We start from the raw sequence: 60,948 nt of genomic DNA, 5'->3' as shown, positions 1-60,948 counted from the left end.
CACTGCCTCCCACAAGAACATGTTACTGCTCTTCTGCTGCTTTTTCTGTTGCCATTCATTCCATTAACTTAGTGTTTTATCCCAGATATGGGAATCTAAAGCATTGCTTAAATCTTCGTTCTTCAGGAGCACACCTTTCCCAATCCTTCTGGCCGTCATGCGATGACGGTCTTTGGTAAGGGGCCTCAACTGTCCCTGGAACTGGGACCCTAACTATCCCTCTCCTCTTGAAGGTAGAGAAGTCTGAGTCTCCAACCTTACTATGCTCTTGATAGGCTATATTCACACGTTGCGGTTTTTACCGCGGAACCGCAGCGATTTTGCCGCTGCGGGTCCGCTGCAGTTTCCATAGCGTTTCCATTTACATGTAAACCCTATGGAAACCGCAAACCGCTGTGCACATGCTGCGGGAAAAACCGCGCGGGAACGCAGCGGTTTAAAACCCGCAGCATGTCACTTCCTTGTGCAGAATCGCTGCGATTCTGCACCCATAGGAATGCATTGAACCGCTTACTTCCCGCATGGGGCTGTGCCCACGTTGCGGGAAGTAAGCGGATAATGTGCGGATGGTACCCGGGGTGGAGGAGAGGAGACTCTCCTCCAGGCCCCGGGAACCATATTTGGGGTTAAAAAAAAGAATAAAAATAAAAAATCATGTTATACTCACCCTCTGAAGTCAGCGCTGCACGCGGCCGTCCGGTCAGAGTTGCTGTGCGACCAGGACCTTCGGTGACGTCGCGGTCACATGACCGTGACGTCACGAAGGGTCCTTCTCGCACAGCATCTCTGGAACCGGACCGCCGGGTGCAGCGCCGAGGGATCGGGACGTCAGAGGGTGAGTATAACCAATTTTTATTATTTTTAACATTACTATTGATGCTGCATATTGCTGCATATGCAGCACCAATAGTATAGGCGGAAACCCGCAGCGGAAACCGCGGAACAAACCGCGATAAATCTGCAGGGAGAACCGCAGTTGTTTTGCCCTGCAGATTTATCAAATCCGCTGCGGGAGAACCCGCAGGGACAGGACGCTATGTGTGAACATAGCCTTAATGTCCTAAGCTGTCACCTCCCCTTCCCCCAGGAGGCCTGGGACAGATATGTTAGTGTATAAACAAGTAAGACAAACAGGGATAACAAAATGTAACTTACATACAAAAACACCCACCAAGGTTATCCAGAAATAAAGGGAAAGATAGGAAGGTACAAACCAAATGGGAGTAGTATAATGGAGAAAGCATGCACCCAAATTCAGCATACAACAATCTCCAGCAGCAACTACAAACTCCAACTTCAACACACCAACTCAGGAAGTAAACTTTCACAGGCAGGGATGAGAAGGTCTGGTCAGGATTTTTATAGGGAGAAAATGAGCAGGTCAGGAGCAGCTGTGAGATGCAGCTGCATATATCTAGTCAGCATACAAAGAGTCATTAACCTCTTCAGCACCAAAGGAAATAAAGTCCATTTAATATGAGGAACAAAACACACAGGCTTAATGGAAGATTTGCAATTCACAATTTGTAATGATGACTGCCAACCTGAAGATGCCCAATCTAGTGATCTGGACAGTTTTTGGGTTACGCACTTGTAAGCTCTATAGCAAAGCCCTTATAAGTCTTGCACTTTGTGCCTAGAAGTCATAAGCTGCAGTGGTGGCCAGTGACCTAGGTGATGAGCAGTAAACTATAAAAATAAAAATCCCCTCCATTCTGGAGAATGGAAGTGATTTTTATTGAGAGGTAAGTTGCTTGGTTTTGCAAGCACTTTGCAATTTCACCCATATAAAAAGTTGAGACAATATCTTTATAATATGACTACAGACTAGAAATTAAATAAAAAACAATATACTTTTATTTATACACATGTGGAATGATCTGCGCATGTTGCATAGCAGTTCCTGTATACAAACAAACTCAAAACTTCATGCAAATAAGGTTCATTACCCGTCTGTATCTGTGTAATGGAAGATGCAAGTGAATGTGGAAATGCAATGGATTAAGGTTCAGCACCATATAAATGAATGATATCCTGCGATTATTTCCAATAAATAGTATTAGGACCCAGGGGCATAGCTAAGCGCCATCACTGGGGCAAACCCTAGCCTTGTAATTAAATACTGTAGTTAATACTCTGATCCCCCCCAGAACCCAACAAATGCCTCCTTGTAAAAACTAAATAAATATGCACCAAAAGTGTTTGCTCCTTAGAAAAAAAATCTCCAAACAACCTTGAATTTTCATCTTCTGCCAAGTTTTTGAAAACTTTTTTTTGGAGGAAACTATAATAAACAATGACCTATTGATTAAATCAGGTTTTTGTGACAAAAGTATTTTTCAAAATTATTTGGGCAGTATATTTTTCCATAACTGCATGAAAAATGAGAAAACTTGTAATTTTCACAATGGCCACTGGGGCTTATTTACAGGCCAACTTCCTGTTGTTTCATGAAGTAACACATGTACATTAGCAGCAATACTTTGTATTGAAGCATCTAATGAGCATGTGCAAAAGTGAATTTGAAGGAAGAATGAGCAGTAGAGCTGAAATATCGGCAAAAGTATAAAAAAAAAATTTTGCATTGTGGCCCATGATGTTGGAGTTAGATTATTGTACTTCTTCTGGAGAGAATGCACACTCACGTTTGGCTAAGTGTGCATGTGCTTCTAATTGAACAAAGGAGTAGATTAACTTGCCTGATCCTTCTTTTGTGACACATTAGATGATTGGTGAGTTTTGCCGAAATTGGCAAGTGTATGTAACATTTATTTTGGAATCTGTCACCCAGCTAACTTGGCAGAGGAGGAAGACTCAATGACTACCCTTACAATTCCTTGTGATACTATAAGCTGCGTGATATGCACAGACTGGGAACAATATTTCTTCTCTATTGATGATGTGATGTCATTTTGGAATCATTAAACCTATCTTGTAATATTTCTTCTGACATAAATACATATTATAAAATACTTTAATACTGCATCATTTTAGACTTTCTGTTGTAGGTTTAAATGTTTTCTACTGGCTCCTCAACTCCTTTTAATGCGGACCTATCACCACATTTCACAATGCAAATTGCATACATTATTAAAAAGATCTCTTAGACCTGATGAGGCTGGTGTGCGCACATTAAAGATCTATTTCAAAATGGCTGTATAATTTTTTTAATGAAAATTCAGTATCCACCAACCTAGCCTGATTGACTGAAGCTTAGTATCCCTCCTTCCTGCTGCTGCTCTTTCCTGCAATGTTCCTCCTTCTTGTAGCTGCTCCTTCCTGCAGTGTTCCTCCTTCCTGCAGATGCTCCTTCCTGCAGTGTCCCTCCTTCCTGCAGTCTCCCTCCTTCCTGTAGCTGCTCCTTCCTGCAGTGTTCCTCCTTCCTGCAGCTGCTCCTTCCTGCAGTGTTCCTCCTTACTGCAGATGCTCCTTCCTGCAGTGTTCCTCCTTCCTGCAGCTGCTCCTTCCTGCAGTGTCACTCCTTCCTGCAGCTGCTCCTTCCTGCAGTGTCCCTCCTTCCTGCAGCTGCTCCTTCCTGCAGTGTCCCTTCTTCCTGCAGTGTCCCTCCTTCCTGCAGCTGCTCCTTCCTGCAGTGTCCCTCCTTCCTGCAGCTGCTCCTTCCTGCAGTGTCCCTCCTTCCTGCAGCTGCTCCTTCCTGCAGTGTCACTCCTTCCTGCAGCTGCTCCTTCCTGCAGTGTCCCTCCTTCCTGCAGCTGCTCCTTCCTGCAGTGTCCCTTCTTCCTGCAGTGTCCCTCCTTCCTGCAGCTGCTCCTTCCTGCAGTGTCCCTCCTTCCTGCAGCTGCTCCTTCCTGCAGTGTCCCTCCTTCCTGCTGCTGCTCCTTCCTGCAGTGTCCCTCCTTCCTGCAGTCTCACTTTTTCCTGTAGCTGCTCCTTCCTGCAGTGTTCTTCCTTCCTGCAGCTGCTCCTTCCTGCAGTGTTCCTCCTTACTGCAGTTGCTCCTTCCTGCAGTGTTCCTCCTTCCTGCAGCTGCTCCTTCCTGCAGTGTCACTCCTTCCTGCAGCTGCTCCTTCCTGCAGTGTCCCTCCTTCCTGCAGCTGCTCCATCCTGCAGTGTCCCTCCTTGCTGCAGCTGCTCCTTCCTGCAGTGTCCCTCCTTCCTGCTGCTTCTCCTTCCTGCAGTGTATCTCCTTCCTGCTGATGCTCCTTCCTGCAGTGTCCCTCCTTCCTGCAGTGTCCCTCCTTCCTGCAGCTGCTCCTTCCTGCAGTGTCTCTCCTTCCTGCAGCTGCTCCTTCCTGCAGTGTCTCTCCTTCCTGCAGCTGCTCATTCCTGCAGCATCCCTCCTTCATGCAGCTGCTCCTCTCTGCAGCGTCCCTCCTTCCTGCAGTGTCCCTCCTTCCTGCTGCTGCTCCTTCCTGCAGTGTATCTCCTTCCTGCTGCTGCTGCTCCTTCCTGCAGTGTCCCTCCTTCCTGCAGTGTCCCTCCTTCCTGCAGCTGCTCCTTCCTGCAGCGTCCCTCCTTCCTGCAGCTGCTTCTTCCTGCAGTGTCCCTCCTTCCTGCAGCTGCTCCTTCCTGCAGCGTCCCTCCTTCCTGCAGCTGCTCATTCCTGCACCGTCCCTCCTTCATGCAGCTGCTCCTCTCTGCAGCGTCCCTCCTTCCTGCATCTGTTCCACCCAGCAGATTCTCAGTATCGTTCTTCCTTGCTGCTGCTGAGCCCCACCCATCGTTATCTGATTGACAGTTCCTCAGTGCCCCTCCTCCCTGCTGCTGAGATATCACACTACTCAAGACAAGCTGCAACAGTCAGTCAGGCAGGGCAGGCGAAGAGGGAATAAATTTGGACCCAAGAGCTCTCTCACGCTTTAGCTGGACTTAAAAAAAAGTTCATTTTAATATCAGAATTATACAGCCCTTCTGACATGAATTTTCAAAGTAAATACACCAGTCTTACCTGGTCTAAGAAGTCAATAGTATATGCAGTTTGTATTGTGAAATCTGGAGACAACTGGAAATATGTTTTGTGACATAATCAGACTGAAGCCCCCCACCCCCACTCCATATCCATGAGATGCGTTCAACTTCCTTTCCTTCTATTGGCAGATCTTGGAGCGACCTTTCTTATATGGTTCTTGGAGTTTAAGCTTCTTGAAGACAGCTTTTCCTTTGAGCTTGATGACACTTTCTCCTTCTTTAACTGGAAATTAACCTGAGGATATAAAAGGAAGATTAGTGAAGTATGTAGGAACAGAAAATAGATGGGACTATTTTTGTCAATTTTTTGGGATCTACCAAAATCCTACAGACTGACAGTCCGGGCAGACTTTCTACTGAGGTTGGATTCTAAAGTGGGTTTCTTTGGATATTCAAGTACATCTTATCAAAAACATCTTGACATTGACCAATCTTCCCCACTCTAGTGAACTAATGTGTGTTTGGCTGAACATCCATCTTCTAGAGGCTGAAAATTATGGTCAAATGATGGTTCATTGGCAATCTGATGTCAATGTTCCCTTTACTTCCATTATATTGTCCATGGACATATCTCATTAGTAAAAAAAAATTGGGGGCAAATTACATTTTTTAGATCTTTACTAGCTTATTCCTTGGCAGTCTCCACTGTTGGCACCATTATTAAATGTTTCGGCAAGCGTCATTGACATTGAATGAACAGCTTGGCCCAATGTTTGACTTCACCTTCATGCCACGGCCAATTTCCCAAATAAACTAAATGGTTTGTCACCGTTTCGCCCCACTTGGAATTTTCTAATAACATTTTTCAGTATATTAGATGCTAAAATGAATGAATGGTGTGATTTAAAACTGCAACTCATCCTGCAAAACAAGCCCTGATATGGAAAAATTCAAATGTTATGCCTTTTGGAAGAAGGGAAGGGATGAAGGTGTAAAAATTAGAAAAATGCTGCATCATCATAGGGTTAAAAAGGTGAAGCTTCAGAGCCCCCATGTAACCTCAAGGACCTGCGACGCTCCGGAGCCCCAATTAAAAAATCTGTAAAATGGACCTCCACCCACCATGTCCAATTTCTGATACTACTGTCTTCCAATGTGGCAGAAGACCTCTGAGCCCTCTTAGACTTCAGGTACCAGGTAAGACGTCTATCATTGCACCTTCCATAGCTGTTCCCCTACTAAAACTCACCAGGGTGGGCTCATCTGGACCAACTACTATAGTTGTGGTCTTTGCATAGTAGCCATGTGCTGACACTGTTATTGTGTAAGTGTCTGGTAATAAAAGGCGGAAATAATCTCCTTCCTTACCTACAAAAAAATACAGTTATACATTGGTCATTATCATTAAGAAATGGATTTTGGGCAAAGAATTAAAAAAAAAATTGAGTCTCTACTTACTTGAAAAGATGTTATGGTTAATTCCTGCAACTGAGATCACAGCATTGGCTATGCCATTATTATTCTCGTCCGTCACCATCCCTTTAATTCCTTTGTGAACCTAGGCAAAAATACCAACAACTTTAGTGCATTGTAGCTGACGGTCATTTTCAGCCGGGTGACCGCGACACTGTAGCTTGTAGAACGACATGTGAAACGAGCCGTGCCGTAAGCTTCACATTGTATTTGCTATAATTCAATGTTTTGCCAAGGTTTACAAAAAGTGGCCGTGCCCCTTGTTTTTGTAGTTGTTTTATTTTCATAACTGATGTTTAATAATATTCCTTCTATTTGGGGGGATTATTTAACAATTTCTGTGAAGGGGATTATAGTTATGGTCAATAAGGTGAGTAATAAAACATAACAGAGTGATCTAAAACTGGTTCCATTAAACAAGTAATAAGATATATTCAAAGAAGAATCAACAAAGAAAAACAGGTTAAAGGGAATCTGTCACCCCAAACTTCGCCTATAAGCTAAGGCCACCGTCATCAGGGGCTTATCTACAGCATTCTGTAATGCTGGAGATAAGCCCCCGATGTAACCTGAAAGATAAGAAAAATAAGTTAGATTATACTCACCCAGGGGCGGTCCCGCTGCGGTCCGGCCAGATGGGCATCGCGGTCCAAGTCCGGCGCCTCCTGTCTTCCTGTCGTGGCTCCGGTGCAGGCGCACTTTGTCTACCCTGTTGAGGGCAGAGCAAAGTACTGCAGTGCGCAGGCGCCGGGAAAGGTCAGAGAGGCCCAGCGCACTGCAGTACTTCGCTCTGCCCTCAACAGGGCAGACAAAGTACGCCTCCGCAGGAACCGCAGCGTGAAGACAAGAAGAGGATGTCATCGCAAAGAGATAGGAGCCGCTGGACCGGACCGAGACGCCCATCGGATCAGACTGCACCGGGACCGCCCCTGGGTGAGTATAATCTAACTTGTTTTTCTAATCTTTCAGGATACATCGGGGGCTTATCTACAGCATTACAGAATGCATTACAGAATGCTGTAGATAAGCCCCTGATGCCGGTGGGCTTAGCTTATAGGCGAATTTTGGGGTGACAGATTCCCTTTAATGCAAGATGAAAAGTATGTGGAAGGAAAAGTTAGGAAAGGTAGAGGGGAAGGGGAAGGAAAGAAAAGGACAAAGGAGAAGGTTTGATCAGATAAACCTAGAGAGTAGGGACGGGGAAAAGATCATCCTTATTGAAACAATATTTATAATAAAACCATTTTCAATTTGCTTCATTAAATATGTAATTGTACTTCTCGGCATATAATAAAGCTTTTAACCTAAAAGGGGGCATTCCGAGTTGAGGAAAGAAATAGGTTCCAAAATGACCATGTGGAATAGAATTTATTTAAAGAATTGTTTCTTAGAGTGTAAGAATGTTCAAAAGAATTCTGGGTAACTGATACATACATATATATTTTTCTGGATACATATATATATATATATATATATATCTGATCTTCTTTTTCTATTAGGCATGGGGTTGTATGAGATTAGGAAATGGACTGCTTTTATTTTCAGGAACCAGCGCCACCCTTATTCATTGATTGAGCTGGGTTTTGCAGCCCAACCACTTCAGTGTCTGAAGCTGAACTGCAATACCAAAAGTATCACATAGAAAATAACACAAGCAAAAAGTCTTGTTGTGTATGTGGCTCCCATTGAACGCAATAATAAATCTGTATGCAGTAAGCTCCCCCTAGTGGTAACTACCGGAAGCCAGAAACTCTTCATGCCTTCGGACGAATCGGACATCAAGAGGAAGTCTGAGCGGCGACCGGCAGCTCGCCTCCTCCTGACGTCAGATATGACTGGTGAGAGTGAAGCCAGAACTGATTGTTATGTCACGTGAGCCATGCGCCCAGTCTCATGCAAGCCTAGGGAGAACAAGTACCGACCCCGCTAGAACGGCACCAACACCGGAGGTGAGAATTGCTATTTTACTGGTGCAAACATGCTGATTGATATGGGGATATATTAATTATGAAACATCCACAATGTCTATGTGTACTGATGATTCTGCTGAAAGCTGAAATCCGCAACTATTACAATGTGGGGGCACTATTATTTCTTGGGGTACATTTATAGTTTGGTGCACTATTACTGTCTGGGGCACTATTGTTTTAAAGGGCACAGTCAATGTAACCATCATTTTTGTAAGGTAATTATAGATATGCTACCATTATTTCAGAAGTACAGTATTTGAGGGCAAAGGCCGTAACAAGACAGAATTGGGGATAGACGGTAAGTAGGATTGGATGTTTATCTAGGTTGAGAAAAGCTTGGGAGGATTCTCAAACATTAAGGTGCCCGATATTTCTGAGCAACAAACTCTGCAGACAAGTTGTAGCTGCAACCACCAGGCCATGGTGGTCTGGGCCAGAAGGAAAACAATGAGTGAATGTCTACAATCAAGGATGTCGTCCTGGATTTACCTGTACAGTATTCACTTATAGAGTCTTCTCCCTGTATACCACTATATGGTCACTGTATGGCGGTAATATCAGTCTTTGTGTAGTGGTTATATGGTGATATTATTCAGTCACTGGTTAGGATAAAGGTTATGGTGTGGCGGTATTGTTTGGACCTTGTCCAATAGTGTCATTAACAGGGTGGTAATATTTAGTCCTAGTTTATACTTATGTGCATAAGAGAGGGAAGGGGGTGTAGGATGGCATCACAAAACCTGTGGATCACACATGTATTCCCACAGGCATCATTAGATATGACGTCACCGGCCATGCTTACCTCCCCATGCAAACGTGGGCGCAGGCAAAATAACCGTTTCCTGCTACTGATCTCCGCACACTGATTTGACCCACTTTTAAGTTAGAATTTAAGATAGAATTTTTTTTTTTTTTTTAAATCTACAAATATGAGACTATAAAAACTTGATTTAGAGAATTGACCATTTTCTGGTCGCACATGGCCCTTACTGGTACAAGATGAGCATCTAAGGAGAATGATTTTCATCTTGTCAATGTACATACAGTCGTTTGCAGGGGGGATCGGACTTGGCCGGGGGGCTCGCGGAACGTTTCTTTAGAATCTTACCCTTAGAGTAAATGATTTGCTAATCAAAGTGTCACATTTAATTACGTGCTTTTAAAACGAGACGTACAAACACATCGGCCAGCCTTTGACAAAGCGCTCTGTGTTTTTTTTAAATGCCCCAATTCCTGCTTGGCCCAAAGAACACAGGGACAATTATTCCTCTACTATATGGCTACTACAAATAAAGGCTGTGGAGTTTTGGGGGCTTGTAACACAAAATGTATCACTGACTGGTGTCTGTTCTATGTTTGCCGGGAAACATCATATTAACGGTGAAGCTGGACACCCAACAAAGTGCGTAGTGTGTGCGGTGAGCGTGGCCTCAGGCGAGCAGGAGCCATGGTGTGTAGCCTTAGTGTTCGGTTCTTCCTCTCTACATTTCCTCTCCCAGGTTACTTCAGTTTTGTATTTTAGGTATATCCTTAAGTTAGGGGTCTGCCGATGAAAGCGGCTCATTTATGGCACGCACATGAGTGTCTGGATATGGTGACCTGCATAACCCTAAATTACCCCGGAGCTTTCGCCTACACTCAGCGGAGCAGAATGTTTTTGTAATCTTTAGAAGTCCTGCCCTGCGCCCTTATTCAGCATTTGTGTGCTCCGCCATATGGCCTAGATATATATATATATATATATATATATATATATATATATATATCATTGTAGAAGCAAATAGAGTCTGCAAGGAGGAAGCGATCAAAGGTGTGCTGAGCAGCAAAACTCAACATCCTTCCATGCAAATCGATATTAACAGGGATAATTAGGATGTATTATGCCAGTATCCCACTAAACTGTGTGCACCCAACTTACAGCTGAGGTCCTGATCATATAGTCAATCATTAAAGGGGTCAACCAGGCTTAAGATATTGGTGCCTAATTGTTAGGATAGGTCATCAATATCAGATTGGTGAGGGTCCGACAGCCGGCGTACCCATAGATCAGCTGGATAAAAACTTGGATCACCACCGTCCCGTCATACTGGTGCTGCAGATCAGCTTCCCCACTGGTATGATGGATCATGAATATCATAGTATTGAAAACTCCTTTAAAGGGAACCTGTCACCCCCAAAATCGATGGTGAGGTAAGCTCACCGGCATCAGGGGCTTATCTATAGTATTCTGTAATGCTGTAGATAAGCCCCCGATGTATCCTGAAAGAGGAGAAAAAGACGTTAGATTATACTCACCCAGGGGCGAGGTTGAGTAAACTCTGCTAGGTTCCGTCACAGGGTACACCAGATTATTGGGGTTAATAGCACTAGGACACCTTTGTGATGCTGCTGTTCTTCACCACTGAAGTCAGTTACGGCAGCACAAGTCCCAATTTCCAGCAATTATTACCTGTTCTATGAATGAGATCAGAGCTTCCCGGTTTCCAAACCATTCCCTTTCCAGCTCCTCCTCACGTGGAAACTTGTTGCAGCTCAACTCCAGTGTAATTTCAAAGCAATTCTTGTAAAGGTAATTGAAATCTTGCATACCTGTACAATACAAGAACAAAGCAGAACTCAGGCAAAGCAGGAATGTCACATAGATTAGCCTGACTGCTGTGCATGTGAGATCTAGTCAGGCAGTGATAATCTCCTGCTCATAAAACACTGATTGTACAACACACAGTCTAGTAAGTGACACATCCCTGGAATCTTGCTCTCTTGCTGCTATGATATTAAATAGCAAAAACTTGCTGACAAAAGACTTTTAATATGGAGTCAGACTCCCACTTCCAGCTATAACAGCTTCCACTCTACGGTAATTTCTTCAAGATTTTGTGAGGTCAGACACTGATGATGGAGGAGGGAGCTGGACTCACAATCTCCATTTTCGTTCATGTTCTTCCACACCAAACCCCCCTAACCACTCCATACTGAGACTCGTCCATCAGACTGCCAGAGTTGATTCGTTTATTCGTCACTGCACAAAACACGTCTCCTCCAGAGTCCAGTGATGGCGGCTTTACACCACTCCATCCAACACTTGGCATTGTGCTTGGTGATGTATGGCTGCATGCAGCTGCTTGGCCATGAAGCTCCCGGCAGTGTTGGTGCTGATGTTATATTAGAGGAGGTCTGGACTCTGCAGTTATGGAGTCAGCAGAGCGTTGGTGACTTTTCTGCCCTCTGCTCCTCCTCAGCACTCGGCCCCCCGCTCTATAATGTTACGGGGTGGCTGAGTTGCTGCGGTTCCTTCCACTTCTCAAAAGTATCACTCACAGGTCATGGGGGGAATATTTAGGAGTAAGAAATGTCATGAACAGACTTGTTACCCCGCTGGCTTCTATTACAGGACCGTGCTGGTATCAGTGAGCTCTGCACCACCGGCCGCTATGTCACATGTGAGTAAAGGCAGGCGGCACGGCGGAGGATCAGATGTTATACACTGGAGCAAAGGGGACTGAAGGAGAAACCCGAATGCATGAATATAAAGGTGCATCTCAATAATTAGAATATCATCAAAAAGTTAGTTTATTTCAGTTCTTCAATCCAAAAAGTGAATCACGTATATTATATAGAGTCATTACACACAGAGTGATCTATTTCAAGTGTTTATTTCTGTTAATGTTGATGATTATGGCTTACAGCCAATGAAAACCCAAACATCATTATCTCAGGAAATTGGAATAATTAACAAAAACACCTGCAAAGGCTTCCTAAGTGTTTAGAAAGGTCCCTTAGTCTCTTTCAGTAGCTCCACAATCATGGGGAAGACTGCTGACTGACAGATGTCCAGAAGGCATCACTGACACACTCCACAAGGAGGGTAAGCCACAAAAGGTCATTGCTAAAGAAGCCGGCTGTTTACAGAGTGCTGTATCCAAGAATATTAATGGGAAGTTGAGTGGAAGGAAAAAGTGAGGTAGAAAAAGGTGCACAAGCAACTGGGATAACCACAGACTTGAAAGGATTGTTAAGAAAAGGCCATTCAAAATTTTGGGAGATTCACAAGGAGTGGACTGCTGCTGGAGTCATTGCTTCAAGAGCCACCACACACAGACGTATCCAGGACATGGGCTACAAGTGTCACATTCCTTGTGTCCGGCCACTCATGACCACTAGACAATGCCAGAAGCATCTTACCTGGGCCAAGGAGAAAAAGAACTGGACTGTTGTCAGGGGTCCAAGGTGTTGTTTTCAGAGGAAAGTAAATTTTGCATTTCATTTGGAAATCAAGGTCGCAGAGTCTGGAGGAAGAGTGGAGAGGCCACAATCCAAGCTGCTGGAGGTCTAGTGTGAAGTTTCCACAATCAGTGATGGTTTGGGGAGCCATGATATCTGCTGGTGTAGGTCCACTGTGTTTTATCAAGACCAAAGGCAGCACAGCCGTCTAACAGGAAATTTTACAGCACTTCATGCTTCCCTCTGCCGACAAGCTTTGTGGAGATGGAAATGTCATTCTCCAGCAGGACTTGGCACCTGTCCACACGGCCAAAAGTACCAATACCTGGTGTAAAAACAACAGTATCACTGTGCTTCATTGGCAGCAAACTCACCTGACCTTGTCAAGAGGAAGATGAAACAACAGACCCAACAATGCAATCGAGCTGAAGGAAGCTATTAAAGCAACCTGGGCTTCCATAACACCTCAGCAGTGCCACAGGCTGATCGCCTCCATGCCACGCCGCATTGATGCAGTAATTGATGCAAAAGGAGCCCCGACCAAGTATTGAGTGCATTTACTGAACATACATTTCAGTAGGACAATATTTTGGATTTTAAAATCATTTTTTCAAGCTGGTGTTATAAAGTATTCTAATTCACTGAGATAATGACTTTTGGGTTTTCAGTGGCTGTAAGCCATAATGATCAACATTAACAGAAATAAACACTTGAAATAGATCACTCTGTGTGTAATGACTCTATATAACATATGAGTCACTTTTTATATTGAAGAACTGAAATAAATTAACTTTTTGACGATATTCTAATTTTATGAGAAGCACCTGTATTTTGCTCTGGTTAAATGTCTACAGCCCTGGGATCTCCATCTGAGTATTGGTGAAACCCAGAGATGTACGGTATATATGGAGATATATATATATATATATATATATATATATATAAACGTTACCACAAAGCGGTATTTAATGACACCAATTAAATATAACCGCTATACTATAGTTGCTAAATATACACACATGCATTCAATGACTCCTACTAACAATACAAAGATGTCCTTTATGCCATATTTAGCAGAATAATTAATAAAGGACGTGGATTGTGGGGTTGTGAGGGCGGTGGTATCTGCAAACGAAGCATTTAACGTGTCGCTAATAATTTACACCCCTAGAAATAATCTCATTAACTATTTTAGGCATTTGCTCCGCTCAACCGTCAATGACTTCAAACAGTGAAGTTTGATAATATAAAGCTTCAAGTTTTCGATCCACAGAGAAAAGCGGAAATACCCCTGGTTCTTAAAGGGTTAAAGGGTTTTCAGGTTTTGGAAAACCCCACTTCCCCAAATACAGTTTGTTTGTAACCTCCCCCCCCCCAACAAACTGAGCCTTACTCACTCTCCCCAGGTCCAGCTCCGAGTCTCTGCCACTGCGACCTGAGTCCCTTGTTGTTTGCATGGCTGTCATCATGTTAGCAGCACTGCAGGCAATCAGTGACTTCAGCAGCTCTGAGAGGCTTGTGCCTTTCAACTTGGGCAAAGCAGTTGAGCTCCCTTATTGGCTGCAGCGTTGCAGACAATAACAAACACCAGGAGCAGAAGGTGGAGACTCAGCGCTGGAACTAGGTAGGATGAGTAAAACATTTTTTTTAAAGAATTGTAGCCAAGGGAGAGAGTTTTTTTCTGAAAATGGAAAACCCCTTTAATAAAATAGGCTGTCAGTCATCAAATAGGACCGCCCACTGGACTCCTAAGCGGAGATTTAAATTAAAATAATCCTATTTACAGTGAATATGTTATTCTATATCATGCTGCTCATGGATCAGAACTCATTTTTAACTAGACACGAACCATTTCAATTCACCAAGTCGGTAAGGTCTTCTGAGAACTAAGATGAGATACAGTCACAGGATAAGAAGATCTGAGCACTTGGGATAATTAGTTCTCACCTTTAGAAAGAGAATACCAAGAAGCTCCATTAGTGATTCCATTGGGGAAATAGTCTCCACAGTTCCACCCGTGGTGCATCCAGCCATGGGAGTACGAGTACGCCATTGCAAGCTGTATAAAGATGAAGAAGAAAAAAAAACAGTCAAACATCAACTTATATTATATAAATTTAACATATGTCTAAAGCAGTAATAAACTTACAAAAAAAATAGAGAAATAAAAAAAATATTCAAATGTAATACTCATAAGAACTCTAGCGGCTTTAGGCCTCTTTCACACGTCCGTGTCTCCGTGACATTAGCTTCTTAGGGCCAGGTCGATGATTATGATATGGTTACCCTATGCTAATGTTAGGTCATCAGTGGTAGAGTGATAAAGGTCCAACACTCGGCACCCCCTCCGATAATCTGTTACATTCCCCTTATGTGTCCGCTGGAAGTACACTGTGTATGGAGGCAGAACATCACTGTTCCGTACACTATGTACTGGCATTCTCGGGTAGCAGCTCAGCTATTATTGATGTATCGTAAATGGTTGCCACGTTGCACTATACAAGATTGGTCACTACACATTGCATGGAGATGTAATGTTATGGCTCCATATACTGTGTACTTCCAGTGGACATGGAAGGATAATGCATCAATATCACAGTCCTGGACAATCCCTTTAAATGGATGTCCATTGACTATCCCAAATTGTTAGAAGGGTATGTACAATAAGCACTTCTCAAAGTGACCACCAGTGATCAGCATTAGATTTTTAAAGCAATGGGCTGTCTACGTAACGCAGAATGGGATGGATTCTCCAGCGTTAGTGGCCCTCTTATAACCACTACTCACGCTGGGCAAGGGATGAAGACCCCGATATTAACTCAGAATTTTCTATTAGGGTGTTTGAAAACGGGTCTTATAAATTAAGACAGAATACTTGGAAAAACATATTCGTGGACTACTTCATAATGTTTTGCTTACCCTCAGGCAGTAATAAATTGGCATAAACCACTGTACAACCTATGTCCAGATGCAGCCCGGACTGGCCCACAGGAGTACAGGTGAATTCCCCGGTGGGCCCCTGTGCAGGAGTAAGTCACTAACCCTCCAACATGAGCAGTAGTTGGGATAAGATATTTGACTACATTTTATCACTCACTCAGTAAACTGCCTAGTTTATTATGATATAGAAGCATAGGTACATTTATGAAAATTATACATGTTGTGTAACATTTGCATGAAACTTTATAGTGGGCCCTCGGAGTCAATGTTACCGGTGGGCTGTAGCCACCCCAGCCTGACACTGTGCATATGCATCAACTGTAATACAACATACGGTATATTTGGAAAAATATCCAGTATTCACCACATGTACATAGGCGTCAACCACTGAAAAAAAATGTGTCTAGCGATACAAACTGGAATACAACATATATAAAATATAGATCAATCATAGCACAACACGTTAAACTCGAGAAAACCATTTCAAAAGTTTGCAGACATCAACCATGTGGCCAAAAAAATATATATAAATGTCTCGAGATGTCAAACACAACACAAAAATACCAGAGATCATCCATGTGGCCCAAAAAAACAAAACAAAGGCCAACATATGTCTGTAGAGGTGAAACACAACACAAGTGACCAGTGATCATCCGTCTGGGAAAAAAAATGACCCACTGACAACATATGCCTGGAGCTGTTGACCCCTGTGCAAGTAACCAAAGTAAAAACAAAGCAAAGACCACCGTATGTCTGGAGACGTCAACGGCAACACAAGTGACCAGATATCAACCATGTCTCCCCCCAAAAAAACACAAAGGTCAATATATATCTTGAGACCATAACACAAGTGACCAAAAAGATAAACCACATGCCCAGCCAGAAAGAAAAACACAATAGATATGATACATATATCTAGAAAACATGTGTTTTGTGACCATTATGAAGGGTTTGGCAAGTTTACGGTTTAATTAGTTTCTATATCCATAGGGTATACCATAAGTGAGGGATAAGTGGAGAAGGCACTGCACATGCGCTGCCATTGCTTAATTCTTTCTCTGCCTGATTATAGCAGCAGTATCATCCTATGTGGAAAAAAGTCAGGGGACCCCCAATTTTTAAGGTACAGGTACCAGAGTTTTGACCCACACATGCTGGACAACTCATGTCATCTCCACAAGATGTGTCTGTAGAAGAAATAGATGAGTTATTTCAGTCTTTAAAAATTTACGGTCAACAATACTAGATAGACAGTAGTCCGCCTCCAATCAGCATTTTTTTTTTTGCGTTGAAACAAGTAGAGGAGCGCTGCGAGAACTTGAATGTCTGCCCGCTAAAGAAAATACGAACCGCTGTAAACATTGAAGAGGCTGCACAGCCTCTTTAAACAGCTAATTCGAGGGGGTACTGATAGTGAGACCCCCCACTAATCTAATCCAGCTTTGTTTGATGGATCATCCATATATAACCCCCTATATGCCATCAGTTACCTTCACAGTATACATAAAAAAAAAGCAAATATTACACAAAAGTCTAAAAACCACCCTAAGAAGAAGAAACAACCTTCTGTAACATGTGTCTTAAAGAGTCAATTGTTGGGGTGGCTTTATGTGCCAATGTTCTCAGAACATCCATGAGGCTCCCAGAAAAAGAGACCTCTTGGACTCCTAGAAGAGTTGGTAAGGTTAGGAGGGGGGTCCTCGTGCAAAGCAGCGTGCCTCCAACCCTTTACATGATGCTGAGATCCATTTTATTAGGAGTCGGAAATGTGGCCCGCCTATGCAATAAATATACCGCAACCTCTCAGTAGACAATTTCGAAACACTTACTTTACACATTTGTTAAACGTGTACAGTTGGTCAATATCTTGCAGGACTATTCACTAATGATTTTGAAAAAGTCACAATGTGCGTTTGCGATGAAATCATAATCCTATTGACATGGCCAGTCCATCGAGTGACCGCAGCAATCTGCAGATCTTACAAAAGTTTTAGCATTAGATGAAGCTCTGTGATTTCGACAACTGAAAGTCTTTACACGCAGGGTGATAATCCTCAGCAATAAACAAAATGATCAGAATTTACATTATTAAAGTAGGTAAAGTATGTAAAGGTACATTTCATTTACACCTCCTGAAAAGTAGACTTTCTGGTGCACATTTGGTGCTACAGTATATGCGTGTGCCACAAAAACCAGTCATGATAATTTCCTCCCTATGTGTCCACAGACCAACTATGCAATCTCAACATATTACTGTCCCTATGTTAGTCCACTTCTAAATGTATGGATAAAATGATAACTGTGCGTTATTGTTTCCCTTGAGGTTCAGTCGATCCTCTTTATTATTTTATACTGTTTATATTTAATAGTGTTTTATCCGATATTTTAACATTTATTCTTTTTTTTTTTTTTTTCACAAGTGACATTTGCTTTAAAAATAAAAATCAGAAATATTGTGTTACATGTGTAACCTTCATTAATTAACCATAGTGGAGGATAGTTACAAAAAGCATCTCTCCCCTTTTCTCTGGATGACTATGCACCATGCAATAGTCCAGTGCTGTAGAAGAATTGAACACTTACTGGTTGCCCTGATAATTGCTGGGATCACTTGAGATCACTTTATCTTTTATGGATCATTCCCCCCAAAAAATTAGATAAACATTTTTTTTTACTAATCGCTTCTCATACAATACAGTTGCTTTATTCACAGTCCACTATTCAGACTGCTTTGTTTAATCTTTGAAATATAGTGTACAGGTCAACCATAGTCCCATATGTGCCTAGAAATGTCACGTAGCACACAATAGGAGTACATAAAGGTCAATCCCCAAACCATATGTGCCCAAAAACACCAATAACCCCAAACCAGATGTCAGGAAGGATCAACCACTTTACTTGGAAAAGCAGATGGTGGCGCTCTTGCTATTGACTTCTGAGTAAGCTAACGTCTAAGTAAGTTCTGCAAAATATGAGTCTATGAGTGATTGATTCAATGACCATAAACAATCATACAGTTGTAATCAAAATGATTCAAAATCCATTGCAAATGATTTGCTTTAGCAAAATTTACAAACTTTCTGCTGTTTGCAATAAACCAATAAAAGCAGAACAATGTAAATACCTGAACACAAATAATATAACAAAAAGGTTTCTCCAAAATCATTGCAAAATGCTACTGGCTACTGCAGTCTCAGAAATATTCAACCCCTTAATAACTAGTGTCTTAAATACTTAGTAGAAGCCCTCTGGCTGTTATGACCTGCTGCAGACGGGATTCATAGATAGACTCCAGCTTCCGGCAGCATTTCTGCGGAATCTTAACTCGTTTCTTATGTGCAAAGGTTTTCTATTGCATTTAATAGTTCAATGGTAAAATTGCTGTTATCAGCAATAGACTGACTTATTGACTTCTAAAGAAGAGCTTTTTTCAGGCATGAAGACTGATATTTGGCTTACTGAAATGGAAATAGTGATAAGGAAAATTAAAAAAAAATCAAGATTTTTTAAATATACATTTAACATAAAAACTTGAGTTAAATAATAAGTTAGCTTTCTAATAACACTCTCCCTGTAATCCAAAGTTGACAAGCCCTTTAAAATACAATCACATATTTAAAGCTTTTTATTGTAAAACTCTGAACCCTCTATCAGGGCTGACGCTGTAAGTTTGGACTTTTTAAATCTATTTTTTAATCTTAATATTAGTTGACTGCAGGTCCTGTTGGTATTCAGATGGGATAATTTTGTGCATGTGCGGGATATGAGCGGGGCCTCATGTCATCCAGATGCTTCTAGAACATTTGTGACCCGCATTGGATTAATTACCGATCTGAACAGCTTGTCATCAGGGGTAGCGGTATAGCTTGTCATGCGGCGGTAACCTCTGTTCCGAATGTCCTTGGTTTTATCAAATGGATAGTTCGCCACCACGGCTCCTCCGTGCAGATTTGCTGAAAGGACAAAATTAATCTCATCCATCCAATAGATTAGGGCTAGTGTCTCTGGTTCCACCTGGAAAAAATAGATATCAATTAATAAGCATAACAGGAGGACTAATATACAAATAGGTATTAACAGCTACTTTGGTGGAAGGGCTGACTGCTGGGACCCCCATCGATCTCCAGATTGGGTGTCTATTATTGGAATTGAATGCATTCTGCCACTCCATTCACAGTCCATGGGACTGGTGATGATGGCCAAACACTTGGCTCTCTCCATCAGCCCCATGCACTTTGAATGGACCACGTTGCACCACTACTCCATTCCAAAAAGGGACATGGGGGCCTCAGCCTGGTGACCCTGACTGACCTAGCAGTTATCACCTATCTTATTGAAGGGTAATAACTAATTGTATCCCTTTATAACTGGTTCATTTTGCTTAGGCTACGCTCACATTTGCGTTGTTGGGCGCAGCGTCGTCGACGCAACCAACAACGCAAAACACAACGCTGCATTTTTTGACGCATGCGTTGCCATAAACTAGTAATGTTCTTGAATTTTGGCGCAGGGAAAACGCTACAAGTAGCGTCTTCCGCGCCCTGTCTGGTGCGACTAATTGATGCATACGTCGTAAAACGCAATACAACGCATACCGGCGCATGTCCATGCGCCCCCCATGTTAAAGATAGGGGCGCATGACGCATGCGTCGGTATGCGTCGACATCGCTGCGCCCAACAACGTAAATGTGAATGTAGCCTTATTTTGTTACATGTATGGGACTGAAAAATATAATTTAATTATTTGTAGTTAAAGGGTTAGGTTCAACATTTAAAGCTATCACCTTCCCAAAGGATATGTGGGGGGGATTTGTTGCATCAGTGGCAGATCGACATCTGGGACGCCCACAGATCTGGAAAAAAGGGCTCCGATATGTATGTGATGTACTCGGCTATTTCTGCCCTTTGAATCAGTTGGGGTCCCAGTGTTCAAACCCCCATATATTCGCAAGTCATTGCCTATTCTGTGAATAATTGATTGCTGTAAATGTTGGTAATAACTACGGTATTACTTCTATCTTCATAATTCTGTATGTTGTAAAACTATAACGTCCAGCTGCCAGAAAGCTGCAGACTGGTGGCCACGCGTCTAGATCAACCAGTAGGGCGAGCATGGCCTTAAAGACTTAGGCTTCATTCAGACGTCATTACATTTTCTTGTACGCAAAAAAAACAGACCAATTTCGGATCATATTTTCGTCAGTGTTTCACTTTTTACCATCAGAATATCATCAGTGATTTTTTCATATGCTAATGAAAAAATTGCAAAGCTTCTCCTACCAATGTTAAAAACGGACAGCACACAAATGGCATTCGCGCTTTACACAGATCCATAGATTTGCATTGGCGAGTTTGATCAAAAATGCACAAGTCTCCATTTTCTTTTGAGGATCACTCGATTTGTAAAAACTGAGGAAATGTGAACAGCCCCAAAGAGTATAATGGTTACATGTTCCATCTGCGAAATACATGAAAAGAATTCGTATATGGAAAAATACGTCTGGATGATGCCTATATTTGTTCGAATATTTTCTGCTTCATCACTTGCTTTTTCCTCGCAAGCAATGTCATCTTGCCAAATCCTTCTCTTTAAACTGTTAAGATAATGACCGGTACATTTGGCAAGCAGCAACTGAATAAATAAACTGATTTATTAAGTACAAAGGCAGATAAAGTCATACAGTCGGCAGACCAACTGTCTAAATCCTTAGCACTGTCTTATGTTTGGAGATAAAGAGATGAAAATATTGAAACTGCACAACTTATTCCTTGGAAAAAGAGTTGAGAGGAGTGGGAGGAGGTGAGGTTGGGGTTGTATAAGTTTAGAAAAAGGAGTCGTTTTTCAGAGGGGGTTGCTATTTAGGGAAAAAAACATAAGGCTGCTTCTGTCAAAATTAGAATATCAAATATCATATCAAAAAGTTATCGTATTTTCTGGCGTATAAGACGACTTTTTAACCCCTAAAAATCTTCTCAAAAGTCGGGGGTCGTCTTATACCCCAGGTACGGCGTGTGCAGTGAGCGGTCCTGGATGGTTCCCAGGGTCTGGAGGAGAGGAGACTCTCCTTCAGGCCCTGGGATCCATATTCATGTAAAAAAAAAGAGTAAAAATTAAAAATATGGATATACTTACTTTCTGGCGGCCCTCAGCTCTCAGTGGTGCAAGCGGCGGCCTCCGTTCCCAAGGATGCATTGCTCGAAGGACCGGAGTCCGCCGCTTGCACCGCTGAGAGCCGGGGGCCGTCGGAAGGTAAGTATATTCATATTTTTTATTTTTATTCTTTTTTTTTTTTACATGAATATTGATCCCAGGGCCTGAAGGAGAATCTCCTCTCCTCCAGACCCTGGGAACCATCCGGACCGCACACGCTGCATAAGACGACACCCTGCGTATAAGATGACCCCCGTTTTATACGGCGAGTATATCCCAAACTCCATATTTTATATGGAAATGTTGGGGGTCGTTTTATACGCCCAGTCGTCTTCTACACCCGAAAATACGGTAATTTATTTAAATGCGGCGTGGCATGGAGGCGATCAGCCTGTGGAACTGCTGAGGGGTTATAGAAGCCCAGGTTGCTTTGATCGCAGTTTTCAGCTCGTCTGCATTGTTGGGTCTGGTGTCTCTCATATTTCTCTTGACAATACCCTATAGATTCTCTATGGAGTTAAGGTCAGGCGAGTTTTCTGCCAATCAAGCACAGCGATACTGTTGTTTGTAAACCAGATATTGGTACTTTTGGCAGTGTGGACAGGTGCCAAGTCCTGCTGGAAAATGAAATTTCCATCTCCAAAAAGGTTGTCGGCAGAGGGAAGCGTGAACTGCTCTAACATTTCCTGGTAGATGACTGTACTGACTTTGGTCTTGATAAATCACAGTGGACCTACAATATATGTTATAAAAGTATGATACCCACTGGGGCTGCAATTAGCTTAGACAGGGTTAACTATAATGACCGGCCCAGTTTGGGAGCCGGAGCTGAGAGTTAGTGGCAAGTCAAGGATTTTACAGAGTTAATCAGCATGTGGAGAGCAGTGTGGGAAGCAGCAGGCCAAAGTCAGAGGCTGCTATGGACAGCGTGGTCCTAATACTCGGGGCAGTGGATTTGCTGAAAATACCCTTCTGTGTGATTCTGTCTAGTGAACTAGGGCAACCTCGAGATGGACGTCGGGGGCCTGGGGTGCACTCAGCTGTGAAGCTACAGGAAAAGATAGGCTCAGACTACATGGCATGGAAGGTATTGCAATCCAATTATACTGTTAGTTGTGGAGAAGATTCCCTAGGGTTAGAGAAGCCAGTGAGAGGGACATTCTACCTATACCGAGAACCAGGGCTGAAGTTGTCTCCGGTACCTGTGGGAAAGATGACAATCCGTTGAGCCTTATCCTCTACATCTGCCTGTAAATACTAAAAATACTGCCATTCACCAAGTAAAAGTTGGGTTGTTTTTATGAATCTTGTGTCTCCTGGATTAATTGCTGCCCTGGTTCCAGAAGAGGGATTCCTGGAGTCAGAAGAAGAGGTCTGCAGCCCTAAAGTAAGTGTGATGCACCTCACACACAGCAGCATACCAGGACTGGGACACGAGTTGTCTGTAGGATGCCAAAGCGAGTGGGAACAGAAGCTCGCCCATGACCACCTCGCTTGGGCACCTTACAATTATGTGACTTGGACTCTGGAAAGACCAGAGACCAGAAGTCTAGTAATTACAAGAGCTGCGCAGAATGCCAGCAGCGGAAGTTCAAACTGCCTCTGGCTTCCACCGAGTATCGATGTTGGCACAATACTAGGATCATTTTCCTCAACACTACACACGAATCGATCAAAGTCTTCGGGTAGACCTAGCCTAATACTAGAGTCCTCCTATCAGATCACGCCTCTTACAGGTGTGTCTGCAATATCGGCACCACCTGTAGTTACATCCCAGCTAAGCATGTATGAAATACAAACCTACCTGTTCCTTCCAATTGTCAGGAAGTGGTAAGTGGTCACAAGGCCCTCCATGTTTTTCATTGTAAGAGAAGACCATATTAAGATCAGGAAAATTTCGGTTCAGATCTACATCATTGAAGTTATTTCTCCCAGTTAGATATCCATTAGTGTCTGGCCCCTGTGAAGAAGACAGTTGTTTAATAGATGGCATCAAATATTTTTTGATGGGTATTGAGGTTTTTATATACACTCCTCAACTTTGATATCGGAAAACCAAAAAAGGAAAAATTGTGGAATTACTAAAATCACAGAATCAATACTGTGAGCAGCCTGCGTGGCATAAATGTGTTACTACGGCCTGCGGCGTCTCCAGACTTGTCTCATATCAAGCACATCCAGAACGTCATTGGTTGCCAATTGCAAAGGGAGCTGCCAGCAGCTGATGTTGATGATTTTCCTTAGTGGCAGAACATTCCTTAGACAACCATTTATAACCTCATTTATAGCAGCCAAGACTTGTAAGTGCGGGGAACTCTGCGTGTGGTGCGTAGAGTCCATACTGAATAAATCAAGATATTTTGAAATTATGTTTCCATTATTTCACAATTTGCAGCTCATTAACATGTCCATGAATACCATAATTCTACAACTTTTCCTTCTCGGTGTTGCAATTTTAATGCTGCAGATTGAAGTTTTATGCAGCAAGACATAAAAAGAACAGGAAGACACCAGGAAGCAGTGATCTAAGGAGTTAAGCGATGCTTCTATATATAGAATTACAGAGATCCTTCTCATCAGGCGAGAAAACGCCTCTTACCTCCGTCATCAAGAAACAATAAGAAGTCTCAAACTAGTTTACTGATGAGTCTGACAATACACAGTATGCATGTAGTAAAATGTCCTATTTAGGTCACAATAAGAAGAATTTTAGTGTTTTCAAGCTTTTTTGGCATTTGTGATGATTTTTCTACCAAAAACACTTCATGCTCTACCTCTACCAAAACAAAGAAAGGGGGATTTATAGCAAAATTAATGGTGTTCCCATAATGATGAAGCATTTAGCAAAAAATTAAAAACACACTTCCTCTTGCAAGAGTTTTCCATACTGTACATGCCAATTTTCCAAAATGTTTGAGGTGCGCTGAGAAAAAGGGGAGACTTTCAAGACACCCAAAAGAGTTTGCAAATGCTCTGTGCACCTCCTGAAACTTTCCAAAAGAACATTGCTTCTGGAAGGTTTCTTGTGAATAACTCTGGGATTTTGTTCTGTCATAATATGGAGCCATGATATCTAATTACATATTCAGAACCTAGAAGAGGTGTAAGAGGGGGGGCTGTATGGGGCGCAGCTAAAAGGAGGCCCCCACATGACTGCGTTGCCATGGGAGCAGTGCAGTAGGTTTTCTTTTAAAAAATAAAGGTGTTATTGAGTAAAGGAGCCCGGGGATTGGAAGAGTAGGATTTGGGGTGGGGATTTATGCAAAAAGGGAGGTGGGGGCTTGGGAAAGTGCGGGAAAAGGGGAGATCAGTTACCTTAGACGGGCGAAGTGAGTGGACCTGCTGCCACATCCCTCTCACCATGTCTTCTGTGGACAGCCTGGTAGCTCAGCTTCGTCGGGAGGCCAGTTCCAGGAGGGCCGGATGGCTGGAGGAGCAGCTCACAGGGCTGCTCGGAGGCAGTGGGAGCCAGGACAGCGGGAGCCGGGGCAGCAGAACCAGGCGGTCTAGGCCGCCAGACAGGCTGTCCCCCGACACTACACCGCGCGGCAGGCGCAGGCCGCGGAGCCCCTCCAGGGACCCTGCGGGGGCTGGGGGACGCGGCCGATCCACCTTGCCCGCCCCCTCCCCCGGCAGGAATCCACCTGGCGGCCCTGCCGGCGCGAGGCGGCGCGGTGCTGGGCGAGCGGTGCAGACGCGGCAGGACGCCGGCGCTGCACAGGATGTCAGGGCCGCACTTCCGGTGCGGCCTAGCAGAGGGCGCGGCGGCGCCGCAGCACCGATAGCAGCAGCTTCTACCCGCCGGGGAGCACCTCCCGCGGTGGCGGCAACACGAGCAGGGGGACGGGGAAGGAGCCCAGCGGCGGCGGCAGCATCCACCAGGCAGGAGCCGGGGAGTATCGCGGCGGGCGCAATTGCGGCGGGGGCACCCGGATCCCATCCCCCCAGTGCGCCTGGCTCTGCGACAGGACGGCAGAGCAGACTATCGGGCAGGACAGCGGCGGCATCATGGCAAGGAGCGGGTCGCGGTCGGGCCGCAGGAGCGGCGTCCAGAGGAGACAGTCCAGCGGCTAGAGGCAGAGGAATCACGGAGCCGGACAGATCCAGATCCAGCAGGAGGTCGAGGGACCGGTCGCCTTCGCCAGTCTCGGTCCCCCCTGGTGACGTGGAGGCCAGGGGCGCGGGCCTGGGGCAGATGAGCGGCAGCGATGATTCCGGGAACGAACATCGCGACGAAATGGACCAGCAGGATTCAGGAAGCACGGCTGGTGGGGACACAGCACCTGCGCAGCCACGTGAGTACATGTCCAGTCTTTCCCCAGTGCCGGGTGTTTCGGGTGTGGTGGAGCGGGGTGGGGGCTGTAATGAGGTCCCGGGGGTCAGAGAACTTCTAGCGGGTATGTCGCAGATTTTGCGTAGATTGGATGGGGGCGGGGGTAGCTCAGTTGCTAACAGTGTGGGATCGTCGCCCGCTGGTGCCTGGGTGTCAGTTGCCGGGGGCGTAGCAGGGGGTTCGAACGAGATTGCGAGCTCGGGTAGCGGGACACCTGTTTCTGTGGCGGGGGTGTCGGTGTCGGTACAAACGGAAACGGGAAAAGGTGATACCGTTAAGTTAGACGACAGGGCAAATGGCGAGGTATATGTGTGTTTTGAGGGTCCGCTGGGGGCCCATTTGAAGAAAGAAGTCAAGGAAAAGATTTGGAAAGATGAATACGTAGAGATTTTCTCTCTCCTTCCTTTAGAAAAATTTAACTTGGATAAAGGAAAGAAAGACGACAGCAAAAAGGAAGAGGAAGAAAAGAGGCGTTGGCGCCTTATTCCTCAGACGTTCGTTAACTGGCAGCAGGCCTTTGCCATTCTAGCGAGTGTTATAGGGGAGAAATTCCCCGAGAATTGCTCGGGCCTGTTTTGTTATTTGGATGCTATTGGTGAGGCGCATCGTACCTACGGGGGCCAGGCTTGGCTGAGATACGATGAACAGTTCAGGCAGCGAAAAGCAGTGAGGCCGGAGATAAGGTGGGACCAAAAAGACATCGGGTTGTGGCTGAAGGTGATGGCTCCGGTGCGTTATGGGCAGTCCTTTCAGGGGGGAGGGGGGGGTAGCAGTCAGCAGTCAGGACAAAGTGGAGGACACGGGTCTCAGGGTTCAAAGGAAAAATCTGGGACATGCTGGCAGTTTAATGAGGGCCAGTGCAAGTATGGCACCACTTGTAAATTTAAACACGTGTGCTCCCATTGCAACGGGGCCTCTCACGGAGCCGCTAAGTGTTTCAAGAAATCACGTGGTAAGCCATCAGTGGGTGGCGGTCAAGGGGGTGACTCCGGTGAGGGTTCAAAAGATGGCCCCCTATCTAAGTAGATACCCGGATGTTAAAAAGGCGGAGGTTATTAGGGACGGTTTTCTTGAGGGGTTTAAGATCCCTCACCCGATGCATGTTGTTCCTTTTTCTACAAAAAATTTGAGATCAGCTGGCTTGCATGCGGAGGTGGTTTCGGCTAAATTGGCAAAAGAGGTTGAGCTGGGAAGAATGGCGGGGCCTTTTAGTTCGTTGCCCATGGCGGGTGTAATTGTTTCCCCGCTTGGGGTGGTGCCCAAGAAGGAGCCGAACAAGTTCCGGCTAATTCAGCATCTTTCATATCCCAAAGGATCCTCGGTTAATGACGGGATTGCGGAGGAGTTGTGCTCCGTTGTTTACACATCGTTTGATGCGGCTGTTCGGTGGGTGCGAATGTACGGGCCTGGAGCATTGCTGGCAAAAACGGACATCGAGTCGGCATTTAGGCTCTTGCCGGTGCACCCGCAGAGCATTCCTTTGTTAGGTTGTTGGTGGGAGGGTGGTTTTTACTTGGATAGGTGTTTGCCTATGGGATGTTCTATTTCCTGTGCATTGTTTGAGACTTTCAGTACCTTTTTAGAGTGGGTAGTGAGAGATGTATCGGCCGTTCCTTCTGTCATTCACTATTTGGATGATTTTTTGTTTGTTGGTCCACCGGATTCAGCAGTGTGCTGTCATTTACTTGGGACCATGGAATGGGTGGCCGGACAGTTTGGTGTTCCTTTGGCACAGGGAAAAACGGAGGGCCCCTGCACGGTCTTGAGTTTCTTAGGGATTCTCATTGATTCTGAGAAAATGGAGTGTAGGTTGCCTGATGATAAGTTGGAGTTGCTTAAGCGAGAGGTGAGTCGGATTGGAAAATTGCGGAAGACTTCATTGAAGGAGTTGCAGTCGCTGCTGGGCCGCCTGAATTTTGCTTGTCGTATTATGCCAATGGGCAGGATATTTTGCCGCAGATTGTCCAGGGCGACGGCTGGAGTTCGGTCGGCTCATCATTTTATTCGTTTGGGTAGAGAGCATAAGGAGGACCTTCTTGTTTGGCAACGTTTTTTGGAAGGCTATAATGGCAGGTCGCTTATTCAGCAGGAGGATCTGAATGCTTTTGATTGCGAGATCTACACAGACGCAGCAGGTGGAGTTGGTTATGGGGCCTACTGTGGAGGAAAATGGAGCGTCGGGGTGTGGCCAGAGGATTGGCGAAAGAAGGGGCTCACCAAGAATTTGGCATTGTTGGAGTTGTTCCCGATTGTGGTGTCAGTGTTTGTTTGGGGTGACAGCTTTCGTGATCGGCGAGTACGTTTCCATTGCGATAACTCGAGCGTGGTGGCCGTGATTAACAGCTTATCTTCTTCTTCCCCTCCAGTAATTAGGTTGGTCAGGGAGTTGGTACTGAGATGCTTGGAGTTGAATGCATGGATTACGGCGGTGCACGTGCCAGGAGTTCAGAACAATATAGCTGATGCTTTGTCTCGTTTGCAGTGGGACCGATTCCGGGATTTGGCTCCAGATTCGGAGGCGGCAGGAGCAGCATGTCCTTTGCATCTGTGGCAGGTGGTTACGGAAGGGGAGGCCGATTGATCCAAGCCTCGGTGTCAAACAGGACATGGTCAGATTATGCGGCGTCATGGGCCATGTGGGAAAGTTGGCTGTTTCAATGCGGCTCGGCTGAGTCAGATAGCGACAGGGCAATGGCGTTATTGGCACTGGTAGGTAAGGTCGTGGAGTGGGGTTGGTCCGTGTCTAGGTTAAACAAGTTTATAGCAGGTTTGGCTTTTGGTTTTCAGTTGCAAGGATTGAGGGACGTCACAAAGGACTTTAGCTTGTACTATATACTACAATAAAATACCCCAAATTACAGGCCAAAACTATAATTTGGTACACTTCCTAAAATAGATATATCCAGAAAAAAGGGGAAGTACAAGACCAAAGGTAAAATTAAGATATTTTATTCAAAATAGGTTAAAATTAAGGATCAACGGTATACATAAGGGAATCAAACAAGGCAGAGTGAGCTCCAAGCAACCCACAAAATAATTACCGTAGTAGTAAAAATAACCACATACAAAGTCAAAGAGACAATATACCTCAAGTAGGTCAAAGTGTTTAGTGGTTTTTAGACATAAAAAAACAGGTGCAACAGCAAGTCCTGGAATGTTAGAATGAATCACAAAAAAGGTCCATGTGGTGCTAAAGTGCAAGTGCATGACCTGTAAACATATCCAAATGCATAATGTCGGAAGGAAAATGTCCTACAGAGACTAGAAATAACTTATACTAAGATGCGAGTGCATAATTGTTAAATCAGTCTGAATACATCATAGTCTTATTAACAAGGCCGCCATCAGGGCATTACAGCCGTGACTGGCATATGGGGCCCGGTGAGCAGAGGGGGCCCGCATCCGGCCCCATCTCATCTGCTCACCGGGCCCCCCCTGCAGGCGCTGCGGCATGCTATTGACGTGCAGGCCCGCGCCTGCACGTCAATAGTTAACAGCCGCCAGCCAGTCTGAGGCTGGCAGCTGAATATGGCCGCAGTGCGCACTCGCCAGCGTCTGATGTCATTGTCAACTGCCGGGCCCGGCAAGTGCGTATGTGTGGAGCCTGGAGGGATCTTCGACCGGCACAGGAGCATGGCCAGGTAAGAACTCGTGTTTTTTTTTCTTTGAGAGCGGCAATCTAGGGGGGCCCGGGGGGCAGGATGCTGGACACACAGGGGCAGAATGCTGGATACACTGGGGCAGAATGCTGGACACAGTGGGGCAGAATGCTGGACACAGTGGGGAAGAATGCTGGACACACAGTGGGGCAGAATGCTGGACACACAGTGGGGCAGAATGCTGGACACACAGTGGGGCAGAATGCTGGACACACAGTGGGGCAGAATGCTGGACACACAGAGGGGCAGAATGCTGGACACACAGTGGGGCAGAAGGCTGGACACACAGTGGGGCAGAATGCTGGACACAGTGACAGGGGCAGAATGCTGGACACAGTGACAGGGGCAGAATGCTGGACACAGGGGCAGACTGTGAGACCCGGGGGCAGAATGCTGGACAGTGGGGCAGAATGCTGGACACAGTGACAGGGGCAGAATGCTGGACACAGTGACAGGGGCAGAATGCTGGACACAGTGACAGGGGCAGAATGCTGGACACAGTGACAGGGGCAGAATGCTAGACACAGTGACAGGGGCAGAATGCTGGACACAGTGACAGAGGCAGAATGCTGGTCACAGGGGCAGACTGTGAGACCCGGGGGCAGAATGCTGGACATTGGGGCAGAGTGCGAGACACGGGGCAGAATGGAGATACGGGGCATGATTGGAGACACGGGGCAGGATGAAAGACATGGGGGCATGACTGGAGACAGATGGGGAGGATTGGAGACAGATGGGGCAGAATGGAGACACAGGGGGCATAATTAGAGACAAGTGGCAGGATTGCAGACACGGGGGCATGGTTGGAGACATAGGGGGCAGAATGGAGACATGGGGCATGATTGGAGACACTGGGGGCAGAATTGGAGACAGATCGTGCAGGATCATGGGGCAGAATGGATATGATGGAGACAGATGGGGCCGGATGGAGAGATCACATGGGGAGATCATATGGGGCAGGATGGGGAGATCATATGGGGCAGAATGGATACTCATGAGGGCAGGATGGGAGAACATATGGCTGACGCCAGGAATGAGACACACGGTGGCCAGGATGGGGAATATTATTACCATAGGGGCTAATTTAGGGATATTATTACTGCAGTGATGTATTTATTTTATTTTTTGAGTATACTGTTTTAAATGAGGGGGCGGTCCTGTTACTGTATAGAGTGATACTATGTTGCCTCTTTTTCTTCATGTGGTGTAATGTAGAAGTTGTGAAAAATTAAGTAATGTATTCTACAAGCGGAGCTCGAGATAACTGTGTTATTTCCTGCAGAGACAAGTCCTGGCTGGATGAAATGATGGCGGTCTGTGCTGAATGAAAGATGAAGGACTTCACCAAGAGACATCACTGGTGAGTCAGTGTGTTACCTATACACTGACACTATACACTATATACTATATACAGAGGTCCTGTGAATAATTTCACTAGTGATCACTGTATTATCTGTACACAGACACTGCATACTAAGTACAGATCTCCTGTGTATAATGGCACTTATGGTGATAGTATGGTGCTTTTTTTTAAATTACTGATCAGAATTGTAGTATTCAGTCACTATGTGGTGGTAATATGTCATCTGGTCATGGTGTAGCGGTATTTGTTCCTTGTATGTGATATTGGCCATTTTAAAAATTGAAAAATAAATAAAAATATACCTAAATTGTATTGCATATTTTAACAAATATTTAATAGGTTACAGTAGAGTAGGGCCCGGCCAAAAGTGTCTACCGTGTTATGGTGGCGGCTTAAAAAATCTTCTGGCCAAAACAAAAGCTGCCGATATGTGTGATCTGGTGATGCGAACTGTTAATGTGTGATAGGTGAGAAGTGGAGTTTTTCCAAGAGAGAGAGGTGGGACTGCAGACAGTTCGAGGGGTGGAGGCGGGGCTGGGGTGGAGCCTGGGCGGAGTCTCAAAGGGGCCCCAAAAATGTTGCCAGTATGGGGCCCCGAAATTTCTAGTGGCAGCCCTGCTTATTAAACACCAGAGTCTAGAATACAAAGTCAGTAACACCGTGCTGTCTATTACCTGCGTTGTGGGAATTGCTAGGAGGAGAAAACCCCGATGCGCGTTTCACTTGTCACTTCTTCCTGGGGGGTCCTACTTGAGGTATATTGACCTACTTGAGGTATATTGTCTCTTTGACTTTGTATGTGGTTATTTTTACTGCTAATTATTTTGTGGGTTGCTAGGAGCTCACTCTGCCTTGTTTGATTCCCTTATGTATACTGTTGATCTTTAATTTTAACCTATTTTGAATAAAATATCTTAATTTTACCTTTGGTCTTGTACTTCCCCTTTTTTTCTGGATATACTGTATATATACTACAATATTTTAGTATTTCAGCAAATAGCACAAATCACTGTCTCCAATGAAGCCCAGCCTGTGGTTCAGCCTCACAGGAGCACCAAGGTGGCAGCGCCAGGGACCATTGCAATCCTGTAAAGTAATGGGGGCCAGTGGGCAACCAATCTGATGCACCACCAGGATGATGCGATTTAGATCAACAGTGGCATTTAAGGTATTAAACAATGGCAATTGAAGCTGACCCATGTTGCTGCTGTTAGAGGCAAATAATAGATGTATACTACAGACAGCACCTGTCCTCTCCTGGGCCCGTTCTACACATCCCGACTTGCTCCAAGACAGGTATAAGGAGCGGACATATCATTTGTGCAACCTGTGCAGTCGCACAATGGCCCAAGGGGTAAGAGGGCCCATTTCCACCTCCAAAGCAGGTGTGATTGTGTATTATTATGGGAAATTGGACTGCAATGGGCCCTGTAGCGTTTCCCTTACTTCGGGTCTTGCTGGACACTCGCTTGGCACAAAAATAATGCATACAGGCACGGTTTTCTATCAAAACACAGTCTCTTAGCTTTATTTCACATCCACATGAACAACATCTTCAGGAACTTGACAACAGCATGAACACCGTCTGCACATACAGTATTCAGCTTTATCACAGTACCTCAGTGATCACGATCAGCACAACACACGTTACCCGTTGGCAACCTTCACGGATTCCTGGACACCCCTTGGCCTCGGAGGTGCCCAGACACAATGTCTCTCTCCTACTTTCTCTCTGACCCCAGTCAGTACAACACGAATCTCCATTCGTTACCTGCCATTGCTGCACAGGTTCTCGGATACCTCTCTTCCTCAGAGGCATCCTTCAGACATTCTCACTCTGACCCCGGTCAGTATAACAAGGATCTCCATCCGTTCCACAGTCTGGCCAGTGCGAGGTCCAGAGCCCCCTCCATGTGCTCTTCAGGGAGCCGACACTCCCAACACATGGGGCTCTCTCCAGGACCTTCCAGCACAGACCATTCAGGTCCACACTCAGAGCCCATGTGACCAGACCTCAGTCACATTATATGGCACTAACCACTCCCCTAGATGGGAGTTGTGTGTGTGGCTAGTCTGACCCTCCCATCTCTCATAATTAGCCCTGCCAATCTCCCATTAGAACTACACATTTACATGTGGGACTACTGGTCCCAGACCACAACACAACTTCAGACTGACAGCGCAGATTATCCTCCTCTGCGACACACATACCGGTCATCTACAATTCTGCCGGACTTTGTCTCACCACAACAGCTATATCTTCGATTACCATGCATTCCTATGGCCTCCATACGCCTCCATGCGCACTCTGGGAAGCCCATACAGCGCCCCCTACCTACAACATAGGTCACTATACTACAGCCCATATATTGTTCTTGTACAGGGGCCCTTTCTGATCTGTGTCCACCAGTGCAGATTTTATATATATATATATATATATATATATATATTTATATATATATATATATATATATATATATATATACAGTATATATACAGTACAGACCAAAAGTTTGGACACACCTTCTCATTTATAAATTTTTCTGTATTTTCATGACTATGAAAATTGTACATTCACACTGAAGGCATCAAAACTATGATTTAACACATGTGGAATTATATACTTAACAAAAAAGTGTGAAACAACTGAAATTATGTCTTATATTCTAGGTTCTTCAAAGTAGCCACCTTTTGCTTTGATGACTGCTTTGCACACTCTTGGCATTCTCTTGATGAGATTCAAGAGGTAGTCACCGGGAATGGTCTTCCAACAATCTTGAAGGAGTTCCCAGAGATGCTTAGCACTTGTAGGCCCTTTTGCCTTCACTCTGCGGTCCAGCTCACCCCAAACCATCTCGATTGGGTTCAGGTCTGGTGACTGTGGAGGCCAGGTCATCTGGCGTAGCACCCCATAACTCTCCTTCTTTGTCAAATAGCCTTTACACAGCCTGGAGGTGTGTTTAGGGTCATTGTCCTGTTGAAAAATAAATGATGGTCCAACTAAACACAAACTAGATGGAATAGCATGCCGCTGCAAGATGCTGTGGTAGCTATGCTGGTTCAGTATGCCTTCAATTTTGAATAAATCCCCAACAGTGTCACCAGCAAAGCACCCCCACACCATCACACCTCCTCCTCCATGCTACACGGTGGGAACCAGGCATGTAGAGTCCATCCGTTCACCTTTTCTGTGTCACACAAAGACACGGTGGTTGGAACCAAAGATCTCAAATTTGGACTCATCAGACCAAAGCACTGATTTCCACTGGTCTAATGTCCATTCCTTGTGTTATTTAGCCCAAACAAGTCTCTTCTGCTTGTTACCTGTCCTTAGAAGTGGTTCCTAGCAGCTATTTTATCATGAAGGCCTGCTGCACAAAGTCTCCTCTTAACAGTTGTTGTAGAGATGTTGCTAGAACTTTGTGTGGCATTGACCTGGTCTCTAATCTGAGCTGCTGTTAACCTGCGATTTCTGAGGCTGGTAACTCGGAAAAACTTATCCTCAGAAGCAGAGGTGACTCTTGGTCTTCCTTTCCTGGGGCGGACCTGTGAGCCAGGTTCTTTGTAGCGCTTGATGGTTTTTGCCACTGCACTTGGGGACACTTTCAAAGTTTACCCAATTTTTCGGACTGACTGACCTTCATTTCTTAAAGTAATCATAGCCACTCATTTTTCTTTACTTAGCTGCTTTTTTCTTGCCATAATACAAATGCTAACAGGCTATTCAGTAGGACTATCAGCTGTGTATCTACCAGACTTCTGCACAACACAACTAACGGTTCCAACCCCATTTATAAGGCAAGAAATCCCACTTATTAAACCTGACAGGGTACACCTGTGAAGTGAAAACCATTCCGGATGACTACCTCTTGAAGCTCATCAAGAGAATGCCAAGAGTGAGCAAAGCAGTCATCAAAGCAAAAGGTGGCTACTTAGAAGAACCTAGAATATAAGACATAATTTCAGTTGTTTCACACTTTTTTGTTAAGTATATAATTCCACATGTGTTAAAGGGACTCTGTCACCTGAATTTGGAGGGAACAATCTTCAGCCATAGGGGCGGGGTTTTCGGGTGTTTGATTCACTGTTTCCTTACCCGCTGGCTGCATGCTGGCTGCAATATTGGATTGAAGTTCATTCTCTGTCCTCCATAGTACACACCTGCGCAAGGCAAGATTGCCTTGTGCAGGCATGTACTACGGAGGACAGAGAATGAACTTCAATCCAATATTGCAGCCAGCATGCAGCCAGCGGGTAAGGAAAGGGTGAATCAAACACCCGAAAACCCCGCCCCTATGGCTGAAGATTGTTCCCTCCAAATTCAGGTGACAGAGTCCCTTTAATTCATAGTTTTGATGCCTTCAGTGTGAATGTACAATTTTCATAGTCATGAAAATACAGAAAAGTCTTTAAATGAGAAGGTGTGTCCATACTTTTAGTCTGTACTGTATATATATATATATATATATATATATATATATGTCATGGAACATGAAAGGATGTATATAAATTGGTATAGTGTTGTACTAAAACATTTTTGTTAACGTTTTCAGGCAATTTTCGCTTTTTTTTCTAATATTTTCAGTAGTTTGTTAACATCCATCTGATCATCCAGAATGCTTTATAGTTTGCACCCATTAGGTTCAGCGTATGCCGAAATTACAATTTTACTGTGAAAGTTAGGTTATACTGCCTGGATTATCAAAAGCTGAATTTGATAATCCAAAAGAATGTTATTGCACTTAGTTTTATGGTAAAATACTGAGCTGGACTCATTTTTGTCACAATCCTAGCAAGTTAAATATTCCATCCCATGGAAAACAATACGGCTGGAGCGAGGATTCTGGTAGCAGAGAAATGCATTAGTACGTCTTCCGCCAATGGAATTTCCACATTAAATCCTAATATGTTCCCTATGCCGTGCGTATTAACACACAATTATACCATGTATGGCAGAATAGACATCTCTATTTTGAGACTTTTTATTGCTATTCATAAACATGGAGTGATTTATTCCATCGCTAAGACACTGGATTTGCTTTTTGTATTCTCGTTATGGAAACATGTTAAGGACATGTATCTGTTGCATGCACCAGGGGGAAAAAGATGGCAAGTGCCGTGAAGACAGAGGAGTATTAAAGGAACACTTCAGGAAAAACAGACAGGCCCAATTTATCATGTATCCTTGTTTCCCTTAGCAACCAATCAGAACTCAGCTTTAATTTCTGAAACTGCTCTGGGAAAATGAAACCTGAGCTCTGATTGGTTGCTATGGGCAACAAAAAAGACTCTTACTGTTTTGATAAATGAGGCCTATAACAGGGCCTGAGGAGATGGTCCATGACACATAGATTCTTTCATTGGCTTCTTTATGTTATGCCACCATGTGGGTTGCTATAAGATGACAATGGTGGGGTTATGTGCCCTGAGACCACTACCAATAACTAAAATGAAGAGGCTGAGGCGTTCCTCCAAACAGAACCCCCCTTCATCAATCACCAGAATCTACCATTCATTGCAATAAATTATAATTCAATTGTAGTCTATGGGAAACTCGGAATAAGATTAGTGCTGTGGCAGAGAACTGTCTTTTGACATATTATTAAACCTTCCCTTTAATTTCAGCTATGAAAGTCAAACATTGACTACTGAAATTATTATTAAATGCTAAACTCACTATGCAAATTCATTGATACGATGTAAAAAATATGCATACAGATGTAGCATTGCTTAAAGGGATAGTCTCAGGTTGGGAAGTTATCACCTATCCATGGCGATCCTGAGAACCAGAGGGCCGGGGGGGTCCGATAGAGATAGTCAAACACTGCATTCGGCTGCTGTTCGGAACTCCCATAAGAATAAATGGAGCAGCAGTGTGCTTGTTCGACCACTGCTCCATTCAGCCAAGTGTCTTCACGGCCCCGGTTTTCAGGATTTGTGGTGGTTGCAGTGGTGGGACCCCAGCAATTTGGGAAATTAGCCCCTATTTACTGGATAGGGAATAACAGATAACTTTCAAACATGAGAATACCCCTTTAAACTAGAATCATAGAATGTTAGAGTTGGAAGGGACCTCCAGGGTCATCGTGTCCAACCCCCTGCTCAATACAGGAGTCACTAAACCGTCTCTGACAGACGTCTGTCCAGCCTCTGCCTGAAGACTTCCATTGAAGGAGAACTCACCACCTCTCGGTGCCTCCTGTTTCACTCATTGATCACCCTCACTGTCAAAAAGTTTTTTCTAATATCTAATCTGTATCTTCTCTCTTTTAGTTTCATTCCATTGCTTCTGTTTCCATGTGCAAATGAGAATAATGATGATTCCTCTACACTGTGACAGCCCTTCAGATATTTGTAGACAGCTATTAAGTCTCCTCTTAACCTTCTTTTTTGCAAGCTAAACATTCCCAGATCCTTTAATTGTTCCTCGTAGGACATACTTTGCAGTCCGCTCACCATCCTGGTCGCTCTTCTCTGAACTTGCTCCAGTTTTTTAATGTCTTTTTTCAAATGCGGTGGCCAGAACTGGACTCAGTATTCCAGATGATCAGGCCAAGGAGGAGTAGAGGGGGATAATTACTTCATGTGATCTAGACTTCTGTTAATATAGCCTAGAACTAAAGAACTAACACACAAGGTAAGACGATGGTGAAAGTTAATACAGTTTATTTTGTGTTTTCAGTAAACTATTGTCCCCCAGGCGCAGTTCATCTACATTTGCAGATGTAGACGAAAGCCACTGAGTTCAGCCATCGACTATAGTGCTGTCAACATTGTCCCAGCGCTGCAAACAGCTTGATTAAGGCATTATTGGAGACTCGAGGCTGGACCCAGGGAAGATGAGTAAAATGGTTTGTTCTTTTTATACTGAACTGCGCCTGGGGACAATAGCTTACTGAACCTGTAACACTGTACACAACAAAAGCCATTACATTTAGATAGTTAGATATTAGCTATTGAGATACACTTCTGCATCGGGAAATCTTTATCTTTTAAGGATGGCTACACTTTATTTGATCTTGAGTCATATCTTGGAGTATTTTCCATTCACATCTAAAGCTGCAATACAAATTTTGCTTGCTTGCCCTACGGTTGGCACTCCTTACTTCTGGAGGAGGACATACTGCATACTTTCTTCCACTATAATGACCCACTATCAACCGGACCTCCGCATATGTACATCAGGGTGCTCTGCTGATTTTGCCAGATTTAGTATGATCTGGTATCCTAGGGGGATAAAGCACACTACAGCCAATATGTGCATGGATTTTGCGTGCCTTCCAATGCTTCGATCGATCTTTGTCTAGCTCCCTCCCTCTTTCCAACCCTATGGTGTTCCCCCTGATATTAGATATTGAAACAGGACTGCGGAACAGAAGAAAAGTCCTGGGGGGCAGCACAGTTTTTAATTTGCACTGGCGGTATAGGAACAAAGAAGGACATATTGTTTGACAGCCTGCTCAACACCTGGAGGACACTTTGACTTGATTGATGACAACCTGTGCTGACACATTTGACACCAAGTGACAGATATTACTTCCGCTGCTCCTTTGAAGTATTTTGCAACCAGAATTTTTTCATTTCCCACAATACCCAGCAGGATAAAAGCAAAAGGAAACATTCTTTCACGGATGAGAGGTAGAGATCTGTAATCCATACCTGGTTGGCTGCTACTTCATATCCATCTGGATTCATAGAAGGCATGATATGTATCCTTGTGCTCTGGATTAGGTCGATGATCCTCTGATTGCCATTTCGATATTCCTCACATAGAAATTCGGAAAGCTGAATGAGCAGCTCCCTTCCCAGGATCTCATTTCCATGCATGTTTGCAATATACTTAAATTCCGGCTCCACTATAAAGAAAATGGAAGATTTTTTTTATAATTAAGAATCTGATAAGAGGAGCTAACATAATGGGTTATATCTAGACAAATGCATTGGGGAAGGAGCTGCTCTATTAGCTTGGATAAAGAAAAAGTAATTGGCACAATCGCTTTTATAAAAATACTAGATGGTGGCCCGATTCTAACGCATCGGGTATTCTAGAATATGTATAGTAGTATATAGCACAGCCCACGTAGTATATAGCACAGACCATGTAGCATATAGGACAGCCCACGTAGTATATAACACAGCCCATGTAGTATATAACACAGCCCACGTAGTATATAACACAGCCACATAGGATATAGCACAGCCACGTGGTATATTGCCCAGCCACGCAGTATATTGCACAGCCCACGTAGTATATAACACAGCCCACGTAGTATATAGCGACGCTCCAGTCCCAAGAATGCATTGCGGCAATAACATGTGATGATGTAGTGGTCTCACGAGACCGCTAAGTCATCTCGCGAGACCGCTACGTCATCTCCGGTCATTGCCGAAATACATTCTTGGGACCGGAGCATCGCGAGGAGCGGGAAAGGCGCCGGAAGGTGAGAATAGAATGATTTTTTATTTTTTTATTATTTTTAACATTATATGTTTTTTACTATTGATTCTGCATAGGCAGCATCAATAGTAAAAAGTTGGTCACCCAAGGTTAATAGCAGCGTTAACGGAGTGGCCGAACAATTTGTTCTCTTTGTGAGATAAACCTCCGCGAGAGCAATCTATTCGTGGCACTCTCATAAGGAACATAGGAGCGCCCAACCAAGCTGAGTGTTCTTCTGTATGTGAGAGTCGGGGGAGACAGCTGTTGGCGGACAGCTATCTAATCTGTGTGTGTGGGGCTTTAGTCAAGTAAATAGATCAGCAGCACAAATCCCTGTACGGTCTAGACAGTTTGCTGCAATATATACCGTAAGTTAAGATAAAATGTAATAGTCTTCAATCCAAAGTTTAGTTTACAGATGATTGCCTGGACTGTTAGCAAATGTGTCAACTTCTCCACATTTTTCTCGTAACTCCCAGTGAATGGAGAAAGAAGTACAAATGTGCAGACACATCTTTGTACATTGTGGCCCAGGATGTGGAGGCCACCATCTTCTTTATCTAGCCAGCAAATGAATGTACACGTGCCTCTCACCAAAATTGGAATATCATCAAAAATTTATTTTTTTTCCAGTTCTTCAATACAAAAATGTGAAACTCATATATTACATAGAGTCATTACAAACAGCTTGATCTATTTCATGTGTTTATTTCTGTTAATGTTGATGATTATGGCTTACAGCCAATGAAACCCCAAAAGTCATTAACTCAGGAAATTAGAATAATTAATAAAAAAAAAAACACCTGCAAAGTCTTCCTAAGCGTTTAAAAAGGCCCCTTAGTCTGTTTCTGTAGCTCCACAATCATGGGGAAGATTGCTGACTTGACAGATGTCCAGAAGGCATCATTGACACACTCCACAAGGAGGGGAAGCCACAACAGGTCATTGCTAAAGAAGCCGGCTGTTCACAGAGTTCTGTATCCAAGCATATTAATGGAAAGTTGAGAGGAAGGAAAAAGTGTGATAGAAAAAGGTGCACAAGCAACAGGGATAACCGCAGCCTTGAAAGGATTGTTAAGAAAAGGCCATTCAAAAATTTGGGGGAGATTCACAAGGAGTGGACTGCTGCTGGAGTCATTACTTCAAGAGCCACCACACACAGACGTATCCAGGACATGGGCTATAAGTGTCACATTCCTTGTGTCAGCCACTCATGACCAATAGACAATAATAATAATCTTTATTTTTATATAGCGCTAACATATTACGCAGCGCTTTACAGTTTGCACACATTATCATCGCTGTCCACGATGGGGCTCACAATCTAAATTCCCTATGAGTATGTCTTTGGAATGTGGGAGGAAACCGGAGTGCCCGGAGGAAACCCACGCAAACACAGAGAGAACATACAAACTCTTTGCAGATGTTGTCCAAGGTGGGATTAGAACCCAGGACGCCAGCGCTGCAAGGCTGCTGTGCTAACCACTGCGCCACCGTGCTGCCCAATGCCAGAAGTGTCTTACCTGGGCCACGGAGAAAAAGAACTGGACTGTTGCTCAGTCGTCCAAGGTGTTCTTTTCAGATGAAGGTAAATTTTGCATTTCATTTGGAAATCAAGGTCCCAGAGTCTGGAGGAAGAGTGGAGAGGCCACAATCCAAGCTGCTGGAGGTCTAGTGTGAAGTTTCCACAATCAGTGATGATTTGGGGAGCCATGTCATCTGCTGGTGCAGGTCCACTGTGTTTTATCAAGAGAAAAGTCAGCACAGCCGTCTACCAGGACATTTTAGAGCACGTCATGCTTCTCTCTGCTGATAAGCTTTTTGGAGATGGAAATTTCATTCTCCAGCAGGACTTGTCACCTGTCCACACTGCCAAAAGTACCAATACCTGGTGTAAAAACAATAGTATCACTGTGCTTGATTGGCCAGCAAACTCGCCTGACCTTAACCCCATAGAGAGTCTATGGGGTATTGTCAGAGGAAGATGAGAGACAACAGACCCAACAATGCAGAAGAGCTGAAGGCTGCTATCAAAGCAGCCAGGGCTTCCATAACCCCTCAGCAGTGCCACAGGCTGATCGCCTCCATGCTATGCCGCATTGATGCAGTAATTGATGCAAGAGAAGCCCCGACCAAGTATTGAGTGCATTTACTGAACATACATTTCAGGAGGCCAACATTTCGGATTTTAAATTTTTCAAGCTGGTGTTATAAAGTATTCTAATTTACTGAGATAATGACTTTTGGGTTTTCATTGGCTGTAAGCCATAATCATCAACATTAACAGAAATAAACAAGTGAAATAGATCATTCTGTTTGTAATGACTCTATATGAGTTTCACTTTTTGTATTAAAGAACTGAAATAAATTAGCTTCTTGATGATATTCTAATTTAGTGAGAAGCACCTGTATATACATTTCTGTATAGAATGTTTAGGCAGGTGTGAAAAAAATGCTGCAAACTAAGAATGCTTTCAAAAACAGCATGAAAGCATCACTTCTAGTTACACTTGCACACAGTTTTTGAAGGAACTCAACAGGAGGTTGTTCCAAAATCATCTTCTCTGAACAGTAGATGGGTGTAACTGGGTCCCAATGGTTGCTGTCCAGTACTGAATTGATAGCACTGCCGCACATCTTCCGATTTCAAAGGAAAGTAAGAATGATGTGTTTCTCATTTGCGGCACTATTTTTCCTTGGCCAACCACCGTGTCTACAATCCTCAACATTGTCCATTTCTTAGTGCTTCTTCAAAAGAACTTAAACATCACATCTTGACACCCCAGTCTGCTTTGAAATCCCTGCCTGAGGAAGACCTTGCTGATGCAGTATAACTACCTTGTGTAACCACGTTGTGTGTGGTTGCTGTACTCAGTTTTGCATTAGTGTAACCAGTGACTTGAAATTGTTTTACACAACCCGACCTTTGCAGCAGAGTTTGGCTGTTTCTTATCCAGTTTTAAGCCTCCTACACGGCTGTTTCTGTATTAGTTAATGACGATGTTTTAACCTACTTATGAAAATCATGATCATTAACACATTTTTCATATAATTGTTACTCATACCTGACTATAATCCTGCAAAATCCCAATCTTAGTGCAAGTGAACCTAGAAGAATTGATGCTGTTTTGAAGGCAAAGGTTGCTCACACCAAATATTGCTTTGGCTCGGTTTGATTTGATATGATTTGGTCTTACTTTGCAGTATTTCTTCCACACCTGCCTAAAATATCTTTGTTGGACTGTAGAGGACTGGGGTAAAGCTATTTTCTCTGATCAAAGCTGTTTGGAACATATGAAAAAATGATTGTACGGAGAAGAAAAGGTGAGCGCTGCCATGAGTCCTGTGTCCTGCCAACAATAAAGCATCCTGAGATAATTGATATGTGGGGGCTTTTCATCCATTGAGGGGGCTCACTCACAGTGTTATTTAATAACACTGCCATGAATAAAAGAATGAAATGTAAACATCATGCAAGAGCAAGTTCTCCCAACCATGCAGGAGCAGCTTGGTGATGCACAGTGTATTTTTCCGGAATGAGTGAGACCATGTTACAAGTCAAAAATGATAACTAAGTGGCTCGGTGAACAAACCATTAAAATTTGGGGTCTATGTCTGCAATTTCCAGATCTCAATCCCATTGACAACCTATGGTCAATTGAGTGGACAATCAAAAAAAACAAAAATTAGGTAAGAATGGGTTGTCATCAGTTAGGATTTGGCCCTGATCTTGATATCCAGCTGCCATAGCGAAAGGCAGAAGTCTGGAAAATAAGGGTCAACACGTTCAATATTGAGTCTTTGCATAAATGATCAATAAAAGTTTAAAAACTTAAGAAATGCTGATAATTGTCCTTCAATAATTAGAAAAACATCTGACTACAAGATCTAAGAACACAGAAGCAACAAACTTTGTGAAAACTCAGATTTGTGTCCGACTCAAAACATTTGGTCACAACTGTATACACACATGTATATATAGAATGGAACTTATACATATATATCATATCATATAATCATATAATATCTGATTCTCTGCATTCTCGGCAATTGCTAATTGCTGCTATGAAATGTTTCACAATGTGGAACCTGAGCAGGCCGTGCGGATACATGTGACAGGTAATAAAACAGCTGAAGTGATAAGCCTCTGGGCAATCCAGAAGACAATGCGAGTAATTATATGGAACAATTGTCCATGTCAGAATGCAAACAATCCACACTGCGATCAATGTAGATCATTGATCATCAGTATGTAGCACTTCTGTGCACCCCAACCTGACAACATACAGTATCGTTACATAAAGCCTACATGTTAGGTAACAGGTGACATCTCATTTGGAGGCTTCTGCTGTCACCCAGGGTCTATATGGGGCAGGCACAGGGGTTTCATTGTCCCCTCTGCTTCTTTTTTGTCAATGACATAATTCTCTCCTTCTTAGTCTATGTTCACACATTGCATCTTTGATGTATTTTTTTCCGACAGGCAAAACCTGCTCTCTTCGCAGTAAAGAAGCAACATCAGAAAAGCAGGTATGACCGAGTGTTTGCTGCATTTTTGGTGCATTTTTACTGCCTTTTTGTCAGGGTACATTTGTGTCTTGTGCTTGTTTAGCGCATAAAAAAAATCTGATTCAACTTCATCAGGTTTTGACACCAAAAACAGCAAATCCTGATACCTGCATTTTTTCCAGAGTTTTTGCAGCATTTTTTGCACTACCCAGTGCTTTCAATAGGTGAAAAACGCAGAAAGAAGTGACATACTGCATTTTTTCCAGAGTTTTTGCAGCATTTTTTGCACTACCCAGTGCTTTCAATAGGTGAAAAACGCTGAAAGAAGTGACATACTGCATTTTGCAAAAACGCAGCTCTTTGACAAAACAGTCAGGAAAAAAAAACCAAGGTGCGTGCATGAGAATTCTGAAATCTCATAAACTTTGCTGCTATTGTGAAACGCAGCTGACAATTTGCATTAAAAAAACTGCTGCAAAAACGCAATGTGTGAACAAAGCCTTATATAGGAATAATTCAGTTAGAATAGAAGGTGCAGTTTACGCCACTCTTCTGGTGTAAACATGCTTAAAACGCTGCAGATCCGCAAGTGATTTACAGTACAATGTAAATCAATGAGAAAAAAAAAAACGCTGTGCTAATGGTGTGGAAAATTCCGAGCGGAAACGCTGCGGATTAAAGGAAGTAGCATGTCACTTCTTTTTTGCGGATCTGCAGCATTTTTGTACCCATTTCTATTATAGAAATCCGCAGGGGTAAAAAACACAAGAAATCCGCACAAAATCTGCAGTAAATCCGCAGCAAATACACACAAAAAACGAGTCAAATCCGCACCTGCGTTTTCTATCAAGAGATGCAGAATCCGCACCAAAAGCCTTATTTAGGTGGCACACGGCAGCTGAAAGATGTGCCAAGTCCAGGATGCATAACCCCTTAATCCCATATGACGAACTATCCTGTCGAGGTGACCTGGAACTTAATTCCCAGTGACGGGATAGTACGTCATAGTGGATCGGCCGCGCTCACAGGGAAAGCGCGGTCGATTGCTGCCGGGTGTCAGCTGACTATCGCAGCTGACTTCCGGCACTATGTGCCAGGAGCAGTCACGGACTGCTCCTGGCACATTAACCCCCGGCACACTGCGATCAAAGATGATCGCAGTGTTCCGGCGGTACAGGGAAGCATCGCGCAGAGAGGGGGCTCCCTGCGTTCTTCCCTGAGACTCTGCCATGCGCCCAAACGGTGGTTCCCCCCCACATATGGGGCATCGGCGTACTCAGGACAAATTGAGAAACTACAACTACCTTGAGAAAATACAAAACTGGGGGCTAAAATATAATTTTTGTGGAAAAAAATGATTTTTTATTTTCACAGCTCTGCGTTATAAACTGTAGTGAAACACTTAGGGGTTCAAAGTTCTCACCACACATCTAGATAAGTTCCTTGGGGGGTCTAGTTTCAAATATGGGGTCACTTGTGGGGGGTTTCTACTGTTTAGGTACATTTTGGACTCTGCAGATGCAATGTGACGCCTGCAGACCATTCCATCTAAGTCTGCATTCTAAACTGCGCTCCATCCCTTCCGAGCTCTGCCATGCACCCAAAGGGTGGTTGCCCCCCACATATGGGGTATCAGCATACTCTGGACAAATTGGACAACAACTTTTGGCATCCAATTTCTCCTGTTACCCTTGGGAAAATACAAAACTGGGGGCTAAAAAATAATTTTTGGGGAAAAAAAAAGAATTTTTATTTTCACTGCTCTGTGTTATAAACTGTAGTGAAAAACTTGGGGGTTGAAAGCTCTCACAACACATCTAGATAAGTTCTTTAGGGGGTTTACTTTCCAAAATGGTGTCACGTGTGTGGGGTTTCAATGTTTAGGCAAATCAGTGGCTCTCCAAACGCAACATGGTGTCCCATCTCAATTCCAGTCAATTTTGCATTGAAAAGTCAAACGGCGCTCCTTCCCTTCCGAGCTCTGCCATGCGCCCAAACAGTGGTTCACCCCCACATATGGGGTAACGGCGTACTCAGGACAAATTGTGCAACAACTTTTAGGGTCCAATTTCTTCTCTTACTTTTGGGAAAATAAAAAATGTGGGGCGAAAAGATTATTTTTGTGAAAAAATATGATTTTTTATTTTTACGGCTCTGCATTATAAACTTCTGTGAAGCACGTGGTGGGTCAAAGTGCTCACCACACATCTAGATAAATTCCTTAGGGGGTCTACTTTCCAAAATGGTGTCACGTGTGGGGGGTTTCCATGTTTAGGCACATTAGGGGTTGTCCAAACGCAACATGGCGTCCCATCTCAATTCCAGTCAATTTTGCATTGAAAAGTCAAACAGCGCTCCTTCCCTTCCGAGCTCTGCCATGCGCCCAAACAGTGGTTTACCCCACATATGGGGTATCAGCGTACTCAGGACAAATTGTGCAACAACTTTTGGGGTCCATTTTCTCCTTCTACCCTTGGTAAAATAAAACAAATTGGAGCTGAAGTAAATTTGTTGTGAAAAAAAGTTAAATGTTAAATTTTTTTTAAACATTCCAAAAATTCCTGTGAAACACCTGAAGGGTTAATAAACTTCTTGAATGTGGTTTTGAGCACCTTGAGGGGTGCAGTTATTAGAATGGTGTCACACTTGGTTATTTTCTATCATAGAGACCCCTCAAAATGACTTCAAATGTGATGTGGTCACTAAAAAAAAATGGTGTTGTAAAAATGAGAAATTGCTGGTCAACTTTTAACCCTTATAACTCCCTAACAAAAAAAAAATTTGGTTCCAAAATTGTGCTGATGTAAAGTTATCATGTGGGAAATGTTACTTATTAAGTATTTTGTGTGACATATCTCTGTGATTTAAGGGCATAAAATTTCAAAGTTGGAAAATTGCGAAATTTTCAAAATATTTGCCAAATTTCAATTTTTTTCATAAATAAACGCAGGTAATATCAAAGAAATTTTACCACTATCATGAAGTACAATATGTCATGAGCAAATAGTGTCAGAATCATCAGGATCCGTTGAAGCATTCCAGTGTTATAACCTCATAAAAGGACAGTGATCAGAATTGTAAAAATTGTCCCGGTCATTAAAGGGACACTGTCACCTGAATTTGGAGGGAACAATCTTCAGCCATGGAGGCGGGGTTTTGAGGTTTTTGATTCACCCTTTCCTTACCCGCTGGCTGCATGCTGGCTGCAATATTGGATTGAAGTTCATTCTCTGTCCTCCATCGTACATGCCTGCACAAGGCAAGATTGCTTAGCGCAGGCGTGTACTATGGAGTCAAACACCTGAAAACTCCGCCCATATGACCCAAAACCAGTCCCGCCAAATTCAGGTGACAGAGTCCCTTTAACGTGCAAACCACCCTTGGGGCTTAATGGGTTAATCAATATGGTGTATCTTATTCCAGGGGCTGTTCATCAAGACCGACATACCAATCACCAGTCTTGATGAATTTAAGGCCTAAAGATTTGCAGGAAGAAAAGTTTGTGAAGTGTCTCAAAAGGTAAAACTTTACCGTAAGGCTATGTGCACACGATTTTGCTGCGGATTTTGAGTACAAAATCCCATGAGTACAATGAAAACCTATGGAAAACCGAAAACGCTGTGCCCATGCTGCGGAAAAAACAGTGCGGAAACGCAGCGGTTTACATTCCGCAGCATGCCAATTCTTTGTGCGGAATCCGCAGCGGTTTTACACCTACTCCATAATAGAAAACCGCAGGTGTAAAACCGCAGTGGAATCCGCACAAAATCCACGGTAAATTCGCTATAAATCCGCAGGAAAAACGCTGTGTTTTTGCCCTGCGGATTTATCAAATCTGCTGCGGAAAAATCCGCAGAGGACCATTCTATGTGTGCACATACCTTAAAATGTATTCAAGATATGAGCAGATGGGTGGAGGGTAAAAAAGTGCCAAAGGTTCACAGGCTGCCCCAATAAATAACAAACATCAGATAGATGGTCAGATACATCTGCAGATTCACTAACAGCCTCCATATATTAGAGGAAAGGCAGCAAAACCCACCAAATTCTTCCTTATCTGATGAACACATGAACACTCAGCTAACCCGGGCACTCACGTATGTGGGATTGGGAAAGATAGCTGTCTGCCCAAAGAATCCTCAGTCAACAGTAATCTCATGGGAATGGCATAATGGCATACTATAGGCAGAGATAGATAGATGAAAGATAGATAACAGATAGATAGACAGATAGATAGTAGATAATAGATAGATAGTAGATAATAGAAAGATAGATAATAGATAATAGACGATAGATAATAGATAGATAGATAGAGATAGATAGATAATAGCTAGATAAATAGATGAAAGATAGATAATAGATAAAATAGATAGATAGATAGGTAGATAATAGATAGATGAAAGATAGATAATATATAGATAAATAGATGAAAGATAGATAATAGATAGATAGATAGATAGATAGATTGATAGATAGATAAAGATGATAGATATACAGATAATAGATATACAGATAGTAGATAGATAGATAAATAGATGAAAGATAAATAATATATAGATAATATATAGATTGATTGATAGATGATACAGAGATGATAGGTAGATAGATGGACATATTGTTGGTGCAATCTGTGCAGCCGCACGGGGGACCAACAGGTAAGGGGGCCCATTTATACCTCCAAAGCAAGTGTAATTTTGCATATATTGTTCTTGCACAGGGGCCCTTTTCTGTCTGTATCCGCCAGTGGATAAATAGATAGATAATTATTATTATTATTTATTATAGCGCCATTTAGTCCATGGTGCTATACATGTGAGATGATAGATAGATAATAATAATCTTTATTTTTATATAGCGCTAACATATTCCGCAGCGCCTTACACACATTATCATCACTGTCCCCAATGGGGCTCACAATCTAAATTGATAGATAGATAGATATTTTATAAGCTTCCTTAAAAATTGATTTCTGCTCCTGACAATTATATGATTAGTTGTAGCACACGTGAGTAATAACAATAGAATATATGGTATATTTTCATTATGTATTACATAGTATATTCTTATTAATTACTATTACTATCATCATCATCGTTCTAAAATAGTATATTACGATGACATATATTTACTTACATTTTCTTGAATCCGATCTAAAAAATAAAAGTTATATCTTACAATATAAGTCGCGACGAGACGTCCCCATGCCCCGATACTCACGCAGTTCGTGGGTGCCCGGGTTGTCGCTGAACTCGATGACATATAGGTGCCTCCCTTGGTGGCTTCTGCCAATACTGTAGATCTTGGTGATATAAGGGCAGGCATGGTGGACGTCATACAGAGCCTGGATCAGCTCCTGGTAGCGGTGGTAATGGAAGTTGACTGGCACTGCCACCTTACACAGGAGGACAAGGAGAAGGACAGCGCACAACTTCACACTCATTCTTCCAGCTTTCTCCCTGAAGTTTCCATAGGATGGGGAACAGAGAGCTCCTGTCCTGCCCCTCTGCCAGTGTGAACTGCACCCAGCCTGCTCCTATTTCATAGACTAGTGCCAGCCCACTGCAGCCTGCAGCCCAGTGGATGGAAGTATGTGAGGTGGACTAAGGGGGGAAAAAGTGACTTTTGCAGAACTCCTCCCTAGACAGCATCCTACAGAGTGACTTACAGCAGTAGATTGTGGAGACCCCCTCCTTCCCCTCTGCGCTCTTCCTCCTCCTCTCTGTGGCCCCCACCAGGTAGACCAAGCCCCACTGACCTCTGCTCATTTATTAACCAGTGTGCAAACAGTTAATTAACTAGCAAGGCTCAATGATTAAACGTCACGTTTTCACTGTTGGTATGGTTTACCACACTGTATCTGACTGTTTGCTACTATGTAATCCTGTTTAACACATGTTTTACATCCACGTCTTCAGATTTTAGGAGCAATAAACAGCGACGGATATTTTTCAGCGCCTCTTTTTCTCCCATTGACTGTTATAGGATAAAAAAGTAGCATAAGGGCTCATTCATATTACTGTATCATGGAGATGTTTTATTTCCTATATATCAATTTCAGCAGTTTTGTTCATATTTACAGCTTTTTCATACCTATTCCTTTTTTCTTGATACCCAGCTTTTTATTGGATTGCTCGAACCAAATGTTCACATGGACGCATTATCATTTTTTTTACCATCTGTATTTCAGCAACATTACAAAAATACAGCTAAAAAGACAGCACACAAAAAAAGTATACAAAATGTTTTAGAGAAAAATTGTAAAACCATAAAGACATCTCTGGAATATTGATATGTCACACTCACATCGAACATGGGATTAATTATTACTGGGGAAGTAAGAGCTGACAATTCAACCTCCATTGATGTAGGACCTTCTGCCATGAACGAGTTTTTACAACAAGGAATCTGCTGAGAACCAGCCAACAAGTCTAGGATTCATTTACTCATATGTTGAGATTTACAGCTGCTTCCTCTGTGCAAAGGAATTATCTCAGACACTCTAGAGCCAGTGGTCAGTGATGAATATTGGGGTTTGTCTCAATACGATATTTACGGGAGGTATATTTTCAGCATTGTAGCTGAGGTATGAACATAAGGCATTCACTCACATCACCATAAAGCCAGCCGAACACGTCCAACTTAATATCAGGCAGATGGATGATGCTATCCATGCCATGTTTCATCTCTATAGAAAGGTACAATCGTGATAGGAATCCTGACAACAATATCTCCTGTCTGGGACCTCCAGAGGCAAAGATATCCTGAAAGTTAAGGATCTCATACACTTCTAAAAGACCTAACACATCCTACAACCAGCCCCCTAGAAGAGCTTATCAAGGGGAGGTATGTGGGCATAACCTCGATCTAATAAAAAGCAGAGTTTGGGTGTTCGTCATTTTTCAGTCCTGGAAGACAACTTGCTCTGGTTCTGTCCGTTGTCCTAAAAAGTAGTACCTCCCTCCGCTAAGCTCTGAGCCATTTCTGTGACACAGGTTTAGTACTTTTCATTTGTCATCCCTTTTATTTTATGTGATTGTTTATACTGTATTGTTTTGTTCCCATTTTGTATCATCTTTGCATATTTTTATAAACAGCATCTAACTTTTTGTATTATATATATAAAATTGAATAGCTTTGTTCCTCTTGCTCTGTAAACCGCACCCCTGAAGCCATATGCTACCTATAACGGGTGTCCAATCAGCCTGTATAAACGATTGGTGGTAGCAGCTAGTAGTGGTTCCTTTGATTATTGTGGAGGTGGCATTGATCCTATCGGGATATATATATACATATATATATTCCATTCGTTGGATTTGGAGGTGTATATACCATACGCTCACTGAGTTCCCCAATAACTTGCCTAGCAGTGGAAAGAGTTGCTACCATCACTCGTCAGTTAATTGCGTAATTGTCCCAATTATTGGAGGCAGCGGAGTTGCATAGTGCAAAACATAAATATTCACATTAAGTTGAAAAAATCTAAAGTGGATACCATAGAACAAATGCAAGGAACAGAACACATGACAACAAAGGGCTCATATATATCTTGTAATGAAGGTTTTGCCACAATCATGTTGACATGTAATGATTTAAATGATGAAGGTGAAAGACGATAAAATACCTCTAAGTGCTAAGTGCAAAGGTTCCAAATGCCTCGTCCTCTCACCCCGACAGCGCCGTTTCGCAAAATGCTTCCTCAACTTAATGTGAATATTTATGTTTTGCACTGTGCACTTTATGGCTCATTCACTTACTGATTGATATTATTATGGTGTTTGGATACATATATACCATCCTTGATTGAAGGTTGCTATTTCACTATTTGAGTATTATATTAGCATGCTCTATGCTTTACATTTTGGCGGTTCCATGTCTTCATCCTCTTTCAATTCCTACTGCTTGGTTAATGCATTTCATTTTATTGTTTAAAATTTAATAAAGACTTATTTTTAAACTTTATATTTGCGATTTATCGTCTTTCCTCATATTGGTTTTTTTAAGATGTGTATAGAAAATAGTTTTGTAACAATGTATCAGTGGTTGGTAAAATAGGAATCGGGCTGTTTAACTCACAGAGAATTGTCTAGACTGGAAAAAATGTCATGAATAAATATTAGGTTTGTGCCAATTTCTAACTGCAGAGTGTAAATATTTTCATTCGCTGACAGAAAATAGAGATCTTGAAAATGGAAAGAAATTTAAACAGATAGGAGCGAAGTCATGAAACAATTTTTGCAAGTCACAATTTTTAGTTTCAGTTTGGAGCGAAGTCCAATTCAAGGAACTATTGTGATACCGGGCATAGACCAAGGGTAGGAAGAAAGATGAAAAAAAAAAAGCAGCCATGACATGCAGTTTTTGTGGGTGTTTTAATTTTTTCAACTAAAATCAGCAGTAGATTGAAAGAAGGGGTGAGCATAAAGGGCATTTTGTGTCTACTCCTGAGGTCAAGCTTTAAAAGTTGACAAATATGCACTAAATAAATGTATCACTTATTCATGGGACGGATAATAATAAATATTTGATCTCTGACAGTCTGACAATAGGGTCCCCACCATTCCTGAAGTCCTAAAGTCCCCTTTCTGCAATAAATCTGCTGTATGTGAATTTGTCCGAGCCTTGTTAAGGTCAGAAGATCTTTACTGATGAATGTAGCCTTTAACGGGTATTTCTAGCTTTACATAAAAGGGTGTTATCAGAAAAATATTCTTTTATCTCTTACATTTCTTGTGTTTGTTGTTTTCGGGTGCATGCATGATCATTTTTTATGTGGTATAACACCTGTGATGGGTTTGTTTTGTTGTGATTTTGTGACATCGATCATACTGAACTTCATTTGTGATCTATGGGTTTTTTCCTAAACCACAAACATATGTTCTGTAAGGGGAAGTGACACACATCATGTTCTCCTACCTTGACCTACATCTCCTGTGTCCCAATGATGTTCTGGTGGAATTCAGCATTCCGTTCCTATGGCTGGACAGAATGTTACACATCATGGTATTTCAAAGTTATAGCTTTGTTTTGTTCCCACATAGCGGGTCCCAGGCATAAACAGTTCTGCAAAAGGGCAAAAATTGGCCACACAGCGCAAGCTGTAAAAATCTGCATTTTATGTTATTTTCCAGTTCTTCCTTGGAAATTACATATTTTATATAGAACATAATCCCTTTCATGTAAGGAAATCCATCTCTCTTATAAATGCTTAATGAAGTCCAGTATTTCAGTCCTGGGCGTGTGGGTCTGTGACATTTAATTTGGATCCTCTCAAAGATGGCACAGTGATTTCAATATTCAACTGGAATAGATGTGTACAAAGTATGAGGCATCTAATGAGCAGTCAGTCTCTTAATGAGGGCACAATCTTGGAAATTAAATACAGCAGCAAGGCACAGAGCACGCCGCGTGCCGGTTACACAACAGCATAAAGGCACAGAGCTTGGTGGCTAATACAACAGAATAAAGGCACAGAGCTTGGTGGCTAATACAACAGAATAAAGGCACAGAGCTTGGTGGCTAATACAACAGAATAAAGGCACAGAGCTTGGTGGCTAATACAACGGAATAAAGGCACAGAGCTTGGTGGCTAATACAACAGCATAAAGGCACAGAGCTTGGTGGCTAATACAACAGAATAAAGGCACAGAGCTTGGTGGCTAATACAACAGAATAAAGGCACAGAGCTTGGTGGCTAATACAGCAGAATAAAGGCACAGAGCTTGGTGGCTAATACAACGGAATAAAGGCACAGAGCTTGGTGGCTAATACAACGGAATAAAGGCACAGAGCTTGGTGGCTAATACAACAGCATAAAGGCACAGAGCTTGGTTGTTACACATCAGTGGTGAGGCATACAGATTTTGTTGTCAAACAACAAGGTGAAGACACTGAGCTTAATGGTCTCACATAAGGTTTGAGGCAAGGAGGTTGGCAATTACATATGTTAGTTGAGAACTTGGTGGCTGCACATCAGAGTTGTGGAAAGGAGCTTAGTGGTTACACATAACAGTTGAGACACAGAGCTTGGTGGTTTAACATCAGAGTTGAGGCACAGAGCTTGGTGGTTAAACATCAGAGTTGAGGCACAGAGCTTGGTGGTTAAACACCAGAGTTGAGGCACAGAGCTTGGTGGTTACACATCAGAGTTGAGGCACAGAGCTTGGTGGTTACACATCAGAGTTGAGGCACAGAGCTTGGTGGTTAAAAATCAGAGTTGAGGCACTGAGCTTGGTGGTTAAACATCAGAGTTGAGGCACAGAGCTTGGTCATTATACATCACAGTTGAGGCACAGAGCTTGGTGGTTAAACATCAGAGCTGAGGCACAGAACTTGGAACTTACACAATAGCTGAGGCTTAGAGCTGGCTGGTTACACATCAAAGATAAGATATAATGGTTACACATTATTTGAGGCACAATGCTTGGCAGCTATAAATCAAAACTAAGATATAGAGCTTGGCAGTTACACACCAGTGTTTAGGCATAAAGCTTGACAATTGCACATGTTACTTGCGGAACAAAGCTTGGGGGTTATACATCGGAGTTGAAACACAGAGCTCTGTAGCTACAAATCAGAATTGAAGGACAGAGCTTGGAAATTACACAATTGAGTTGAGGCACATGCTGTAAGTTAGCAGTTACACATCACAATAGAGGCACAGAACTTGTTAGTTACCCATCAGAGTTAGGGCACAGAGTTTGACAGTTACACATCTTACTTGAGGCACAGAGCTTGGAGGTCACACACAGGGCCAGCTCCAGGTTTTTGAGGGCCCCGAGCGAAAGAGCCTCAGTGGGCCCCCCCTTTAACACATACCACGATTCATGATCGCATATAACACAGCCATGTAGTATATAACACAGCCACATAGTATATAGCACAGCCACGTAGCATATAACACAGCCATGTAGTATATAACAGCCCACACAGCATATAACATAGTAACATAGTAACATAGTTAGTAAGGCCGAAAAAAGACATTTGTCCATCCAGTTCAGCCTATATTCCATCATAATAAATCCCCAGATCTACGTCCTTCTACAGAACCTAATTGTATGATACAATATTGTTCTGCTCCAGGAAGACATCCAGGCCTCTCTTGAACCCCTCGACTGACTTCGCCATCACCACCTCCTCAGGCAAGCAATTCCAGATTCTCACTGCCCTAACAGTAAAGAATCCTCTTCTATGTTGGTGGAAAAACCTTCTCTCCTCCAGACGCAAAGAATGCCCCCTTGTGCCCGTCACCTTCCTTGGTATCAACAGATCCTCAGCGAGATATTTGTATTGTCCCCTTATATACTTATACATGGTTATTAGATCGCCCCTCAGTCGTCTTTTTTCTAGACTAAATAATCCTAATTTCGCTAATCTATCTGGGTATTGTAGTTCTCCCATCCCCTTTATTAATTTTGTTGCCCTCCTTTGTACTCTCTCTAGTTCCATTATATCCTTCCTGAGCACCGGTGCCCAAAACTGGACACAGTACTCCATGTGCGGTCTAACTAGGGATTTGTACAGAGGCAGTATAATGCTCTCATCATGTGTATCCAGACCTCTTTTAATGCACCCCATGATCCTGTTTGCCTTGGCAGCTGCTGCCTGGCACTGGCTGCTCCAGGTAAGTTTATCATTAACTAGGATCCCCAAGTCCTTCTCCCTGTCAGATTTACCCAGTGGTTTCCCATTCACTGTGTAATGGTGACATTGATTCCTTCTTCCCATGTGTATAACCTTACATTTATCATTGTTAAACCTCATCTGCCACCTTTCAGCCCAAGTTTCCAACTTATCCAGATCCATCTGTAGCAGAATACTATCTTCTCTTGTATTAACTGCTTTACATAGTTTTGTATCATCTGCAAATATCGATATTTTACTGTGTAAACCTTCTACCAGATCATTAATGAATATGTTGAAGAGAACAGGTCCCAATACTGACCCCTGCGGTACCCCACTGGTCACAGCGACCCAGTTAGAGACTATACCATTTATAACCACCCTCTGCTTTCTATCACTAAGCCAGTTACTAACCCATTTACACACATTTTCCCCCAGACCAAGCATTCTCATTTTGTGTACCAACCTCTTGTGCGGCACGGTATCAAACGCTTTGGAAAAATCGAGATATACCACGTCCAATGACTCACCGTGGTCCAGCCTATAGCTTACCTCTTCATAAAAACTGATTAGATTGGTTTGACAGGAGCGATTTCTCATAAACCCATGCTGATATGGAGTTAAACAGTTATTCTCATTGAGATAATCCAGAATAACATCCCTCAGAAACCCTTCAAATATTTTACCAACAATAGAGGTTAGACTTACTGGCCTATAATTTCCAGGTTCACTTTTAGAGCCCTTTTTGAATATTGGCACCACATTTGCTATGCGCCAATCCTGCGGAACAGACCCTGTCGCTATAGAGTCCCTAAAAATAAGAAATAATGGTTTATCTATTACATTACTTAGTTCTCTTAGTACTCGTGGGTGTATGCCATCCGGACCCGGAGATTTATCTATTTTAATCTTATTTAGCCGGTTTCGCACCTCTTCTTGGGTTAGATTGGTGACCCTTAATATAGGGTTTTCATTGTTTCTTGGGATTTCACCTAGCATTTCATTTTCCACCGTGAATACCGTGGAGAAGAAGGTGTTTAATATGTTAGCTTTTTCCTCGTCATCTACAACCATTCTTTCCTCACTATTTTTTAAGGGGCCTACATTTTCAGTTTTTATTCTTTTACTATTGATATAGTTGAAGAACAGTTTGGGATTAGTTTTACTCTCCTTAGCAATGTGCTTCTCTGTTTCCTTTTTGGCAGCTTTAATTAGTTTTTTAGATAAAGTATTTTTCTCCCTATAGTTTTTTAGAGCTTCAATGGTGCCATCCTGCTTTAGTAGTGCAAATGCTTTCTTTTTACTGTTGATTGCCTGTCTTACTTCTTTGTTTAGCCACATTGGGTTTTTCCTATTTCTAGTCCTTTTATTCCCACAAGGTATAAACCGCTTATACTGCCTATTTAGGATGTTCTTAAATATTTCCCATTTATTATCTGTATTCTTATTTCTGAGGATATTGTCCCAGTCTACCAGATTAAGGGCATCTCTAAGCTGGTCAAACTTTGCCTTCCTAAAGTTCAGTGTTTTTGTGACTCCCTGACAAGTCCCCCTAGTGAAAGACAGGTGAAACTGTACAATATTGTGGTCGCTATTTCCTAGATGCCCGACCACCTGCAGATTTGTTATTCTGTCAGGTCTATTAGACAGTATTAGGTCTAAAAGTGCTGCTCCTCTGGTTGGATTCTGCACCAATTGTGAAAGATAATTTTTCTTGGTTATTAGCAGAAACCTGTTGCCTTTATGGGTTTCACAGGTTTCTGTTTCCCAGTTAATATCCGGGTAGTTAAAGTCCCCCATAACCAGGACCTCATTATGGGTTGCAGCTTCATCTATCTGCTTTAGAAGTAGACTTTCCATGGTTTCTGTTATATTTGGGGGTTTGTAACAGACCCCAATGAGAATTTTGTTACCATTTTTCCCTCCATGAATTTCGACCCATATGGACTCGACATCCTCATTTCCTTCGCTAATATCCTCCCTTAAAGTGGACTTTAGACAAGACTTTACATAGAGACAAACCCCTCCTCCTCTCCGATTTTTACGATCCTTTCTAAACAGACTGTAACCCTGTAAGTTAACTGCCCAGTCATAGCTTTCATCTAACCATGTCTCGGTTATTCCCACTATGTCAAAGTTACCTGTAGATATTTCTGCTTCTAGTTCTTCCATCTTGTTTGTCAGGCTTCTGGCGTTTGCGAGCATGCAGTTTAGAGGATTTTGTTTTGTTCCAATCTCCTCGCTGTGGATTGTTTTAGAAATGTTCTTACCTCCCTTCTGAGTATGTTTTCCTGGATCTTCTTTGTTCAAGTCTAATGTTTTTCTTCCCGTCCCCTCTTCTTCTAGTTTAACGCCCTCCTGATGAGTGTAGCGAGTCTTCTGGCGAATGTGTGTTTCCCAGGTTTGTTGAGGTGTAGTCCGTCTCTGGCGAGGAGTCCATCGTACAAGTAATTCACACCGTGGTCCAGGAATCCGAATCCTTGTTGTCTGCACCATCGTCTTAGCCAGTTGTTTGCATCAAGGATCCTGTTCCATCTCCTGGTGCCATGCCCGTCTACTGGAAGGATAGAAGAAAAAACTACCTGTGCATCCAGTTCCTTTACTTTCTTCCCCAACTCTTCAAAGTCTTTGCAGATTGTCGGTAGGTCCTTCCTTGCCGTGTCATTGGTGCCAACATGTATCAGAAGAAAAGGGTGGACGTCCTTGGAGTTGAAGAGCTTTGGTATCCTATCGGTCACATCCTTGATCATCGCACCTGGAAGGCAGCATACTTCTCTTGCAGTTATGTCCGGTCTGCAGATGGCTGCTTCTCTGCCTCTCAGTAGTGAGTCTCCCACCACCACCACTCTTCATTGCTTCTTGGCTGTACTTTTTGCTGTCACTTGTTGCTGTGTGCCCTTTTCTTTTTTGCTTGCTGGTATTGCTTCATCCTTAGGTGTGCCATCTTCATCCTCTACAAAGATTTGATATCGGTTCTTCAGTTGTGTGGTTGGTGATTTCTCCATGGTCTTCTTGCTTCTTTTGGTCACATGCTTCCACTCATCTGCTTTTGGAGGTTCTCTGACACTTTTTTCACCTTCTGTGACCAGTAGAGATGCTTCTGTTCTGTCTAGAAAGTCTTCATTCTCTTTGATGAGTTTCAAAGTTGCTATTCTTTCTTCCAGACCCCGCACCTTTTCTTCTAAAAGGGCCACTAGTCTACACTTCTGACAGGTGAAATTTAATTCTTCTTCTGGTCGATCTGTGAACATGTAGCACATGCTGCAGCTCACCATGTAGGTTGTCACATCTGCCATGTTGCTCCTAGATCCTGCTGACTTGCTGTGTGTTTTCCTTCTTGTGTAATCTACTCAGCCAAGCTCTCTTGCAATAATGTCCTACAGGCAAAAATTACGGCGCGCGGTTTGGTGATTCTTTCCAAGCAGCTGGTCCCGGCTGTACCCAACGATCTTCTAGCTTAGGGAGACTGTTCGCTTTTCCCAGAAGGCACCTGGAATATGCAAATTAGCCTCCTCAAGCTTGAATCCCTGGTTTGGTGATTCTTTCCAAGCAGCTGGTCCCGGCTGTACCCAATGATCTAGCTTAGGGAGACTCTTCGCTTTTCCCAGAAGGCACCTGGAATATGCAAATTAGCCTCCTCAAGCTTGAATCCCTGGTTTGGTGATTCTTTCCAAGCAGCTGGTCCCTGCTGTACCCAACGATCTTCTAGCTTAGGGAGACTCTTCGCTTTTCCCAGAAGGCACCTGGAATATGCAAATTAGCCTCCTCAAGCTTGAATCCCTAATTTGGTGATTCTTTCCAAGCAGCTGGTCCCGGCTGTACCCAACGATCTTCTAGCTTAGGGAGACTCTTCACTTTTCCCAGAAGGCACCTGGAATATGCAAATTAGCCTCCTCAAGCTTGAATCCCTGGTTTGGTGATTCTTTCCAAGCAGCTGCTCCCGGCTGTACCCAACGATCTTCTAGCTTAGGGAGACTCTTCGCTTTCCCAGAAGGCACCTGGAATATGCAAATTAGCCTCCTCAAGCTTGAATCCCTGGTTTGGTGATTCTTTCCAAGCAGCTGGTCCCGGCTGTACCCAACGATCTTCTAGCTTAGGGAGACTCTTCGCTTTTCCCAGAAGGCACCTGGAATATGCAAATTAGCCTCCTCAAGCTTGAATCCCTGGTTTGGTGATTCTTTCCAAGCAGCTGGTCCCGGCTGTACCCAACGATCTTCTAGCTTAGGGAGACTCTTCGCTTTTCCCAGAAGGCACCTGGAATATGCAAATTAGCCTCCTCAAGCTTGAATCCCTGGTTTGGTGATTCTTTCCAAGCAGCTGGTCCCGGCTGTACCCAACGATCTTCTAGCTTAGGGAGACTCTTCGCTTTTCCCAGAAGGCACCTGGAATATGCAAATTAGCCTCCTCAAGCTTGAATCCCTGGTTTGGTGATTCTTTCCAAGCAGCTGGTCCCGGCTGTACCCAACGATCTTCTAGCTTAGGGAGACTCTTCGCTTTTCCCAGAAGGCACCTGGAATATGAAAATTAGCCTCCTCAAGCTTGAATCCCTGGTTTGGTGATTCTTTCCAAGCAGCTGGTCCCGGCTGTACCCAACGATCTTCTAGCTTAGGGAGACTCTTCGCTTTTCCCAGAAGGCACCTGGAATATGCAAATTAGCCTCCTCAAGCTTGAATCCCTGGTTTGGTGATTCTTTCCAAGCAGCTGGTCCCGGCTTTACCCAACGATCTTCTAGCTTAGGGAGACTCTTCGCTTTTCCCAGAAGGCACCTGGAATATGCAAATTAGCCTCCTCAAGCTTGAATCCCTGGTTTGGTGATTCTTTCCAAGCAGCTGGTCCCGGCTGTACCCAACGATCTTCTAGCTTAGGGAGACTCTTCGCTTTTCCCAGAAGGCACCTGGAATATGCAAATTAGCCTCCTCAAGCTTGAATCCCTGGTTTGGTGATTCTTTCCAAGCAGCTGGTCCCGGCTGTACCCAACGATCTTCTAGCTTAGGGAGACTCTTCGCTTTTCCCAGAAGGCACCTGGAATATGCAAATTAGCCTCCTCAAGCTTGAATCCCTGGTTTGGTGATTCTTTCCAAGCAGCTGGTCCCGGCTGTACCCAACGATCTTCTAGCTTAGGGAGACTCTTCGCTTTTCCCAGAAGGCACCTGGAATATGCAAATTAGCCTCCTCAAGCTTGAATCCCTGGTTTGGTGATTCTTTCCAAGCAGCTGGTCCCGGCTGTACCCAACGATCTTCTAGCTTAGGGAGACTCTTCGCTTTTCCCAGAAGGCACCTGGAATATGCAAATTAGCCTCCTCAAGCTTGAATCCCTGGTTTGGTGATTCTTTCCAAGCAGCTGGTCCCGGCTGTACCCAACGATCTTCTAGCTTAGGGAGACTCTTCGCTTTTCCCAGAA

The 60,948-nt window shown here is 43.4% G+C and overlaps 1 protein-coding gene across 1 annotated transcript; it reads right to left on the bottom strand.

Moving 5' to 3' along the window:
- Positions 1-1,834: 1,834 nt before the first annotated feature.
- On the bottom strand, positions 1,835-49,517 carry CPN1 (carboxypeptidase N subunit 1). Its single transcript, XM_069753971.1, has 9 exons — positions 49,146-49,517; positions 38,639-38,835; positions 23,429-23,584; positions 19,302-19,487; positions 14,481-14,592; positions 10,762-10,901; positions 6,328-6,427; positions 6,119-6,237; positions 1,835-5,164 (listed from the first exon to the last, which is right to left on the bottom strand). Exons 1-9 carry the CDS (start codon positions 49,366-49,368, stop codon positions 5,033-5,035), a joined length of 1,365 nt encoding a protein of 454 aa, XP_069610072.1. The 5' UTR covers positions 49,369-49,517; the 3' UTR covers positions 1,835-5,032.
- Between the last annotated feature and the right edge of the window lie 11,431 nt (positions 49,518-60,948).

This window comes from Ranitomeya imitator, chromosome 2 (assembly GCF_032444005.1).
Source record: "Ranitomeya imitator isolate aRanImi1 chromosome 2, aRanImi1.pri, whole genome shotgun sequence".
In the NCBI taxonomy this organism is placed as follows: domain Eukaryota; kingdom Metazoa; phylum Chordata; class Amphibia; order Anura; family Dendrobatidae; genus Ranitomeya; species Ranitomeya imitator.
This window is presented reverse-complemented; position numbering and strand designations above follow the sequence as displayed.

Bases quoted from the DNA above. Each gene is read 5' to 3' on its own strand.
- CPN1 (XM_069753971.1), bottom strand. From the start codon at position 49,368: ATGAGTGTGAAGTTGTGCGCTGTCCTTCTCCTTGTCCTCCTGTGTAAG. The intron at 19,488-23,428 runs GTAGGTTTGTAT...TATTTTTTCCAG, and splicing joins CTGACAATTGGAAGGAACAG to GTGGAACCAGAGACACTAGC. The intron at 6,428-10,761 runs GTAATAATTGCT...ATTTTTGCCTAG, and splicing joins TGATCTCATTCATAGAACAG to GTTCACAAAGGAATTAAAGG.